General features: G+C 32.5%; 3 protein-coding genes across 3 annotated transcripts; 1 reads left to right on the top strand and 2 right to left on the bottom strand.

Annotated features, from left to right (window-relative positions):
• Positions 1 to 22307: 22307 nt before the first annotated feature.
• Positions 22308 to 26883, bottom strand: LOC118035713 (DUF21 domain-containing protein At1g47330). Its single transcript, XM_035041332.2, has 12 exons — positions 26584 to 26883; positions 26353 to 26429; positions 26162 to 26245; positions 25926 to 26039; positions 25618 to 25704; positions 25280 to 25419; positions 25104 to 25191; positions 24405 to 24478; positions 24028 to 24194; positions 23506 to 23774; positions 23066 to 23112; positions 22308 to 22778 (listed from the first exon to the last, which is right to left on the bottom strand). The coding sequence occupies exons 1-12, from the start codon at positions 26759 to 26761 to the stop codon at positions 22562 to 22564; spliced, it is 1542 nt and encodes a 513-aa protein (XP_034897223.1). The 5' UTR covers positions 26762 to 26883; the 3' UTR covers positions 22308 to 22561.
• Positions 26884 to 40893: 14010 nt separating this feature from the next.
• Positions 40894 to 43167, bottom strand: LOC118035718 (uncharacterized). The gene is made up of 6 exons (XM_035041340.2): positions 42957 to 43167; positions 42767 to 42874; positions 42569 to 42699; positions 42379 to 42479; positions 41841 to 41900; positions 40894 to 41214 (listed from the first exon to the last, which is right to left on the bottom strand). Exons 1-6 carry the CDS (start codon positions 43135 to 43137, stop codon positions 41130 to 41132), a joined length of 666 nt encoding a protein of 221 aa, XP_034897231.1. The 5' UTR covers positions 43138 to 43167; the 3' UTR covers positions 40894 to 41129.
• A 7492-nt stretch (positions 43168 to 50659) lies between these two features.
• LOC118035720 (ATP synthase subunit alpha, chloroplastic) lies at positions 50660 to 52805 on the top strand. The gene is given in 1 exon segment (XM_073404373.1): positions 50660 to 52805. A coding segment is annotated over 1 exon segment (1473 nt). The 5' UTR covers positions 50660 to 50895; the 3' UTR covers positions 52369 to 52805.
• The last annotated feature ends 1698 nt before the right edge of the window (positions 52806 to 54503 follow it).

The raw sequence follows: 54503 nt of genomic DNA, 5'->3' as shown, positions 1-54503 counted from the left end.
ATTTAAACTATCAAATTCAATTATCAGAAGCTAAGACAGAGATCCTACTTATTTTAGCGTCAAAAAAAATTTTTTTCTTAATTTTAAAACATTAAAACTATCTTTCAAGTAAGAGAAACAGAGATCCTACTTACTTTTCTTAAAAAGTTATTTTTAAAATTTTCAAAACATTTAAACTATCAAGTCAACTATCAGAAGCGAGAGATCCTACTTATTTTTGTAACCAAATTTATTTTCATAATTTTAAAAACATTAAACTATCTTTCAAGTATTAGCAACGGATATCATACTTACTTTCTAAAAAATTATTTTTAAAAATTTCAAAAACTTTTAAACTATCAAATCTCCTATCAGAAGCAGAGATACTACATATTTTTGTAATAAAATTATTATCATAATTTGAAAACACTTAAACTATCTTTCAAGTATGAGAAACAGAGATCCTACTAAACTTTTGGTTAATAAATATTTTTATAATTTGAAAACATGTAAACCATCTTCCAAGTATGAGAAAACGAAAATAACTACTTACTTTTCTTAAAAAAGTTTTTTTTTTTTTAATTTCAAAACATTTGAACTATCAATCACCTATCAGAAGCAGAGATCCTACTTATTTTAGTAAACAAATTATTTTCATAATTTTAAAACATTTAAACTATCTTTCAAGTATTAACAAAAGAGATCCTATTTACTTTTCTAAAAAAATTATTTTTTAAAATTTCAAAACATTTAAACTATCAATCTACTATAGAAGCAGAGATCCTACTTATTTTGTAAAAAATTACTTTCATAATTTGAAAATAATTAAACTATCTTTCAAGTATGAGAAACGAAGATACTACTTATATTTCTTAAATTTTTTTTTTAAATTTCAAAACATTTAAACTATCAATCAACTATCAGAAGCAGAGATCCTACATATTTTTGTCATAAAATTATTGTCATAATTTGAAAACATTTAAACTATCTTTCAAGTATGAGAAACAGAGATCCTACTAACTTTTGTTAAAAAACTATTTTTATAATTTGAAAACATTTAAACTATGTTTCAAGCATGAGAAACAGAGATCCTACTTATTTTTGTATACAAATTATTTTTATAATTTTAAAACATTTAAACTATCTTTCAAGTATTAGCAACCGAGATCCTACTTACTTTTCTAAAAAAATTATTTTTAAAATTTCAAAATATTTAAACTATCAATCAGCTATTAGAAGCAGAGATCCTACTTATTTTAGTAAACAAATTATTTTCATAATTTTAAAACATTTAAACTATCTTTCAAGTATTAGCAAATGAGATTCTACTTACTTCTCTAAAAAATTATTTTTAAAATTTTAAAACATTTAAACTATCAATCTACTATCAGAAACATAGATCCTACTTATCTTGTAAGCAAATTATTTTCATAATCTCAATAATATTTAAACTTTCTTTCAAGTATCAGAAACAGAGATCCTACTTACTTTTTCTAAAAAAATATTTTGAAAATTTCAAAACATTTAAACTATCAATCAACTATGAGAAGCAGAGATCCTACTTATTTTAGTAAAAAAATTATTTTCATAATTTTAAAACATTTTAAACTATCTTTCATATTTTAAACTATCAATAGCAACAGAGATCAAATTTATTTTCTACTTACTTTTTCTAAAAAAAAAATTTCAAAAAAATTTCAAAACATTGAAACTATTTATTCAACTATCAGAATCCTAGAGATCCTACTTATTTTTTTTTTAAATTATTGTCATAATTTGAAAACATTTAAACTATCTTTCAAGTATGAGAAACAAAGATCCTATTTACTTTTCTTACAAAATTATTTTGAAAATTTCAAAACATTTAAACTATCAATCACCTATCAGAAGCAGAGATCCTACTTATTTTTGTAAACAAATTATTTTCATAATTTTAAAACATTTAAACTATCTTTCAAGTATGAGAAACAGAGATCCTACTTACTTTTCTTAAAAAGTTATTTTTAAAATTTCAAAACATTTAAACTATCAATCAACTATCAGAAGGAGAGATCCTACTTATTTTTGTAAACAAATTACTTTCATAATTTTAAAACATTTAAACTATCTTTCAAGTATTAGCAACAGAGATCCTACTTACATTTCTAAAAAAAATATTTTTAAAATTTCAAAATATTTAAACTATCAATCACCTATCAGAAGCAGAGATCCTACTTATTTGAGTAAAAAAATTATTTTCATAATATTAAAAGATTTAAACTATCTTTCATCTATCAGCAACAAAGATCCTACTTACTTTTCTAAATTTTTTTTTTAAATTTCAAAACATTGAAAACTATCATTCAACTATCAGAAATAGAGATCCTACTTATTTTTTATAAAAATTATAGTCATAATTTGAAAACATTTAAACCATCTTCCAAGTATGAGAAACAGAGATCCTACTTACTTTTCTTTAAAAAATATTTTTAAAATTTCAAAACATTTAAACTATCAATCAACTATCAGAAGCAGAGATCCTACTTATTTTTTTAAACAAATTATTTTCTTAATTTTAAAACATTTAAACTATATTTCAAGTATTAGCAACAGAGATCCTACTTACATTTATAAAAAAATTATTTTTAAAATTTCAAAACATTTAAACTATCAATCAGCTATCAGAAGCAGAGATCCTACTTATGGTTGTAAACAAATTACTTTCATAATTTGAAAATAATTAAACTATGTTTCAAGTATGAGAAACGAAGATACTACTTACTTTTCTAAAAAAAATATTTTTAAAATTTCAAAAGATTTAAACTATCATTCAACTATCAGAAATAGAGATCCTACTTATTTTTTTTTATAAAATTATTGTCATAATTTGAAAACATTTAAACTATCTTTCAAGTATGAGAAACAGAGATCCTATTTACTTTTCTTACAAAATTATTTTTAAAATTTCAAAACATTTAAACTATCAATCTACTATCAGAAGCAGAGATCCTACTTATTTTTGTAAACAAATTACTTTCATAATTTGAAAATAATTAAACTATCTTTCAAGTATGAGAAACGAAGATACTACTTACATTTCTTAAATTTTTTTTTTTTTTAAATTTCAAAACATTTAAACTATCAATCAACTATCAGAAGCAGAGATCCTACATATTTTTGTAATAAAATTATTGTCATAATTTGAAAACATTTAAACTATCTTTCAAGTATGAGAAACAAAGATCCTACTAACTTTTGTTAAAAAGTTATTTTTATAATTTGAAAACATTTAAACTATCTTTCAAGTATGAGAAACAGAGATCCTACTTACTTTTCTTAAAAAGTTATTTTTAAAATTTCAAAACATTTAAACTATCAATCAACTATCAGAAGGAGAGATCCTACTTATTTTTGTAAACAAATTATTTTCATAATTTTAAAACATTTAAACTATCTTTCAAGTATTAGCAACTGAGATCCTACTTACTTTTCTAAAAAAATTATTTTTTAAAATTTTCAAAACATTTAAACTATCAATCTACTATCAGAAGCAGAGATACTACATATTTTTGTAATAAAATCATTGTCATAATCTGAAAACACTTAAACTATCTTTCAAGTGTGAGAAACAGAGATCCTACTTACTTTTCCTAAAAAATTATTTTTAAAATTTCAAAACCTTTAAACTATCAATCTACTATCAGAAACAGAGATCCTACTTATTTTTGTAAACAAATTACTTTCATAATTTGAAAAGAATTAAACTATATTTCAAATATGAGAAACGGAGATACTACGTACTTTTCTTAAAAAGTTTTTTTTTTTTTAATTTCAAAACATTTAATGTATCAATCAACTATCAGAAGCAGAGATCCTACATATTTTTGTAGTAAAATTATTGTCATAATTTGAAAACATTTACACTATCTTTCAACTATGAGAAATAGAGATCCTACTTACTTTTCTTAAAAAAATATTTTTAAAATTTCAAAACATTTAAACTATGAATCAACTATCAGAAACAGAGTTCCTACTTATTTTTGTATTAAAATTATTTTCATAATTTGAAAACATTTAAAATATCTTTCAAGTATGAGAAACAGAGATCCTATTTATTTTTGTAATAAAATTATTTTCATAATTTGAAAACATTTAAACTATCAATCAACTATCAGAAGCAGATATACTACTATTTTTATAAACAAATTATTTTCTTAATTTTAAAATTTAAACTATCTTTTCAAGTATTTGCAACAAAGATCCTACTTTACTTTTCTAAAAAATTATTTTTAAAATTTCAAAACTTTTAAACTATCAGTCAACTATCAGAAGCAGAGATCCTACTTATTTTTGTAAACAAATTATTTTCATACTTTTAAAACATTTAAACTATTATTCAAGTATTAGCAACAGAGATCCTACTTGCTTTTCTAAAAAAAGTGTTTTTAAAATTTCAAATCATTTAAACTATCAATCTACTATCAGAAACAAAGATCCTACTTATTTTTGTAAGCAAATTTCTTTCATAATTTAAAAATAATTAAACTATCTTTCAAGTATGAGAAACAGAGATACTACTTAGTTTTCTTAAAAAGTTTTTTTTTTAAATTTCAAAACTTTTAAACTATCAATTAACTCTCAGAAGCAGAGATCCTACTTATTTTTGTAAGCAAATTACTTTCATAATTTGAAAATAATTAAACTATCTTTCAAGTATGAGAAACGAAGATACTACTAACTTTTCTTAAAAAGAATTTTTTTTAAAATTTCAAAACATTTAAACTATCTATCAACTATCAGAAGCAGAGATCCTACATATTTTTGTAATAAAATTATTGTCATAATTTGAAAACATTTAAACTATCTTTCAAGTATGAGAAACAGAGATCCTACTAACTTTTGTTAAAAAAATATTTTTATAATTTGAAAACATTTAAACCATCTTCCAAGTATGAGAAACAGAGATCCTACTTACTTTTCTAAAAAAAATATTTTTAAAATTTCAAAACATTTAAACTATCAATCAACTATCAGAAGCAGAGATCCTACTTATTTTTGTAAACAAATTATTTTCATAATTTTAAAACATTTAAACTATCTTTCAAGTATTAGCAACAAAGATCCTACTTACTTTTCTAAAAAAATTATTTTTAAAATTTCAAAACATTTAAACTATCAATCAACTATTAGAAGCCGAGATCCTACTTATTTTTGTAAACAAATTATTTTCATAATTTTAAAACATTTAAACTATCATTCAAGTATTAGCAACAGAGATCCTACTTACTTTTCTAAAAAAATTATTTTTAAAATTTCAAAACATTTAAACTATCAATCTACTATCAGAAGCAGAGATCCTACTTATTTTTGTAAACAAATTACTTTCATAATTTGAAAAGAATTAAACTATCTTTCAAGTATGAGAAACGAAGATACTACTTACTTTTCTTAAAAAGATTTTTTTTTTAATTTCAAAACATTTAAACTATCAATCAACTATCAGAAGCAGAGATCCTACATATTTTTGTAATAAAATTATTGTCATAATTTGAAAACATTTAAACTATCTTTCAAGTATGAGAAACAGAGATCCTACTAACTTTTGTTAAAAAATTATTTTTATAATTTGAAAACATTTAAACCATCTTCCAAGTATGAGAAACAGAGATCCTACTTACTTTTCTAAAAAAAGTATTTTTAAAATTTTAAAACATTTAAACTATCAATCTACTATCAGAAGCAAAGATCCTACATATTTTTTTAATAAAATTATTGTCATATTTTGACAACATTTAAACCATCTTTCAAGTATGAGAAAGAGAGATCCTACTTATATTTTTGTAAAAAATATTTTTAAAATTTCAAAACATTTAAACTATGAATCAACTATGAGAAACAGAGTTCCTACTTATTTTTGTATTAAAATTATTTTGATAATTTAAAAACATTTAAACTATCAATCAACTATCAGAAGCAGAGATTCATTTCTGTTTAAGATACTTGAATGATAGTATAAAAGTTTTAAAATAATAAAAATAATTTTTTTTAAAAGAAAGTATTATTTCTGTTTATGATAAATGAAGTATATTGTAAATGTTTTCAAATGATAAAAGTAATATATAAATAATGTACTTAGCATTTCTGTTTATGATACTTGAATGATAGTAAAAAAGTTTTAAAATTCTAAAAATAATTGATAAAAGAAGTAAGAATTATTTCATTTTATGATAAATGAAGTACATTCTAAATGATACTTGAATGATAGTACAAAAGTTTTGAAATTCTAAAAATAATTTATAATAAAAAGTAAGTAGCATTTCTGGTTATCATAAATAAAATATATTATAAATTTTTTCAAATGATAAAAATAATATTTTAAAAAAAGTAATTAGCATTTCTGTTTAAGATACTTGAATGATAGTATAAAAGTTTTAAAATAAAAAAAAATAATTTATTAAAAAAAGAAAGTATTATTTCTGTTTATGTTAAATGAAGTATATTGTAAATGTTTTCAATTTATAAAAATAGTATATAAAAAATGTAATTATCATTTCTGTTTAAGATACTTGAATGATAGTATAAAAGTTTTAAATAATAAAAAATAATTTTTTTAAAAAAGAAAGTATTATTCTGTTTATGATAAATGATGTATATTGTAAATGTTTTCAAATGATAAAAATAACATATAAAAAATGTAATTAGCATTTCTGTTTATGATACTTGAATGATAGTAAAAAAGTTTTAAAATTCTAAAAATAATTGATAAAAGAAGTAAGAATTATTTCATTTTATGATAAATGAAGTACATTCTAAATGATACTTGAATGATAGTATAAAAGTTTTGAAATTCTAAAAAATAATTTATAATAAAAAGTATGTAGCATTTATGCTTATCATAAATGAAGTACATTGTAAACATTTTGAAATTATAAAAATAATATATAAAAAAATTAATAGGAATTCTGTTTAAGTTACTTGAATGATAGTATAAAAGTTTTGAAATTCTAAAAATAATTTATAATAAAAAGTATGCAGCATTTCTGCTTATCATAAATAAAATATATTCTAAATGTTTTCAAATGATAAAATAATATATATATATAAAATGTAATTAGCATTTCTGTTTAAGATACTTGAATGATAGTATAAAAGTTTTAAAATAATAAAAAATAATTTTTTTTAAAAAAAGATAGTATTATTTCAGTTTATGATAAATGAAATATATTGTAAATGTTTTCAAATGATAAAAATAATATATAAAAAATTAGTTAGCATTTCTGTTTATGATACTTGAATGATAGTAAAAAGTTTTAAAATTCTAAAAATAATTGATAAAAGAAGTAAGAATTATTTCATTTTATGATAAATGAAGTACATTCTAAATGATACTTGAATGATAGTATAAAAGTTTTGAAATTCTAAAAATAATTTATAATAAAAAGTATGTAGCATTTCTGCTTATCATAAATAAAATATATTCTAAATGTTTTCAAATGATAAAAATAATATATATATAAAAAATGTAATTAGCATTTCTGTTTAAGATACTTGAATGATAGTATAAAAGTTTTAAAATAATAAAAATAATTTTTTTAAAAAAAAGATAGTATTATTTCAGTTTATGATAAATGAAATATATTGTAAATGTTTTCAAATGATAAAAATAATATATAAAAAATGTAGTTAGCATTTCTGTTTATGATACTTGAATGATAGTAAAAAAGTTTAAAATTCTAAAAATAATTGATAAAAGAAGTAAGAATTATTTCATTTTATGATAAATGAAGTACATTCTAAATGATACTTGAATGATAGTATAAAAGTTTTGAAATTTAAAAAATAATTTATAATAAAAAGTATGTAGCATTTCTGCTTATCATAAATGAAGTACATTGTAAACATTTTGAAATTATAAAAATAATATATAAAAAAATTAATTAGTAATTCTGTTTAAGTTACTTGAATGATAGTATAAAAGTTTTAAAATAATAAAAATAATTTATTAAAAAAAAGATAGTATTATTTCGGCTTATGATAAATGAAGTATATTGTAAACATTTTCAAATTAAAAAAATAATATATAAAAAAAGTAATTAGCATTTCTGTTTATGATACTTGAATTATAATAAAAAAAAATTAAAATTCAGAAAATAATTGATAAAAAAAAAATGTAAGAATTATTTCATTTTATGATAAATGAAGTACATTGTAAATGTTACTTGAATGATAGTATAAAAGTTTTGAAATTCTAAAAATAATTTATAATAAAAGTATGTAGCATTTCTGCTTATCATAAATGAAGTACATTGTAAACATTTTGAAATTATAAAAATAATATATAAAAAAATTAATCAGTAATTCTGTTTAAGTTACTTGAATGATAGTATAAAAGTTTTAAAATAATAAAAATAATTTATTAAAAAAAAGATAGTATTATTTCGGTTTATGATAAATGAAGTATATTGTACACATTTTCAAATTAAAAAAAATAATATATAAAAAAAGTAATTAGCATTTCTGTTTATGATACTTGAATTATAATAAAAAAAAATTTAAAATTCTGAAAATAATTGATAAAAAAAATGTAAGAATTATTTCTTTTTATGATAAATGAAGTACATTGCAAATGTTACTTGAATGATAGTATAAAAGTTTTGAAATTCTAAAAATAATTTCTTTTGTAAATGTTTTGAATTGATAAAAATAATATATAAAAAATGTAATTATCATTTCTGTTTAAGATACTTGAATGATAGTATAAAATTTTTTAAAATAATAAAAATAATTTTTTTTAAAAAAGAAAGTATTATTTCTGTTTATGATAAATGAAGTATATTGTAAATGTTTTCAAATGATAAAAATAATATATAAAAAATGTAATTAGCATTTCTGTTTATGATACTTGAATGATAGTAAAAAAGTTTTAAAATTCTAAAAATAATTGATAAAAGAAGTAAGAATTATTTCATTTTATGATAAATGAAGTACATTCTAAATAAGAGAAGAGAAGGGGGGCAGCCACCCAAGAGGAGAAAAACGCCCCCTTACTCTAAGAAACCCTAAATCATGCATTCTTCCATCTTTTTGATTACTTGTTCAACAAACATGCAAGGCTAAACTCATTTTCTTGGTTGCAAGGACACGGAAACCTTCGGATTTCAAGAACTGTGAGATCTATTTTACCTTTTCTTTTCAGTTTATATGATGAATATGTTTGTTCTCCTATGCTTATTTTTCCTATGATTGTTTATTTTAATTGCTAGAGCGGACTCTAAGTTATTATTATAGACAATTTATTGCTAAGTTTGATATCAAGACCGGAGTTGTGGTATATGAACTTGTGAAGCAACTGAGTTTAATAATTGTAGCGGATCTACGTTATTAATCTTAGGGAGAACATTCGATCAAAGCAACATAAGCAGACAACTTAGTTGTTAACATAATGAATTTATCTAGATCTTAAGGCTGCCATTGGATTAAATCATTAGTGCGGACACTGTGATTATTTGTTGGTTAGGGTTAGTTATATGGCGGATCCGTTAATTAACCAACGTTAAGAAAAGATAAAAATTCAGAATATAAACTGGAATTTCATTTCAAGGATCAGTTCTGATTTCTATAGGTGGATGTGTGATTGCGACCAAGGTTTGTTCTCTTGATAATTTTCTAATTTTATTAAATTTTGTTTGATAGTTTTCTGTTTTATTTTTCTTTAGCCTAGATAACATCCAACCCCCCTAAATTGCATAACGTATAGCATAAAAATCTGAACTAAATCTTCCTCGTGGGATCGACCCCTTGCTTGCTTTATACTATCTTGTGTGTTGTGTTTGAAGCTAAGGTAATTAATTTGTGCGACCGCGACATCGCAACAAATTTTGGCGCCGTTGCCGGGGAAGTAATTTTAGTTGATTCTTGTGCTTTTACTGTTATTTTTAGTTGCTGTGATTGTTATTTATATTTCTGAAAAAAAAAAAGAGAAACAGAATATTTGCATGCGGCGGTACTGTTCACTTGCGGCAACGGTACTGTTCAAAACAGATTTTTTGGTGGAATTAGGTTTCGTCCTTTTGTTTGTTGAAGGTAAATGACGTTCTAAACAGGACTAGTGGTTAACCATGAGCCCCACTCTATCAAGGCCAAATTCCGCTGTTTTCTAGGGTTTTGAGGCAGTTTTAGTTTTCTAACGTAAGATTTTTGTACAATTTGCATTGTTTTCGATCTCTTGCGTGGTTGGTTTCTTTTGAGTTTTCTTGATGCTTTATGCCAGTAACCCGTTCTACTAATCAAAGTCAAGTGCAGTTAGATCTTGAAATAGAAAAAAACTTTACGCAGGTTACGAAAGGAAGCTCGCCTCAACACCATGGCTAATGCACGACAACAAACACTCAAGGAGCTTGTTGTTCCTAACGTGGAAAATCAGCCATTATGCATAAACATCGACAATAGTGTAAACTTTGAGCTCAAATCTGGTTTTATACATTTGCTACCAACATTTAATGGTCTTGCAGGAGAAGATCCTCATACTCATCTTAAGGAGTTCCATATGGTTTGTGTTGGCATGAAACCGAATGGAGTTGATGAAGAACAGGTTAAGTTGAAAGCTTTCCCTTTCTCTTTAAAAAGGGCAGCAAAGGCATGGTTTTTCTCCATTCTCCCAGGTTCAATTGGAACTTGGAATGGCATGAAAAAGATCTTCCTTGAGAAGTATTTCCCAGCATCTCGAGTTGCCAACATAAGGAAAGAAATATGTGGGATTCGACAATCTCATGGAGAGACACTTTCCGAGTATCGGGAAAGATTCGAGCAACTGTGTATTCAATGCCCTCATCATCAAATACCCGATCAGCTGCTCATTCAATATTTCTATGAAGGATTGATACCTACTGACCGTAGTATCATTGATGCTGCAAGTGGAGGGGCATTGGTAGATAAGACACCCGAGGCTGCACGCCAATTAATCTCAAACATGGCAGCCAACTCGAAACAGTTTGGCACTCATAGAGACTTCGCAAACAAACGAGTAAATGAGGTAAGTATTTCTAACCTTGAGAATAAAGTTAATGATCTTACTTCTCTTGTGCGTTCTTTGGCTTGTGGCAATGTACAACAGGTGAAAGCTTGTAGCATATGCTCCTTACAAGGACATACTTCAGATATGTGTCCAACAATGCAAGAAGATTACATTGAACAAGCTAATGCAGTTGATGGAGCATTTAATGGACAACCTCAGCGTAAGTATGATACTTTTTCCCACACGTACAATCCTGGATGGAGAGATCATCCTAACCTACGGTATGGGAACCAACCTCAATAAGGCAATCAAGGCCGACAGTTCCATCCCAATGGATTTCAACCCCAACAGAATTATCAAGCAAGACAACCCCCTCCATTCACAAACTCCAATGTTATGGGGTCTTCATCCAATGATGATCTTCGTGAGATGATGAAAAATTTGGCTTCTAACACTGTGACTTTGCAACAAAATGTCATGTCTTTTCAACAGGAAACAAGGTCAAGTATTCACAACTTGGAGAAGCAAATGGGGCAAGTAGCTTCAAGTGTGGGGAAATTGGAAGCACAAATGAATGGAAAATTGTCATCCTAAGCATTGAATCCAAAAGAGAATGTTAGTGCGATCATGCTGCGAAGTGGGAAAGAACTTGAAGAGAAAAGGTTAAAACAAATTGAGATGGAGGAAGAAGAAGAGATAGAAACTGAATTGAGTACAAAGAAGGAACATCCTCCTTCTCCACAAACTGAAACAAAGACCAACACTCCAAAGGTAACTCCTCACTTAATGAATTCCAGTTTTAAAACAATTCCACCCTTTCCTTTGAGTTCGTCTAGGTCAAAGAAAGAGGACAAAGAAAAAGAAATTTTAGAGGTTTTCGAGAAAGTAGAACTCAACATTCCTTTGCTTGATGCTATCAAGCAAATTCCCAAGTATGCCAAATTTTTGAAGGAGTTGTGTACTACCAAGAGAGCTTTCAAACTGAAAGGTCATGAAATGGTAAGTATGGGTGATGTTGTATCTGTTGTTGTTCAAAAGAATATGCCTTCAAAGCAAAAGGACCCAGGTGCGTTTACTATCCCATGTGTTATTGGTAATGCTAGTTTCAAAAGGGCCTTGTGTGATTTAGGTGCATCCATTAGTGTTATGCCTAAACATGTTTATGATTCTCTTAGTCTTGAGCCTTTGAATAAAACTAGCATTGTAATACAACTTGCGGATCGTAGTTTTGTTTACCCACTTGGTGTGATAGAAGATGTCCAAGTCAAGATTGATAGTTTGGTCATTCCATGTGATTTTTATATTCTTGATATGGAACATGATTCTTGTGATTCATCAAACAACACTCCTATATTATTTGGGAGACCATTCTTGAAAACTGCCAATACAAAGATTGATTGTGGTAAGGATACTTTGTCCATGGAAGTAGGAGATGAAAAGATTGAATTTAATTTTCATGATGCAATGAAATATCCTTATATCAATGTTTATTCTATCACATGCTATGACCAAGTTGATAAGTGTGTGCAACAAGTTTTTGATTTTGATTTTGATTATGAGGATGGATTAAGAGTAGCTTTGAGCTATGGCTATGATGTTACCGAGATAGAAGAGATGGAGAGGCATATATGTGTACCCCAAACCATGCATGAATCTGCATTGGATTTGCAAGCTTTGCAAATTGTTCCCAATGATGCAAGAGTCATTTACCCTATCACGGACAGTGAATGGGTGGCACCTATCCTTTTGGTGCCCAAAAAGATTGGAATTACATTGGAAGAGATTCGAAATGATGCTTATGAGAATGCAAGGATTTACAAAGAAAAAACTAAGAGTCTCCATGACCGAATGATTACAAGAAAAGAGTTTAATGTTGGAGAAAAAGTCCTTTATCATTTGAGTTTGAAACTTTTTCCTGGAAAGTTGTGCTCCCGTTGGATTGGACCCTTTGTTGTTTCTAATGTTTTTCCTTATGATGCAGTTGAAATTACAAGCTTAGAAATCAACAAAGTACTCAAGGTCAATGGGCATCGTTTGAAACCTTTCTATGAAGGTTGGACGGCAGAACTCACCACTTTTGTAGAGTTAGCTGAACCAATCTATAAAGAATGAGCATGCCACATGTCAAGCTAATGACATAAAACAAAAGCGCTTACTGGGAGGCAACCCAACACAAAAAGAAAAAAAAAATCAAATTTGCTTTCTTTTTCGTTATCTTATATTTTTTTGCATTTTAATTTATTTTCTGTCATTCTCTTATGTTCCTTTGATTTTGTTTCAACATTAAGGACAATGTTGTGTTTTAAGTGTGGGGGTATTGAGAGGATTTTGGTTTTCTTATTTTAGTTTTCTTTGTTGTTCTTAAAAAAAAAAAAATTGTGTTTGATCTTTTTAACTCCCATTGGTTTTTGAGAATATGAGTATTATATATGAGAATTAATTGAGATAGATGAAGATATAAATCAAATGAAGGAGTATGCATGAAAATTTTAAGGTTTAATTGGTTTAAGGATTGACTTTGAGAATATGCCATGTTGACTTTATAGTGTTATACCAATGTAAGCTTTTGAGCCTTCAACATTATATTCTTTGAGTGTGCATTCTTTCAATGATATGTATCTCTAGAACTTGCTTCATATCTTCTTGAGATTACATTCGCATTACATATATACATGAAGATGATAAAGGCATTAGGAATTTTAACCATTTGAGCCAAAAAAGCCAACCTAAAGCATATTATCCTTAGTGAGCCCCTTTTGAGCTTGTTTATCTTTTCTTTGCTTTATCCATGTATAAGCCTTAACTTTTTATATGTTTTTCTTTCCCCCTGGCCAAGGATTAGTAGAGCATATACTTGTGATATCTTATGGAATTATGGTTGGAAATTATGTGAAAAGAAAGAAGAAGTGATGCTTGATGAAAATATGGGCAAGTTGCCAAAGGTGAAAAACAAAAACAAAACAAAACAAAACAAAAAAAGAAAAAGAAAGAAAGAAATGTTCCTTTATGTTCTTAAGATTTTATGTTGAAAGAGCTTGAAATCAAAAGAAGTTAAGCATTGGTGATTAAAGATAGAAAATTTATGTGCTTTGATGGAATATCTTGTTTGAAATATCATTTTTTAGAATGCTCTACTTTCTTTGGTTTGAACCTTCTCTTTTACTCTCTTTTACCTCATCTTAACCTTAGCCCCATTACAACCGGAAATAAGACCTTTTGATTCATGCATTGCTTGTAATATGTTAGTAATGGAGATGAGATTGAAGAGCAAGCTTATGGTAGAACATATTCATTGATTGAATTTGAGAGATTTAAACACATAAGCCCTAAACACGTGAGTGTTGGAGTGTATATCAATGAGAGGACCTATCACTTTGGCATGGCATAGATTTCATTTAAATCCCAACAATTAATTGAGTTTTGAAGTTTCCATGTAAATAAATTAATGAAAATTTATACTATTTATCCTTCTTGATTTTATTCTTGTTTATAATGCATATATTCTTGGATATTGATGGGAGATTAGGAGATTGGTCATAATGATTTGATTTAATTTAACTTTGATTTGATTTTACCTATCCTTTCTCGAGGACGAGCAAGAGCTAAGTGTGGGGGTATTTGATGCAACCATATTATTCGATAGTTTCACCCACATTTAACTAGTGTTTTGCCTATGTTTTATATATAAAATGCCTTGATATTCTTTGTTTTATGTTTTGAAGGCACTTTTGGATGAAAGATGCAAAAAGGAGTAAATTGAAGGTAATTGGCAGATTTGATGTTCAGTCGATGTTTTGTGCAGAACGTGAGCTCTAAAGGTCGAAATGAAGTGATTCCAGTGGCATTAAAAAGCTAACATCCATACCTTTCTGTACATCTAAGGCAAGACAATAAAATAAGGAAGAGCATGGAAATCGCAGCTTTCAAAGTCAAATCTCGCAATCTGCCAATGTTGACCTTCAGTCATTCCGACTTGAATATCTAGAGCTACAAAAGTCCAATTGATGCAAACTCAATTGTTTTGGATTCCGGACTCAAAGACCTATAAACGCTCCAAATTTCAGACAAAAAAGATTTCATATGAGGGAGATATGATTTTTCAAAGATGACAACTGAATTCTGCCAACAAACAGGTTTCGTGAAGAAACGAGTCCAGATTACGTTCCGAAGCATCTAAACCGACATCCAAGTTTTTATTTCAGCAATGTAGCTCCTCTAAGTCAAAGCTTGAAGATTTCATGCAAAGCTATTTCTCCTTTTTTAGGAAAATAGCTATTGAACTACTTAAATGTAAATTATCTACTTAAGGAAGGACTATTTTGTAAAATAGAGATTAGGGTTTCCTAGCATATAAAAAGAATAAGAGAAGAGAAGGGGGGCAGCCACCCAAGAGGAGAAAAACGCCCCCCTACTCTAAGAAACCCTAAATCATGCATTCTTCCATCTTTTTGATTAGTTGTTCAACAAACATGCAAGGCTAAACTCATTTTCTTGGTTGCAAGGACACGGAAACCTTCGGATTTCAAGAACTGTGAGATCTATTTTACCTTTTCTTTTCAGTTTATATGATGAATATGTTTGTTCTCCTATGCTTATTTTTCCTATGATTGTTTATTTTAATTGCTAGAGCGGACTCTAAGTTATTATTATAGATAATTTATTGCTAAGTTTGATATCAAGACCGGAGTTATGGTATATGAACTTGTGAAGCAACTGAGTTTAATAATTGTAGCGGATCTACGTTATTAATCTTAGGGAGAACATTCGATCAAAGCAACATAAGCAGACAACTTAGTTGTTAACATAATGAATTTATCTAGATCTGAAGGCTGCCATTGGATTAAATCATTAGTGCGGACACTGTGATTATTTGTTGGTTAGGGTTAGTTATACGGCGGATCCGTTAATTAACCAACGTTAAGAAAAGATAAAAATTCAAAATATAAACTGGAATTTCGTTTCAAGGATCAGTTCTGATTTCTATAGGTGGATGTGTGATTGCGACCAAGGTTTGTTCTCTTGATAATTTTCTGATTTTATTAAATTTTGTTTGATAGTTTTCTGTTTTATTTTTCTTTAGCCTATATAACATCCAACCCCCCCAAATTGCATAACGTATAGCATAAAAATCTGAACTAAATCTTCCTCGTGGGATCGACCCCTTGCTTGCTCTATACTATCTTGTGTGTTGTGTTTGAAGCTAGGGTAATTAATTTGTGCGACCGCGACATCGCAACAATGAAAGTAAAAAAGTTTTAAAATTCTAAAAATAATTGATAAAAGAAGTAAGAATTATTTCATTTTATGATAAATGAAGTACATTCTAAATGATACTTGAATGATAGTATAAAAGTTTTGAAATTCTAAAAATAATTTATAATAAAAAGTATGTAGCATTTCTGCTTATCATAAATAAAATATATTATAAATGTTTTCAAATGATAAAAAATATATATATATATAAAATGTAATTAGCATTTCTGTTTAAGATACTTGAATGATAGTATAAAAGTTTTAAAATAATAAAAATAATTTATTAAAAAAAAGAAGTATTATTTCGGTTTATGATAAATGAAGTATATTGTAAACATTTTCAAATTATAAAAATAATATATAAAAAAAGTAATTAGCATTTCTGTTTATGATACTTGAATTATAATATAAAAAAATTTAAAATTCTGAAAATAATTGATAAAAAAAAAAATGTTAGAATTATTTAATTTTATGATAAATGAAGTACATTGGAAATGTTACTTGAATGATAGTATAAAAGTTTTGAAATTCTAAAAATAATTTATAATAAAAAGTAAGTAGCCACCTGAGAATCAAATGAAACTTCATATTCTGTATATCAGGGGTGAAATAGCATCATATGTCAGATTAGGTCTTATTACATATTGTTTGCTTGCGATTTTCATTTGAGGTTCATGTCTGCCGCAGAAAACCACTCTTGGTGAACCATATTCAAACAACCTTAGAATCAATTGAAACTTCAAATGCAATATATCAAGGGTGACATAGCATCCTATGTAAATTCGGTCTTATTCTAATATTGTTTGCTTGCAATTTTCATTCGAGGTTCAATTCTGCCGCAGAAACACCACTCTTGGTGAACCATATACAAACCACCTTAGAATCAATTGAAAGTTCATATTCAGTATATTATGGATGACAAAGCATCATATGTCAAATTTGGTCTTAATCTTTTATTATTTGCTTGCGATTTTCTTTCGAGGTTAATTCTGCTGCAGAAACACAACTCTTGGTAAGCCATAAGAAAACCACCTCAGAATCAATTGAAACTTCAAATTCAATATATCAGGGGTGACATAGCGTAATATGTCAAATTTGGTCTTATTCTGATATTGCTTGCTTGTGATTTTCATTCGAGGTTGAATTCTGCCGCAAAAACATAACTGTTGGTGAACCATAAGAAAACCACCTCAGAATCAATTTAAACTTCATATTCTGTATATCAGGGGTGACATAGTGTCATATGTCAAATTTGGTCTTATTATGATGTTGTTTGCTTGCGATTTTCATTTGAGGTTCAATTTTGTTGTAGAAACACAACTCTTGATAAACCATATGCAAACCACCTCGGAATCAATTCAAACTTCATATTAAATATATCGGGCGTGACATAACATCATATGTCAAATTAGGTCTTATTATGATCTTTTTTCCTTGTGATTTTCATTCGAGGTTCAATTCTACCGCAGAAACACTACTCTTGGTGAACCATACGCAAACCACATTTGAATCAATTGAAACTTCATATTCAGTATATCGGGGGTGACATAGTTTAATTTGTCAATTTCGGTCTTATTCTGATATTGTTTGCTTGTGATTTTCATTCGAGGTTCAATTCTACCATAGAAACAGAACCATAAGAAACCACCTCGGAATCAATTGAAACTTCATATTCTATATATCGGGGGTGACATAGCATCATATGTGAAATTTGGTCTTATTATGATATTGTTTGCTTGCGATTTTCATTCGAGGTTCAATTCAGACGAAAAAACACAACTCTTAGTGAACCATATGCAAACCACCTTAGAATCAATTGAAACTTCATATTCAATATATAGAGTGACATAGCATCACATCTCAAATTTGGTCTTATTCTGATATTGTTTTCTTGCAATTTTCATTCGAGGTTCAATTCTACCGCAGAAACACAACTCTTTGTGAATCATACGCAAACAACCTTAGAATCAATTGAAACTTCATATTCAGTATATCGGGTGTGAAAAAGCATCATATGTAAAATTTGGTCGATTTTCATTCGAGGTTCAATTCTGCCGCAGAAACACAGCTCTTAGTGAACCATACGCAAACCACCTTAGAATCAATTGAAACTTCATATTATGTGTATTGGGTATGAGAGCGTCCCATATATTAAATTTGGGCTTATTTTGATATCGTTTTTTGGAGGTTTTAATTGGAGGTTCAATTTTGCAAACATATCATAAACGGGGTTTGGGTTGCTAGACATATTAGAACAACCTATAAATTGAGATTTGTTGTTTTCTTGGTATCCTAATATTATATATTAAATTCGTGATCTTTTGGATTGCGTTTTCTTTAGGTTCTAGAATCGGGTTTTGTCTTGCTATAACAGGTTTGTTTTGCATTGTCATTCAAAACTTGTTTTGTTTTTGTTGATTTCGTTCCTGCCATTATACTATCATCATATTTTGATATTTGGCTTTTGTTTGAGTCATGGTCATCACTTTTGCATTTGTTTGTTTTTTGATAACTTCTGGTCCAAACAAAAGTCAGATTCGTTATCTCGTGTCTAAATCAGTGTTCTTCCTGTTATAAACTCTATTCTTGTCTTCATTGTCTTCTTCTTCTTGTTTTTTTTTTCTTGTCTGTGTCATGTATTCACCTAGGAAGAGGGAACAGAGGATGATTGTAGATCAACGATGCGAAAAACTAAGCCATGGTTTTGGGGTTTTAGAACGAGAAGTTGATAAGTGTATAAGATTATTCTATGATCTTCAAGCTTCATGGGAAAAAGAGGTACAACGCCAAAAGAATGAAAGATGAAGGAGAGCCGCTGTGGTTATCATTCTAAAGGATGTACGCAAGTGGTTAGTACAGTGTGCTTATTGAAATTCTTATCAGTCACTACTATACAATGTTATTGGAGAAAGGTGTTAGCAATAAGGGCTTTCTGAAGGTTTAAACAAGAGGCTACTAAAGTTGCTATTAATCCTATTCAAGATTCGAGGGAAAATATTCTTGAAGAGGGAGGGAATGATATGGTTCAGCCTTGTGATACGACCCAAATAAGGTTAGATTCGGATTTTGGCGTAAAAAGCACAATAGTCCAGGTTCACGGCAACATTCATAATTTTCAATCTGACCGTTGGATCAAGGTAATATTTTACGTGGACTCTCCAGACATGTTTGCCTACCTTGGGTTAAAAATTCAAGTCAATCAGAGTTCGGGAAGGTACCGCAATACTGGTCAACAAAGGTTGTATGAATTTTATTATTTACTTTCCATTTGACTCGTGGACTTCCTTATTTGGTTAGGATTCTTTTCCTACAAGGATGTGACAGCTGGTTTTGGGAATTTCTTAGTTCCACAATGATCTTTAATGAGTTGCAATATGATAATCTAAAAGTGTAGCAAGGATTCATTAATGTTTCAGAATCCTTTTCTTATAAAGATTCTTTATTCATCCTAACTACACAAGGAAAGAAGGGTTGATGGTATTTAATGACAAATTAGTTATTTTTATTATTTTCTTTCATGTTTGAGCTTAATTAAAACTTTGTTTTGAGTTAGGGTCCAAAGCCTATTTGGATCAGGTTATGGGCTTTTCATTTTAGGGTTTTTAGGTCATTTTTGTATAAGGTCAGTTCAACCCACAAGATTAGATCCATTAGGGTTACTTTTAAGAACTATTTAAACACTTATAACCAAAATTTTAGTAGCATTGATGATTATTACTTCTGAATTTTTCAGTTTTAATGTATGAGAGTGATTCTTGCATTCTTCAGTTCTTGAACGAACTGAATCTGACTTATTGAAGATTAACTAGCTTCCTGATGTCATTCTACTCATTCCAATAGTGTTGATGCCTTAGGACAGGTTTTCATTGTGTCACACTCATATCAGACCTATTTACGCTTTCCGGGATCAGATCTCAATCTTGATTGCGGGTTGCGTGACAACGTGATCACGAGGTTCGCATCAACTGACCATTATAGATTGGCCATTGCCCACAAGATTGAAGCAGCTAAGGGGTTTCTAGGGTTGATAGGTTACTATAGAAGGTTTGTTCAAGGCAATGGTAGCATTTGCAAGCCATTAACTTAATTGATCAAGTGGGATGCCATGGGATGGAATGAGGAGGCTACTATAACATTCAACCTATTGAAAAGAGTAATAGCAAGTGCTCTAGTACTAGCTCTGCCGAACTTCAATAAAACATTTATAGTAGAAACCGATGCTTCCATGACAGGAGTGGGTGTAGTCCTTATACAAGAAGGGCATCCCATAGCCTTCACAAGCAAGTCTTTGGGTCCGAAACAATAAGTCATGTCAGTCTACGAGAGGGAGATGTTGGCCATCCTCCATGCGGTCACAAAATGGAAACATTATCTATGGGGACGCCACTTCTTCATACGCACAAATCACATAAGTTGTAAGTATCTTCTACATCAGACGATGACCACCCCTACACAACATCTCTTGCTGGTGAAGTTAGTAGGGTATGACTATAATATAGAGTACAAATAAGGCAAAGAAAACGTGTCAGCAGATGCTCTCCCCCAGATTCCCAACAATGAAGTCTACGCCTTGACCACTTCTACCATTTCAACCAACCTACTGGTCGAAATTAAGAAGTCATATGAAGGAGATCGTGCCATTCAAGAGATTATCAAAACTCTGTAAGGGTCTACTAGCGCACATCCTAACTACACTTGGGTAAATGATCATCTTAATAGGAAAGGGAAGGTGGTAATGGGCAAGGATCCAGAACTAAAAAACAAGCTCATTTCTATGTTTCATGATTCAGTTGTGGGGCGGCACTCAAGTATGACAGTAACATCCAAGACTATAGGAGGTTTGTTCAATTGAAAAGCGCAGTAGAAACATATCAGGCAATACATCAGAGAATGCAATATTTGTCAGAGGAACAAACATGAGAATGTGGCCAGCCTCAGACTCCTACAATCGTTATCCATCCCTCTGAATATGGATTTCGTAGAAGGCCTTCCAAAATCTGAAGGGAAGGATGTTATCATGGTCATAATGGATCGCTTCAGCAAATACACGCATTGTTTGGCCCTAATTCATCTTTACTTTTCTTCCAGAGTGGCCAAACTATTCATAAACTATAAGTTACACGGGCTTCCAGCTTTCATAACTAGTGACAGGGATCAAGTGTTCTTAATCATATTTTGGAAGGAATTGTTCAACAGTAAAGGGGTCAACCTGCACTACTCATCAACATATCACCCATAAATTGACAGCCAGACAAAAGTCGTTAACAAATGTATCGAACAATACCTGAGATGTATGACAGGGAACTGCTTTAATTAATGGGTAAAGTAGCTACCTTTAGCAGAATGGTGGTACAATACTAATTACCACTCCACTACCAAGATAACTCCTTATCAAGTATTATACGGGGTTGACCTTTACACATTCCCTACTTCTCTAAAAAACTGTATTGTATTCATGTTCATTATCACCATCCTCACCGTAACCCAATCCCCTTACTATTCTTCCCATCCACCCCGTAGCAACAACCGGATTTCTTCAAGGTAGGAACCGTTCGTCTCTCACCTGTAACAATGAGAGTGGTTGAACCTAGACCAGTCTTTTGTCCAACAAATCTCATGGTTGAATCTTGATTATAAAATTTAAGAGCAGCAAGACAAGCTAGTGAGAAGGCATTACATAATTAGGTAAGTTATTGGCGGCTGAAACAAAAATAAAAAGGGAAAAGTGTCTTAAGGTTTAGTTAAGTTTATATTTATACCCCTTGTATTTGTATTTTTAGTTCGGTCAAATTCAGTTGAACTAGTTCAATTAGTTTTAACTTCGTAAAACCAACAAATGATTTTTTATTAAATTGATTTTTTTGGTACTCTCAATTTGATTTTCTCGAGTCGGGTTTTTTTACCCCTGTTAGTTGTCTTATGTAATACCCGCACTAACAAACACGATCAAAATGCCGAAACTAGCATGATTGCACGTGAGTTCTTACATTGCCAAGTCGGCCAGAGGCTGACCCTGAGCTGTCACGCCCAGTAGATTCATGCAGCCCTTCACAGAATTTGGAGATACATCGAAAACTTCGAATTCATGAAAACTAGAGAGTTTTTGAATCTCATACACATAATAGAAGATGTTTTTTTACAGTACTTTTATGATGTTAAGCACAATCATCCTGTTATGCAATCAAGCACATGGAACAAATAGCAGCAGTGTACATCTGTGTAATTACTTACAGCAAGTCGACCATTGATTTCTACAAAGGTAATTGATCCCTAAATTTGTCCTGGTATCTTTGATCTCTGTTAATATCAATATATCAACAAAGACAACTACAAATATTATTGGTTCTTTGAGGAGTCTCCCTCGGAAACTTGATTTGTGGTGGTTGGTGAGCTGGTTATCGAAGTGCCACTCGAGACGGAAAGGGTTGGTGTTGGAGCCATGGACAACAGTGATGTTGGGGATGCAGTGCCTGTGACAGATGCGTCATTGGCAGATGGCAGTGAAGTTGACTGGGGAGCCTTGTCCTGAGATGCATGCATATTGATCTTTATCCTGCATTGGGAAGACATATGAGTCATTTTTGGATTTCACGTGAGATATTGCCACATGGTTCAATCAAGGCTAAAGGGTTGGGCAGAAAATCAAGAAATCAGGAGGTTCCTTGAATTTTCTCAAAACAAAATGGATGATGCCAAAGCTGCTCCAATTCATCTTTTATAAACTGACCTAAAATAAGATGAAGAGCCTTTGACTTGTCACACAGAGCAATTCCATTACTTTGCAGATTTCACACATGGATGCAACATAAGCAAATAAAAGGAGAGAAACTTGATCTTTACCTGTTGTGTATATTGACGTACTCATCAGTTTCATCCAAGATCTCCTCCTGACATAAGAAAACATTAGCAGATTGAGATTAGAATGATTGAGATTAAGACCTCTTTAGATGCTTCAGCTCTTCCCTAGGAATGATAATATCATATAAGCAGTTTCAATTACTTGTCCCTAATATTTGAAAGTACAACAACATGCAACAATCTCACATTTTGCTTAAGCACACAGTCTCTGCAATGTTCCAGTAGAGTCTGGAAGTATTCCATATCATAGGAGATGAAATTCTATTGTGAAAATGTCACTATCATCTCATCAATATAAGGAAGAGTTGTTCAAGGACACATAACCAGAGCCAGATGCTGGTGGGTTCAAAACCCCTGAAGTTTGATCCCAGTACCAGTCAGGCCATAATATGTATGCCATGGAATAATGATGGCATCTTTACCTGAAGAAGTTCTTCGATGACATCCTCCATTGTAATTACACCAACAACTTCTTCATTGGATGGGAACTCAGGAATGGGAGCCTTCTCAACGTCCAAAATGCAAAATGAACAACCTTTGTGTCGCTTCTTAAAGGCAGGAGGAGTAGAAGGTGGACTCTTCTTAATCTGTTGGCCTCCATCATTTTTAGTTGCAGCAGTCTGATTATCATCCGAGTCCAAAGCAGCCTTCTTATTTGGGATAGCAGAAGTAGAGCTGACCTCACTATCACCTGGCAATAATCAATCAAAAGGTTATTTCAATGCAATAAACCAGGCATCCTACAGAAGTGAAGAATGCTTAATTCACCTTGCAATATGAATCATGATAGAATCAAATAAAGCAGTAGGTGAGGTATTATCAGTGGCAAAATGACGAGTTTCAAGTCTCAACAATGGAAAAAGGATGGAGAAATAGTTTCTATTATAAAAGTATGGATCATTGACACTTAACAGCGGTCTCTCTTGCAATTTCTTAGCTCTCACCTTTCTCGTGTGATGTTTCAGTTTTGCCCCTCTTCCTGCAGCTGTCCTTGAACTCATTCTTTGATGTCTCTTTATCTCCATTCAAATCTTTGTATACAACAGCAATGTGGCTGTGACCCTTCTGAAATTCATTTAGGATGTCATATAGAGGCAAGTCTTCAGAAACCCTGTAGAATGAACAAAAAGCAAGAGAAGAAGAAGGTAAGCTCCTCGATACAAGCAAACGATATGTCACTACACAAATAAGTTAATTCAATCAATTGACATCAGGTTGTAGTTGCATTTCATGTCCCAACTACCATATCCCATGCTGAATCACACACCATCATATAGTCTCACTAAATAAGATAAACAAGGAAAACAAGGAATAGACATACCGCGGAATTTTCCGTATGATCATTTTTTTTAGAGGAACTGCATCTTCCGGATCAACTGCTAAAAGGTTCTTCACCTGCGCCCATGTGGAAATAATAAGTTCCAGGGAATAGCATCATCATCTACAGACAAATAATTTACAATGGGTAGGAAGGCTGTGGTAAACTCCGGGGAAAATAATGAAGGTTAGGATTGTTGAGTATATCTTAATATAACATTTGTGAAGTGTTGCAAATAACATACACAATAGATGAATTCAACTAGCAGTCACTTCATTTGTTTGGTTGTACTCTTTTTTTCTTTTTCTGTTTTTTCATTATGGCATCAAATGTTGCCTGGGACCATTTTATAGTTTCAACTGCATCCTAGAGCATTTCTAAAACTTCTAAACAGAAGTTCTTGGTTTGACTAAAGCTAACAAGCTGCATGCCAACTTTACACCTCAGTGCATGGGGTTTAGCCTAACAATCTCCTGATGTTTTATAAAATATGAGTGTCAGAACATTAACAAAGAATAAAGAACCAAAAGAAAGGAAGAAGGAGCAAGTTTTAGAATCTAATCTCAATCAATAACAAACAGAAACATTATCATATGAGGTATGCCATCAAAGTACACGAACAACAAATGTTACTATTCTTGATATCCACTATAAAGAAATGTGATTACCATAACAAGTTTATATACAAAGGAATGCGATTACCAGAAAAAGTCCAATAATATTTGTTGGTTCTCCTGCATAAACTGGGACTCTACTATGGCCCATCGTCATTATTGCATTCAATGTTTCCCTAGATTGCACAGATAACTTTCGGTCAGAAAAGTAAGAAAAACAAGTGAAAGATGATGACGAGAATTGGAAGGAATTCATAAACCCACAAATTAAGAGTTGCATCCAGATCAAGGGAAAATGCCTTCGATATGGGAGTCATCGCATCTTTTGCAGTCTTTTCAGTCAATTCTAGTGCACCAGTAATTATAGTAGTCTCATCATGTGTCAAGTCCCCGCCTCTCCCTGCCTATATGAGAAAAGTTTTCTGCATATTAGAAACCGTGATCGGCCGGCTTGGTCTGTAAATTAGTCGAAGTATGATGTCCATAAGTTGGGAATGGGATTCAAAGCACGAGCCACAAGGGTTATGTTTCCCTTAAAATTGCTGGCTGATGTAAGCTTCCACAGGAGACAGTTATAATTAGTTTCAAATTAAGTTAAATACCTCATTGCCATGAAAATTAACAAAAGTTTTGAGCTCTGCTCTCCGTAAAAGGACAGCATGTCCCTTGCCAAGCATCCAATCCAGAACCTGCACAAGACAGAGCATTACAACAAACAAATTAACACATAACAAACTCAACAACAATATTGATGCTGTGGGCTTTTAAGAAAAAATATTTTTCCTTAAAAACTCCTGCATCAAATAATATTTGGTTCCTCACAACTATGCCAAATTGACAGCAGCCAAATTGACTTGCACAGAATAAAACTTATCCGAATCATATACTCAGAACCAGAAATCCACTATACCTTGCTAATTGGATAAGAAATGGGAAAGAATAGCAAAAGAAGAACACGGACAAGAGGCGCCAACGTTGCTCCAACAGTCAAGCCATAACGAGTACAAACTGCTTGTGGCAATATCTGTTATCAAATAACCATAAGCATAAAGACCCAGAAGATTCCTTTCTAAACATACCAAGCAGATAACTTCTAAAATGAGAACAGATAAAATACTCAAGTTTAGCACTTCAATCACGATCTACCTCTCCAAACATTAATATGAGAGTCACTGATGCTAATATTGCAGCCCAAGGAGGCACAAGCTTGTCCAAGAATATAGGAAGAGCCTTAAAAGAAGACAGAGACAAACAACAGTGTAAATAAACAAAACAAAATTAAAATTTAACAACTTTTTAGTCAAGAAAACAAGAACCCATCATATATTTAGAACTACCTCCATTGCTAAAGAGTTCCCGATCAAAAGAGTGCACAGCAAAAGATGCTGATTCTTTACCACTGGAAATATTTTAGCTGCCACAAATCATCACTTCTTCATCCACTCATAAAGTATAGTCAAGTGACTTAACAGCGTAATCTAAACGCATATTAATTACTAAAAAATAGGGGAAAATGGGCAAAACTAAATTATAGTCGCATTATTTTCAAAGTGGGATCGTGAGAGTACCGGCGTGGATGCGATCCTGAGGACGGCCAGACTTGATGAGGACTTCAAGGTCGACAAGGCCCAAAGACATGAGACCAAGAGTTAAGCCAGCCATCAGGCCAGCAAAAGTCACCAATCCTATTATTATTACCATATACAACATAAACTTGCTACTACAGCATCCTATGTCAGATGCCATCTTTCTCTTTCTCTGCGGGTGGGTGCTGTGCTTGCTTTGTCTTCTTGTCCGCTCTTTATCAGAGAGTTTGGAGGTGAATTTTGCAGGCAGGTTGGTAGGCTCGCACGGCCCACTCTTTCTTTCTCCCTTTTTTGTACGTAATTTATTTTGATCATACGGCCAGATTTCTTCATACTCGTAGAGTGATGGACCACCGCAAATGGTCCCACTTTATCAAATGCTCAAATGTGTCCATCCAGACTATCCACTCGTTTTTACAGTTACTGATGAACGTTTTATCTTTTTAACCAGTGGATTTCTAGCTCATTGCTGATGGATGTCAAGGGATCACGGAGTTAACTATAAATAAAAGGAATTATTTTACTGTAGATTGAATTATTGTGGATTATGAATAATTTCATAGTGAATTGTATTGTTTAGGCTTGTTCTTTGTTAAAATTATTTAGATTAGAGCTGTGATGATAAAAATTGTACTTGGCTACATAGAATTACAAAGACTACAAAAGAGGTGGGGTTGTTTTTTTAGTTAGAAAAAAGTGGTCAATTTAGATTTAAGTGGGGTTAGGCTGACAGGTCCAGGGCGTTAGGGCTAGATCCACGTGTCTAGTCACAGCTCTAGGCTGTAGACACTTGGCGTTGAGGTTGCTAAGAAATTGAAGGGTTTCTGTAAAAAAAAATTGATGGGTTGCTGTGATTATTTTTTTGGACAGTGCATAAATCATGATAAAGGAAAGAGAAATAAAAGGAAAAAAGTAAAATCAAACTAGCACCAAACTTGATGAAATCACCATACACGTGCTATCCAAGGAAAAAGAGAATGCTAAGACGCATCAAATGATGCGGAATTTTTTTTCCACCACTAGAGTCAACATCAAGTGCCTCCTGAATGTGGCAAAGTCACTGACGTGTGCTGCATGGGTCTGGCGCAACTTTTTGATTTTAAAAATAATAAAACAATATCAAAATACCAAAATGCTCCCATACTTATAGAAAATTCTACAAAAAACAGTGTAAAAGAACAAAATACCTACATATGCTAAGCTTATTTTTTTTGTTTTTTACAAGGCTAAAGATGTATTTTAATTATTTAACAGTTTGTAAAAGGTCAAAAAAATCATTGGGTAACAAGTTTTAATTTTGTTAACCTTGGGGGTAGAATAATATTATTAATATGCAAATAAACATGAAAAGACTACCATACTTCTACTGAAATATTTAATGACCAATGAGCCTATAAAAAAATATTGAAATACCCCCACAACTAGGGCTTCAATTTTTTCAACCAAATGACAAAATGATAATTTGATTTTCTGTGAAAAGATAATATTAGGCCTATCCCAAGTCTTCAGAGCTTGGAAAATTCATTGTCCAATTATATAATGAATTGTGTCTTGGTCCATAATACACTTGCACAATGTTGGCATAGCCTTCAGAGCTTGGAAAATTCATTGTCCAATTATATAATGGATTGTGTCTTGGTCCATAGTACACTTGCACAATGTTGTCATACCCAAGCCGTTTGAGTTTGGCAAACATGTCTAATTTGACAAACAACAAACAAAGAGGATAATTATGCACTTTAGTTGTCGAAAAAGAGAAAAGAAAGAAAAAACATAAACAATCAATCATCAATGGCAATCCAACTATTATTTGTCTACACGCACCACATCATGTGAAAGAGGGCACGACTGCATATCTAGTTAGACGGTGGATGACCAGATTCGGCCACCAAGAAGCGTCATATATGCCTCCTTAATGGCACGAGCATCGCCCATTTGCTGGGGAGGAAAAGGAAAGCCAAATAAATGTTTATCCACTCGCGAAAGACGAGAAATTAAAAATGAAATTACTATTACAATCCATAATAATAATAATAAAAAATCTCTTAATTTATAGTGATTTCCCCACACCATTTAGCTTGTGTTATAATATAATTATTGACCCCTTGAATTGCTAAGAAAAACTCTAAAAAAAACATATAACAGGGCTTGCTCCATATTCCCTTTCTAAGAAAATGAAATTTAGGGTAGAGCTAGTGACCTTTGAGATGAAGGTTGGAGGACAAGGAAGTATAATGATATCAAACTCTTCCCAAAGATCAAGATCATAAAATGTGACTCAAGTAAGTTGAGCAAAAAGGCTGTCAAAACTTACTACCAAGACTCAAACTTTTGAGAAAAGGAAGACTTCATGAAAAAAAACGGACCAATATTTCTCAAATAAGTATTTATGCATGTTGATCATGATGCATTACTTTTATCCTTGGCAGATTAATGTCTCACCATCATCTCCTAAATACGGCGCCCGCAAGCCCTGTCCTGACATACATACCTTCAGAACTTCTATAACCAAGTCATTTTGCTAGGTAAATCACATTTTTTTTTCATATTTGTTTCCACCTAGGTAGGTAACCCATTACAATGAGACCACTTTTCATATTTTTTTCACCTGGGTAGGTTACCTATAACAATGAGACCACTCTTAACTTTTTTTTTTCATCTAGGTAAGTCACTCGTTATAATGAGATCGTTTTTCATATTTTATTTCCCACTTAAATAGGTCATCCATAACAGTAAGACCACTCTTCATATTTTTTTCATTTGGGTAGGTCATCCATTATAATTAGACCATCTTGAAAACTTTTTCTACCTGGACATGTCACTTATTACAATAAGACCATCTTAAGAACTCCTTTTCATTTTCAACCTGGGTAGGTCACCCATTACAGTTAGATCATTCTTGAAAAATCTCTGCATTTTTCAAAAATCTTTACATTTTTTCTGGGTAAGTCATTCATTACAATGAGGACACTTTGAAAACTCTTTTCATTTGGTCACCCATTATAATGAAACCATTCTTGAAAAATCTTAGTATTTTTCAAAAATCTTTGCATTTTTTTTTTAGGTCACTCATTATAATGAGACCACTTTGAAAACTCTTTTTTTTTTTTTTTACCTGAGTAAGTCACCCATTACAAAGAGATCATTCTTGAAAAATCTTTGTATTTTTCAACTTCTAAAAAAATCTTTGCATTTTTCTACTTGGATAGGTCACCCATTACAATGAGACCATTTTTGAAAAATCTCTGCATTTTTCAACTGTAAACACCCAAAGGAAAAAAAAAATAATATATATATATATATATTTAGAGAGAGAGAGAGATGATGATGAATGCAGTTTTCGCTGCCGATGCAGAAATCGGCAGCGACGCAGTTTTCGTTGTCGATGCAGAAATCGGTAGCGACGTAGTTTTCGCTGCCGATTCTGGATTTGGCAGTGATGCAGCCTTCACTACCGATACAGAAATCGGCAGTGACACAGTTTTTTGCTGCCAATTTCTTGATCGGCAGCGACGCAGTTTCTGCTGCCGATTTCTGGATCGGCAGCGACGCAGTTTTCGCTGCCGAGGCAGAAATCGGCAGCAATGCAGTTTTTGCTACCAATTTCTCAATCAACAGTGACGCAGAGCTGGGAGGGAGGGGTAAAACTGGTTTTAGATAAACCAAACAAGGATAAGAACACACCTAAACCAACCCCCAAACAACCCATTTCATTTGATGGGTAGTATAAATACAAAAAGGGGAGAGAGAATGATACATCTTCTTCCCAAACCAGCAGCTGCATGCCATTCTTCCCTTCCCCTTTCACAACAGAAACGTGAATCAAACTAGTAGAGATTGCTTTGTGAACTTGTGAGGGAGAGATGAGACCTTGAGAGAGGAGTGGGCAGCTGCATAGAAGAGAGGAAAAAGAGAGCTGGAAAACGTGAGAGGAAGAAGAAGGAGGAGAACCAGCAGCTGAAGAGAAAAGAATAGTGTCAAACCTTCCTCAAACTTAGTTAAATTCAGAAGGTATCATGAAACTCCCTTCCTCTTCCCCTTAAAATCAAAAACAAAAATGAAGAAGAAAAACCCTAAGAAAAATTGATCTAAGACCTAAGACAGCTATGAAGGAAACTGAAATTAACTAGGAGAACTAGCAAACAGAAGTGAAATAAAGTCAATTTCAGAACATCTAACAAATCATGGTAGAGGGCTGGCTTTAACTATGGGTAGGCCAGCATGCATGTGTGTGTGTGTTCTGCTGGGGTAATTAATGTGTTCTGCTGTGATGTTGTTGCTGAAATTAATGTATTCTGCTGTGATGTTGTTGCTGAAATTAATTGTGATGTTGTTGCTAAAATTAATATGTTCTGCTGTGATGTTGTGTGCTGAAATTAATGTGTTCTGCTGTGATGTTGTTGCTGGAATTTTGTTGAAGAATTATGTGCTGAAATTAATGTGTTCTGCTGTGATGTTGTGTGCTGATATTAAGGTGTTTTGCTGTGATGTTGTTGTTGGAATTTTGTTGAAGAATTATGTGCTGAAATCGATGGTTCTGATTTGTGTGTGGTGCAGCGAAATTTTGTTTCACTGTCGAAACCGAACCTCCTGCAGCGAATTGATATTCGCTGCCGAGTTGTGTGTTGTGTAGCGAAATTCTGTTTCGCTGTCGAAACTGAGCCTTCTGCAGCGAATTAATTTTCGCTGCCGATTTGTGTATTGTGAAGCGGAATTCTGTTTCATTGCCGCAACTGAACCTCCTGCAGTGAAATTATGTTTCGCTGCCGAAACCGAACCTCCTGCAGCGAATTGATACTCGCTGCCGAATTGTGTGTTGCGCAGCGAAATTCTGTTTCGCTGCCGAAACCGAACCTCCTGCAGCGAATCGATATTCGCTGCCGATTTGTGTGTTGCACAGCGAAATTCTGTTTCGCTGCCGAAACTGAACTTCCTGCAGCGAATCGATATTCGCTGCCGAGTTGTGCGTTGTGCAGCGAAACTGTGGCACCAACAACGATGCAGTTTTCGCTGCCGAACTGGCAGCCTGCGGCGAACTAGTTCTCGCTGCCGAACTGGCAGCCGGCGGCGAACCAGTTCTCGCTGCTGATTTCTACAATAAGTCTCCTAGGCAGGAATGACTTAAATGCTAGTAACAATTTCATGATATGATGGTGTAAAATATGGAACACTTGAATGTGAACATATGAACTCTTGAAATAAGTGTGATGATGAATATGATTCAAAAATAAAATAAATACAACTATACTGATTTGTGACCATTGATGTCTTAGGTGGTGCGGTCGGGACTAGGCCATCATCAAGACAGGAACAACCCACAGGTGGAGCAGGTAGGTGACTTGCACCTTTCTTTTTCATACGTTGAATCTTGAAATATTTTAACTTGAGTACTACCATATTGTTAGAACCGATAATAAATTGTCGAACACTTAAATGTTGATTTAAGGTTGATTAGCTTCGGCTAATGGCATCCGAATGGATGGCCGGGACAAATGAGTGATTAGCTTCGGCTAATGGCATCCAAACGGATGGCCGGGACAAATAAGTGATTAGCTTCGGCTAATGGCATCCGAACGGATGGCCGGGACAAAGAGTGATTAGCTTCTGCTATTGGCATCCGAAAGGATGGTCGGGACAAAGAGTGATTAGCTTCGGCTATTGGCATCCGAAAGGATGGTCGGGACAAAGAATGATTAGCTTTGGCTAATGGCATCCAAATGGATGGCCGGGATAAAGGAATGATTTCGCTGCCGATGCAGAAATCGGCAGCGACGCAGTTTCCGCTGCCGATTCTGGATCGGCAACAACGCAGTATTCGCTGCCGATACAGAAATCGACAGCAACCCAGTTTTTGCTGCCGATACAGAAATCGGTAGTGACCCAGTTTCCGCTGCCGATTCAGAAATCGGCAGCGACACAGTTTTCGTTGCCGATTCCTTGATCGGCAGCAATGCAGTTTCTGCTGCCGATTTTGGATCAGCAGCGACGCAACTTTTGCTATGGAATCCGGATGGATGGCCGGGACAAATGAATGACTAGTTTCGGCAAATGGCATCCGAAAACTTGTGTATCTATATGTACTACTAGTTGTTACATCAAATACATGACGAAATTATAAATGTTAATGCCTTATTTAATTGCCAGACCGTTAGTTACTATTATTATTATTATTAAGTATTTGCATTCTCTTAAATGTTTTGTACTGCTGCAGGGACGTCCCACCAACGAGATGTCTAGGAAACCCGATACACGGGAACCTTCTTTTGCAAGGAATTATGTAGATGCATTCTAAATCACAATGTATTTTGTATGGATCAATGTACTGAATGTATAACTTTTATTAGATCCTTTTTGTTTAAAATTGTGATGGCTATTAGTAGGATAAGAATGAAACTCATGTCTATGTATATATTTTAATATGAACTTCAAATCATGCAACCTTAATATTATGTGTTTGTGTAAGATTCGCTTTTAAATGAAATGTTGATTGTATGGATTGTATTTTGATGATGTGAGGATTCACGTTCTTTGATTACCGACACCATGTGTATTATATATATATATATAAATTTGTTGTTTTGGGCTTGGAAAGCCGGGTTGTTACATCAACTTTGAAAAATCTTTGAGTTTTTCCTGGGCAGGTCGCCCATTATTATAATGAGACCATTTCTAAAAAATCTTTGTTTTTTCACCTGGATAGGTTACCTATTTCAATGAGATCATTTCTGAAAAATCTTTATATTTTCTACCTAGGTATGTCACCTATTTCAATGAGATCATTTCTGAAAAATCTTTATATTTTTCTTGAGCAGATCACTCATTACAATGAGACCGCTTTAAAAACTTGTTCCACTAAGGCAAGTCACCCATTACAATGCGAGCATCTTAAAGACTCCTTTTCATTTTTTTTTCCTTGGGTAGGTCACCCATAACAATTCGACCATTTCAAAAATCTTTGTATTTTTTCTCTAAGTGCGTTCACTTCAAACAATTTCAAAAGAATTCATCATTTCTTGATATGGCGAGTCTATTATCTCTCTTTTTTTTTTCTTTACAAAGTTTACTATCTAAAGTCTCTTACGAGACTTTCTATCGAAAGGATTGTAAAACAGGGAGCAACTATCATAACCTATTTTTGAGTTATTTCCCAAATTCACTTCCTTTTCTTCCAAAACAAAAATAAAATAAAGACTGACGACTCTCATTCCCTCTTTCCACTGATAAAAGACAAGAATTTTTTATTTCTCCTATTTTCTCAATTTTCCATATACCATGCTAAGAGTGGAAGCATTCTTCGCGACATTGCACAAGTGCGATATTAATTATCATACATTTAATAAGATGACAATAAAGAATAAATATTTGGTGTTATTGATGCATGATTTGATGGACAAGCTGAATCGAGCTTCTATCTTTACAAAGTTGGATTTGAGGTCTGATTATTGGCAATTAAGGATTGTTGAGGGAGATAAGCATAAAACATGTGTGACGAGGTATGATGCATATGAGTTCGTGGTTTTCCATTTGGGTTAACCAATACTCCATTTATATTTTATAATTTGATGAATAGTATCTTATAATTCAAGATAGTTTGTATAGGGCATATAAATGGATACAAAAAATATGCAAATCTAAAATGAAAATAATTAAAGCTTGATAAAAATGACAAGATATTGCTAAGGTTGACTCTATATATTTGAAAAAAGGATAGCTAGGAAGAATCGACATCGAGGATCGATGCAGGAGTATGATGGACCATTTAAGATTAAGGATAAAATAGGGGGTGGTGCTTACAAGTTGAAGTTGTCAGAAATACTGAAGCTTTACCCACTATTTCATATGAGTTATTTGAAACCTTTTTATGAAGATCATGATGATCTGGAAAGAAGTAAATCATAGCAAACTCCTCTAATGATTCACAAATAATTTGATAATAAAATCATCAAAATCATGGACCATTGAAGACTTGGGAAGCATAAGAAAAATAAGCAAAATGAGTTTTTAGTGAAATGGAAAAATGGCAAGGAGGTTTCACGAGAAAGTGACACTTGTGGTAGTTTAAAAACTTAGTACAATAGTATCTCACTTCTATTCTGACAAAGATTTTGGGTCCTTCTAGTGGGGGAGGTTTGTTATAGACAAAGGCATGAGGGCACGCCAGCAAAAACATTGTTGTGAAGATGCCTTGGGAAGAGGAAGCCTATACGAGCAATGGCATATTCGACATACAATGTGTACAACAATTCATACAGATATTAGATTTATGTTTAATGCGAGTTTAGAGCTAGACAATGGAATATCCAAAATATATAGAAACATATCTATTTTGATGGCATAAGTGTCAGCAGACTCGCCTATTAGTTTAGAGATAGGCCAAGAAAGATTGGAACTATTAGAGGGGGTTATTGTTGAATTATCTGCAATTACTAATTTTATGAAAAACTAGTCAAATTTGTCCTTAGCCTTGAGAGGCAATTTTTGTAAGGGTCTATCTAAACTATGTATAAATAAACCATTATTAGTGTGTAGGATGACAGAGTATATGCATTGCACACATAAGAGATATTTGTGTATTGATTCCTTTGTTAAGAGTAATAAAGGTTTGGATTTTCCTATATATTATAGATTGTTCTATTCTTGTTTACTTGTGTTTTTCAGCTTGCTTATAATAAACAAAAGATTACGGAAGTGTTTTAGGGATTGAAACACTTAGATTATAGGTAAACACATGAGTGAAATTGCTGAGAAAGGTTGATTATAATAGGGGACTAGGCTATCGCATCTGGTTTAAAATTCTAACAAAAGATTAAACCATGTGACAATATTCTATTTTAACTTAACACATAAAAAAGAAATGAAAATGATGGACTAAATGGATTTCAATTTCAATGGATTTTTTGTGGGGTTTATGAAAGTGGATGAAATGGATGTGGTGATGGTTATCGTTGAAATGTTCATGAAGTATATTATATTTGTGGTTGTGCCAATAATATACATTGTTGAAGTAGCTACCGAGTTATTCTATAAGAGTGTTATGAAATATTTTAGGGTTCCGTTTGATATTATAAGTGATTGTAATGAACGATTGATTACTAGGTTTTAAAACTATATTGTTTGGCTTAATAGGAACATAACTAAAATTCTTAATTGCTAACAATTCATAAACCAATAAGCAAATGGAAAGAATTATGCTTTTGTAAAGGAATATGTAAGATATTATGTGATAACAACTCAATAAAATTGGCTAGAGTTGTTTGACAACACTCAATTATATTATAACATTTATAGATCATAGGCCATAAAAGCAAGTCCATTTAAATTGGTGTTGGTAGTGTAGCCTTAAGCCGCAGCCAACATTTCAATGTAGAAGTCAGGGAAAAAAACCCAACCGCGTATAGATTTGTAAAGGAAAGAGAAAAGTTTTTTGAACAAAATCAAGGCAATTTGTGTAAGGCAAGCAAACAAATGTAGAACTACATAAATCAAAACAAAAAGATCATTGGAGTTTGATGAAGGCGACAAGGTATTGCTAAAGAAGACTCCACAAAGTTGAGAAAAGATAATTGGGAAGAATCAACACCGAGGGTTGGTGTCGAAGTATAATAGGACATTTGATATTAAAGAGAAAATAGGGATTGTTACTCACAAGTTGAAGCTATTTATGAAGCTTCACCTTAACATTTCATGTGACTTACTTGAAACCTTTTCATAAAGATCATGAACATCCAGCAAAAAGTAAGCTGCAGCAAGCTCGTCCGATAATTTGCAAACAAATTGACAATAAAATCATCAAGATCATGGACCATAAAAAACTCGGGCATTATAAGAAGAATAGGCAAACTAAGTTTTTAGTGAAATAGGAAAATGACAAGGAGGTTTTTTGGGAAAGGGATACTAACTTGTGGTAGTTTGAAGACTTAGAAACCGTTTGGCAACGTGGTTGCATCCACGTTTCCTACAATTTCATGCAACAAGCTGTTTGGTTAATAATAAACACGTGTTACTGTTTGCTGAGTCCCATGTGCTGTTGCATTTGAAACACAAGAAAAGGGGAAGTAGCTAGGAGCTGCTTCCTGCGCGGCATGTTTCTAATTCACGCGTGTTTCTAATTCATGCTACTGTTTAGTGAATAGTGGAGCATGCCTCCACTGTTCGCTGAACAATTTTTTTTTTCTTTGTTTTTTATTTTTTGAAAAATTAGTGCAGTTAATTGATTTCACTCGCACTGTTCACATGAACGTGAACAACAATTTTTTTAAAAAAAATTAGTTTAAGGTGAATTAAATTTACTTGTATTGTAATCTTAATTTTCTTCTTGATAATATTTTACCTAATTTTATAGTTCTTGTCGGATGAATTTTGTACGTAATGGAATTGTAGATATTTTTTGTTAAAGTAATTTTTTTTATATAAAGTGTGATTTATTTTATGATGTAATAGTAATAGTTAAATCCACAATATTTAAATTAAAAACCATCAATATTAATATATATTTTTTAAAATTATTTTATAACCTCAATTTCAAAAGCATTCTTAAACCAAATATATTAAAACTATTTTTTCTTCAACCTCAATTTCAACCATAGTTTTAACCAAACACCTATTTTTTCAAACCAACCTCAACTAAAAGTTCTTTTTATAAAATAACTTTTTTCAAATCACAATCACAACAGCTACCGTAATACCAAACACACTCTTAGTGGAGGAGTATATCACTTATGATCCGATGAGATTGTGAGGTCCTTTTGACGAGGGAGGTTTGTTACAGACCTAGGTGTAAGGACACACCAATAAAAACATTATTGTGAAGATGTCTTAGGAAGTGGCAGCCTAGACATTCAGTGGCAGATTTGATAAACATTGTGTGTAACAATTTGTACGAACATTTGGTTCATGTTCAACATGAATTTTGATTTGCACAATGAACTGTCTAAAATGAGCAGAACACACATTTATTCTGGCATGGGTGCTAATTGATTGGTGGCAAACCAAAAAAGATTACAATAGTCAGGGGCATTTGTCGACAATTATTGATAGTTATCGATTTTATGGAAAACTGGCTAGATTTATTAATGGAAAACTAGCCAGATTTGTTATTAGCTTTAGGAGGCAGTTTTTTTTATTGTAAATGTCCATATAAACTATGTATAAATATATCATAATTAATCGTGTAGCATGTAAAGAACATACATATCACTCACAAGAGAGACTTGTGTATCATTTCCTTTGTTAAGAGTAATAAAGATTGGGATTTTCCTGTTTTACCATGTGTTTTATGTTTTTGTTTACTTGTGTTCTTATGTAGTAAAAAAGATATATATATAGTGAGGAATTAGGCTTCTAAAATTTAGTGGGGAACCAGAAATTCTAACAAAAAACTTTGACCAAATCATCCATTTTATTCCATGTTTTGAATGTATGATTCTGCTCCTATTTGTGATCTCGATGTCAAGTTGTGCATCATTATTATTTTGACGTAATAAATCCAATAGCACAAGAATATTTATGTTGGTGTGATGTTTTCATATTTGTCTAAGATTGTGCCTTCGTCAGCATGATATTAAAACTTGCTACATGGAATTCTTTCGCTTTTTCAATAAATTATGCTCTTACATTTATTGATTCATTAATATTTCTAGTTTTGTTTTATTTATTTAATTTTACTCTTGCAGTTTTTAAGAAATTTCAATATCACTTCTTGCTATTAAATAGCTAATAAAAAATCAAAATTTGTTTTTATATTTCTTGTTTTCCTTTTTATTTTTCCTTTCTTTAAAATCAAAATTTAAAAAGAAAACACAAAACTCAAAAACCAAATGATTATCTAATGAGCATGAGTAACATTAAAACTTTTTTGAAGATAATGTTGAGAAATCTTAAACCGAAGCAAGATATTGACAAATCTACAAGGCCAGAATTGAAATTTACTTTTCCAATCTTGATCATTTTTGCGTTTCAAAAGTATTTTTTATTTTAAATTAATATTTTTTTTTTATGTTTTTAGATTATTTTAATATAATAATATCAAAAATAATTTTTTTAAAATAAAAAATTTATTTTAATCTGTTTGTGAACAAAAAATATATTTTAAAATAACATAACTCCCTAGTGGATGTGAAAATTCTTCATTCTTAGCAAAATGATGTGAAGATGTATCTCTTTGAATTTTACATTCTTACATAGCTTATTATATTTGGACTTGAACAAAACTAAACCTCACCCATGTTCTTATACGGGGTAACCTTGCTTGTTCAGCCTTGGTATGAATTTTCAGGAAACAGATCCTAGTTAAGTTTTTTTGGTAGTTTTATCATCGCAAAACACCATCACCAGTTCAGGAGGGAAATTAGAATTACTTCTGCTGTACGGCTACCGTTGGTAGTCAAGAGGCCGGTCCGGTCTGTGATAACAACTGGGAGCCTCACACTGAAATCTGAGCTGGCCGGCAAAGGGATTCAAATGCTGTGGAGTCATGCATGCTCAGTGTTAAATGCAAATGCGGGTCATGGACAACGTCTTAAAATCAAAGAGCTAAGAGAGGCAATATTTTATATCATTTCCTTGTTTTGCTGTCAAAAAACAGAGAAAAAGAAAAATAGAGGTAACCGTCTCAGGTCTCAACGATAGCACACCAGGGCTTCTTTCTTGATTTGAGTCCCCCTCCTCGTTTCTCTTCTTCCCTTTGTTCTTTGTTGGCACAGAAGGCATGACAAACAGATCCAGATGATTGTGTTCAAGGTTGTTGTATATGAGCAGACAAAAAGGGTTTTTGGAGCTAGATTTGGTTTTGGGTGAGCTATCAAAAGTTTGGGAGATGGGGTTTGTAGTTCAGACTGCTAGCAAAAAGAAAGAGATACTGGTTTAGCTTTTCGCTGTATTGTTTAGCTGGGCTGTTAAATTATGAATTGGGATTTTGGCTCTGGAAATTGAGAGAGGACTGAAGTCTTCTGGGTTTTTTTTTTTTTTTCATTTTCTTTTACTAAAATCAGACTGAATCAGGATTTTACATGGTCAATGTGTATGATTGTATTTTTGTTGTGTATATTTGACTGAAAAATTGTTATTTGAGAAGGTGTCATGTCTGCCTCATATCTTTCAGCACCTTGGGCTCGAGCACGATGAGAAGGTGCTCCCCTCGATCGGCAATGAGGTGCTGGAGGCTGTGGTCACTCAGTTCAATGGAGTGGAGTTCTCAAGGGCTGAAGAGCAGAAACTGGCTGCGCGGCAAGAGGCAGGGAGGTCCAAGTTCGGGTGCTTGAATTTCTTTTCATAAGCATGCTGATTACAGGTACCCTTTTAAGTGGCAGAGCCATTAGAAGCCAAATTGCTGAAATGCAACTCCCGATTGACTTGGAAGAAGATGTATTTGGCGACGGCTCTAATAGAGACCCCTATAGACAGAAAGGTGGCAAAGAAGCAAGCTAAATAAGATATACGGTGGCACAAGTTTTTATGTTCCATCTCAGAGGATTACAAAGAACATAACATAAGAAATAAGATTTTTTAAAAAAAATCATTTGCTTCAAAGAAAGAGAAAGCAAATACAAACATAAAAAGGCAAAAGATTTAACAAAACAAGATTGTTATTATGAAAAAATAAAATTATTGAAACAAGAGTGAATAATATTCGAGCATGTCTTGATATTTAATTGAATATTATAAGATACATCAAATGAAAATAATAGCTAAATGACATGATAATGATTTTAATTAGTATGCATTATTTAAGTTTTTATTATTTCTTTAAGTGTTGCATTTTTTTTAATTTCTATTATAATAAAATAATTAGAAAGGCATACACTTTATTCATCTCACATATAATTTAAATAATAAAAAAAACAATAAAATATTCATGATTCCCACTTTAAAGAGCATAGAAATATGATTACATTTTTCAGAGTGCTAGTTAAAATGGCTATTAAGCTATTTTAGATGCTCTTAGAGTTTTGAAAGGGCTCCTTGTCTCATTTAAGCATAGTGGTCGAATCATCGGTCAAAACACCCTCTACATATATTGAGTCAAAACTGCATTATACCTTACCTTATCTCGTATGGCGTCAATTTTGTCACCATGTTTACAAAAGAACAGATAATCACCGGTCTATTGAATTTTCATAAAATGGAGCAATCCTGGACAGTTTTTCTTATTACCCATATCAGTCGATGCTGGGGCAGGTTAACAAGTCAATAGAAAGCATGGGTAGTTTATCTTCTCCACCGACAGAGAGAGAGCGAGAGAGAGAGAGAGCTTCCTGTCCCGGTACGTGAATTCCACAGCTGATGCAAAAAGGCAAACAAAATACAAGGGAACTACGCATAACCAAACTGAATTGTTCCAGTTGTGATATACTATGATACAGATACCTTGCCTCTATCAAGGATTTAACAAAAAAAACCATGAAAAGGGGCAACAGTAATCAAGCAGAAAGAAAAACAAATCAAGTAAAAACCATCTCTGAAAGGGAAAAATATCTATAAGACCTTGACCACAACCTGAATGCTCTAATTCTGGAAGAAGACCTGAATTGTCAAGCTTCAAGGCAGTCCTTTACACCCTGCTCGAATTTATCAAGTGAAGATATAGTATTCATGAGTGCATCAGCAACCTTCTGTCTGCCAAAAACAGAAAGGATGATGGGAGAGCGTGTTAGAAAATTGTCAGGAGGAATGCTAAATGGGCTCATACATGCAATTCAGCTTCACTTGACAAGCATATTGACTGCCACGATTCACAAATTCGGAGAAATGAAGAACAGGTATTAAGAACTAAACTTTTTGACAAAAGATTTCACCAAATTAAAATGTTAACAAACAAGGTATGCAACCCTGCTAGCAAGAAGAACCAATGTTAGGGAATTTTTTAGGGGAGGTCAAAAAAATTTCTTTATTTGCTTAAAGGATGAGAAAGAGAGGTCTTGTTATCAGATTACATTCATGTTGCTTGAATAAATTTTCATGAATAAATAACGAGGATATAATCGTAAATTTGAGTCCAAAATTTATTCCCTTGCCTCCATTACCCCCAATTTGGGAGGAGATATTTTAATAAAACGGAGGGACTGGAGGTTATACAATTTCCCTTCCCCTCGTATTAATTTTTTTTCCCAGACAAGGTTAACTTATCAGTCCCCTCCATTTTCCTCCCCTCCCTTCCGGTCATCTCCTTCCCAAACAAAAATAATTAACAATCAAATTCACTGATCAGTTTGGTTCTTATAAGCATAGTATGGAAAACGTACCTGTCAGAAGCAAGTTGAACATTAGCTTCATTCGCCAGACCATCAAGGGAAGTGAAAGATCTACAGTACAATAATCATTAAGCAAAATGCTCTTAAGTGAATGTTACAAAATCAATCATGAATTATTCACATAACATAAATCACAATGTTAAGTCTCTAGGTTGATTTTGGAATTGGGAAGCCTAAATAAGCTAAACATTTTCCACAGCATTTACTAATTATCTCCAAATTCCATCAGCATTTGCTTTATTTTGAAGTGGTTGGTAATGAAAGTAACATTTATTTGCTTCTGCATTTATGGGAGGGTACTTAGGTCAAAATCCATATATTTGGTTTATAAATCATAACCAGACTAAATGCAGTCGTTATTACTACTTTATAAACAATTAAAAGACAGTTTCATCTTTGTTGATATACATTCAAAATTTAACAACAATGGAAAAAATCATCTTCAAATGAGCACAGGTTTGGAATGTTAATACAATGCAGTAGTTTATATTTGTTTCAATGTACTAAAAACAGAAGAAAAGGTGGTTACCTTATAAGATCATCCAAAATAGCTTCTGCTTCCAACTTTGCAGGGTCCTTTTTATCAAGTAAGGAAGCAGCATTCTTCACAATCAAACGAAACGTGCAAACCTATTCACATTAAAATCAAGCCTATGATTACTTAAAACGATTAATCAAAACCCTAATTACGAAGATACATGATAACAAAATGCACAAACCTCCACTCCTGTATTAGCCTGAAACGCAACAAACGAATTCCTATCTTGAGGAACACAATCCCTAGCGGCAGATTTTAACAGTCTTTGAACTTCCTCTAATTTCTCTTCCTTAAATTCGGATTGACTGTCCGCTGCCAAGAACAAGCCAAATTAACCCTATTTAAAAAATCAACAAAAAAAGGGTGAAACCTTACTTACTTAGCAAGAGATAGGCAGAGCGAAGGATTTCACGGGAGGCATCGATAGGAGCCAATATATATTTCGCAGTCTTCTTCTTTTGATCTTTCAGCCAGTCCTTCGGTCCTGCTGCATAATTAGGGTTTTGAAAGCAATTAGCGAGAAATTAACCAGCATTTAATGAGCGATGAGAGAGTGTAGTCTTGCTTACAGATGCCGACGGAGAAGGCAGAAGCAGGAGCGGAAGGGACGAGAGCGAGGAATGAGAGCAAGGCAGCGTCTCTGCGAGAGAGTTTGGGTAGGAGCAGACGACGTTGATTTTCATGTCGTTTGCTGGAGATTTGGGGTTTTGGAGGGAGAAGTGAGAGGGAAGCAGATGCGGCTGTTGCCATGGTAACGAGTTTGTTTGGGTTTCAAATGAGCTGGTCCGATTTAACGGATAGGACCTCAGGGGAGCCCCACAAATATTTGGGAGGAATCAAAAGCTATCCCTGATTTTCAATAAGGAGACATAACGGTCCCAAGACTTTTTATGTTTTCGTTCTTACTCCATTATTCATTTTCCGTTATATCCCTCCCTCGTATTTTAACTGCGTTTGAAACTCAATGTTTTGTTTGGAAATCCACTGAATGGTAATTTCTTGCATGGAACTATCGATAAATTACATATGTGCGTGTCCGTGAATAAATTATATATATATATATATATATATATATATATATATATATATATATATATATACACATATATATATAAACTAAGAAAGAGTTGTTAAGAATAATTAAATTATAAAATAAAAAAACTAATATTTTTTTAAAAAGCAAAAAAATAGATGAGCATGGGAATATTTAACCCTATTTTTTAATTTGTACTTAGAGGTTTTTTACCAAGAACAAATAATTTTTATTTTTATAAATATATTATACAAGTACAGTTTATTTATTATTTATATCAAATATATTAGAAAGAAATTAAAATAATCTCTTTAAAATATTATAAAAAATCAACATAACTATATATAAAAAACTAATATTTAAAAAAATGAGCAAATTGTATGAAGAAAAATCAGAAAGAGAGCATCAATTACGATTTAAATAAGAACATTACATAGAAAAGGAGGGTATTGATTAAAATTTTTAAACACAAACAAACAAACAAAAAAGATCATACGTTGTTAGGCTTGACAAGCTAGGCTTGCATGCCTGGCCAAGAAACCAACAGCCAAGAGCATAAGATGTTTTTTTTTTTTTTTGAGATATGACAAAGTACTTGTCGTAATTAGCAATATTTCCCAATCATCTCTAGCGATTAAAAAATCAGGTTCAAGTTTTTGGATCTAAAAAATCTATTTTAAAACTTATTTTTACTTGAATATCACACCATTCCATTAAAGGAGGGAGCCTAACCTGTTAATCTCTAGTCGTGCAAGTATTCTAGTTTATGGAAGGATATGGTGGAAGGGATGATCTTTGAAATGATAGGTGATGGCACAGTCCAACCAAGCAACAGTCCTTTTGCATCCTTGTCGTGCTTGTGAAGAAAAAAGACCTTACCTGATGGTTGTGTGTCGATTATAAGGCCCTCAACAAGTTGACAGTCAAAAATAAATTTTTCGTACCCTTAATTAAAGAGCTACTGGAAGAGTTAATAGGGGCAATAGTTTTCTTCAAAATTGATTTATGCTCCAGCTACCACCGGATTCGGATGAGCTCAAAGGGCATACATAAAACAACATTCAAAACATACAACATACACTTTAAGTTCTTAGTGATGCCCTTTGGTCTCATTAACGCCCTCAATACCTTTCAAAGCCTAATGAATGAAGTGTTTAGAGCTCATTTGAGGAGGTTTGTTCTAATCTTTTTTGATGATATTTTAGTTTACAGCAAGTTCTACATAAAGCTCGTGGATCATCTACAGGTCATTTTTGTAATACTCAAGACACATAAACTGGTAGCAAAGGAAAGTAAATGTGTCTTCGGTGATGACAAGGTTGAGTACCTAGGCCATGTCCTCTCTAAGGCAAGAGTGGCTACCGATCCAGCAAAGCTACATGCTATTAAGAATTGGCCACTACCCTAGAACATCAAGCAATTACGGGGATTCCTAGTATAGTTTTAAGACTCGACCCGGTTCAAGGCTTGGGTTCCGGGTTTTGACCGGGTCACCGAGTCGGCCTAGTAATTTTTTTTTGTAGAAAAACAAAACGATGTTGTTTTAGTAAAAAAACAAAAAAAATAAAAGTTAACAGGTTTGCAGTTGGGTCTTACTGGGTCAACCGAGTCGTCGGGTCACACCGGGTTTTTTTTTCCCCTTTTTTTTCTTCAACCTGACCCGATTCCAGCCCCGGGTCAACCTGCTGGGTTGGCCCAGGTTTCAAAACTATGGTTCCTAGGGTTCACGGGGTATTACAGAAAATTTGTAAAAGGATATGACATTATTTGTCGCCCCTTAACCAAACTTCTTAAAAAAGATGTTGTGGGTTAGGACCAAGAGGCAACTTTGGCTTTCAAAACTCTTAAGAAAACAATGGTTAATCCTCCGGTCTTATCCCTACTTAACATGAGCAAACCTTTTATCATCGAGACAGATGCATTAGGATCGGGCATTGGGGCAGTTTTAATGCAGGAGGGGCATTCTATAACATACATCAATAAGGCTTTAGGGCCAAAGTAGCAAGTGTTGTCCATCTACGAAAGGGAAATGTTGGAAATCCTGTAGAAGACCAAATGGAAGCAATATATATGGGGTAGGATTTTGAAGATTAGAATCGACCATGTGAGTCTTAAGTACTTGCTGGACCAAAAACTATCTTCTCCCTCTCAACATTTATGGTTGACTAAACTGCTGGGCTTCAATTATGAAATTGAATTTCGTAAGGGAATAGAAAATGTAGCAGTTGACGCTCTTTCTAGAGTCACTAGCAGTGAGTTTAATGCTTCAACATTGTCCACGTTATCGATTCCCTTAGTATCGGATATCAAAAGGTCTTGGGAGGAGGATAACAAGATTCAATCCATCATTCAAGACTTAACAAAAGGCCCAGCTACACACCTTCACTATAAATGGAGAGACAATTGCTTATTCAGGAAAGGGAAACTAGTGGTGGGAAATAATATAGCGCTCCAGCATCAGCTCATAAAGATTTACCATGATACATCCTTAGAGGGACACTATGGGTCTGCAGTCACGACAACTAGGGTTGCCAACATGTTTTACTAGAGAAAGCAGTAAAAACAAATCAGATAATATGTGAGAGAGTGCCTAACCTTTTAAAGATACAAAACAGAGAATGTGGCTAGTGATGCGAACCTCGTGATCACGTAACCCACAACAAGATTGAGATCTAATCCTGGAAAGCTTAAATAGGTCTGATAGGAGTGTGATACAATGGAAACCTACCCCAAGCATCAATACTATTGGAATGAGTAGAATGACGCCACGAAGTCAGTTAATCTTTAATAAGTCAGATTCAGTTTGTTTAAGAACTGAAGAATGCAAGGATCATTCTCACACGTTAAAACTGAAAAATTCAAAATAATAATCATCAAAGCTATCAAAATTTTGGCTTACATGAGTTTAAATAGTTCTTAAAAAATTAACCCTAATGGACCCTTTATGTGGACTTATATGAGGTCCACTCAAAACAGACCAAAAACCCTAAACTGAAAAAGCCCATAACTTAATCCAAACAAGCCTTGGATCTTAGCTAAAAACAAAGTATTAATTAAGCCCAAACAAGCCTTGGACTGTAGCTAACAAAATAAAATAAAGCCCCTAATATTAAATCCTTGTTATGCCATGAGAAGAAGAGAATGAAGTAAAATATTATAGAACTGATTCAAGGCCTATTTATAGCCTTCCATGCAGCCCCTTAATCATAGAAACAAAAGGAAAAGGTAGCCACCCATGTTGTTTCCAAGTTGTAGTAGGATTCTTTTGTTTCCTTTGTTATCCTCACTTCATGGCCCAAATAAGGTTGTATTGGACCCCTCTTACACATGGATAAGATGTACTTGTGTTTCCTCCTGATACTCCAATGGATCTTTCAATTCTAACTTGATGGAAACCTTCAAAACCAATGCATTTAATGCCTCTTTCAATATCTTTGTCTTGGACTGAGTTATTGGAGCATTTGGAACATGTAATGGGTCCTTGTTGGTGTTCCTGGGCTGATCCACATCATCCCCTCTATCTTCGAAAGGATTCGACCTCGAATCAAAATTTGAAAGGTTAATTTTTTATGCGTTGTCATTGATTCTCTTCAAAACCTGAAATAGACCATCACCACGAAGCTGTAATTTTGATTTTCTTTTGTTGGGAAATCGTTCCTTACGCATGTGCACCCAAACCCAATCACCAGGTTGGAAAACAACCAGTTTACATCCCTTATTTGCTTTAGAAGCGTAAATTCTGTTCTTTTTCTCTATTTGTAGTCGAACTCCTTCATGGAGTTCTCTCACCATCTTTACCTTCTTTTCACCATCTAAACTTATCATTTCTTCAAAAGGTAAAGGAATTGAGTCCATAGGAGTTAGTGGATTAAAACTATAAATAATTTCAAAAGGAGAAAAACCAGTGGTCGAATGCACGATTCTATTATAAGCAAACTCAATAAATAAACTAAAAAGCACATAACCTGATCCAAACAAGCCTTGAACCCTAGCTCAAAACAAAGTTTTAATTAAGCACAAACATGAAAGAAAATAATAAAAATAACTAATTTGTCATTAAATACCACCAACCCTTCTTTCCTTGTGTAGCTAGGATGAATAAGGAATCCTTATAAGAAAAGGATTCTGAAAATCCTATAGATTATATTGCAGCTCATTAAAGATCCTTATGGAACTAGGAAATTCCCAGAACCAATGGCCACATCCTTGTAGGAAAAGAATCCTAACCAAATAGGAAGTTCGTAAGTCAAATGGAAGTAAATAACAAATTTCATACAGCCTTTATTGACCAGTATTGCGGTGCCTTCCTAAAATCCAATTGACCTGAATTTTTAACCCAAGGTAGGAAAACATGTCTGGAGAGTTCACATAAAATATTAGCTCGATCCAATGGTCGGATTGAGAATTATGATTGTTGCCATAAACTTGAATTTTTGCGCTTTTTACGCCAAAATCCGAATTTGACCTTACGTGGGTCGTATCATAAGGCTGAACCGTATCAACCAGTATATGGTTGTTGCAGCCTCTATTGATCCCAACAACACCATTCATAGACATTAACATGGATTTTATAACTGGCCTACCAAAATTAGAGGGCAAGGAAGATGCCATTCGTTTAATGAGAAGTAAAAAGGAATATCAAAAATTCAAGTGGCTGAAGCTGAAGCAGCTATTTTCGAAGTAACGACTGGAGTGGGAGAGTCAGGGTCGAAAAGAGGATTCCTCACTTCTTTCTCTCATTCAAAATTGTGCATGAGACTTTTATCTCGCACAACTCCTAAGTGATAAAAGAAAGAAGAACTCATCTTCTTTCTTTTTTGATTACCTTCCTCGCGTATGTATAAGATCGAATCCATTCGATTTCTAAAAAGGATTACTGATCCTTAACTTTTCGAGAAATCCTTCATCAGTGTTTGTGAATGACCGATTTTTCTCAATCTTTTCGACCTCTTAGTTTCGTGGGAGCAAGTCAAAAAGATTGAGAAATAGAACCATCTGATTTGATTCGTTCTCAATAGCCATGAGATCATCATCTTAGGGTGATCTTTTTGTCGACGGATGCTCCTATTACTCTTGTAGTCTCTAAAGGATGAGAACCAACCATGTAGCATCTACATTGAGAATTTAAGTATTGTATACGTCATTAGTCCGATCTTTTGTAAGAGCTACCCGTAATAACGAACTTGTAAAATGAATCTGTTTATCAAAAAGAGATTTGTTGTTCTTGACCCTGCTTCACCATAATTGTTATTTGACCAAGTAAAAGTTATGTCTTGGTCCGAGTGGGGATAACATTTCTCTTCTGCATGTCCATTTCTCTTCTGCATGTCCATGGAGTTTTGAAAAATCCAAGCATATCAGAGATAGATAGAGAGGTATGAATTTTTTGAACGAACCCTTCTTCGTATACGTCAGGAGTCCATTGGGGGTTGGGGAAAGCTTGAACCCAATTCCTACAATGATGAATATAAGCGCAATTGAAATTCCTGGGGAGTTATACATTTGTGTATTGATAAGACCATTCAATATTTCTTGAAGCTCGATCTCTCCCCCAGACGAACCATATAGCCAAGAGAAACCATGAACCAGAATAGAAGAGCTTGCCCCACCCATGAGTAAATATTTCGTAGTAGCCTCATTAGACCATACATCTTTCTTGGTATATCCAGATAATAGGTATGAGCATAAACTGAAACATTCTGGAGCTACAAAGATAGTTATTAGATCGTTAGCACCGCATAAAAACATTCCTCCTAGAGTAGCTGTTAATACAAATAAGAAAAACTCTATTATAGCCATTTCTGTACATTCAATGTACTCTATGGATAGAGGAATATATAGAGTTAAACATAGTAAAATAAGAAATTGAAAGATTTCGTTGAAATTATTCGTTTGGAAATTTCCCGAAAAGCTAATCATAAGTTCTTCTCTCCATCGGAACAATAGGGTCGTTATACTCATTACTAAACTTGTTGAAGAGATGAAATATAACCAAGGCATATCTTTTTTATCAGAGGTTGAATCGATCATCAAAAGAAGAATTATGTCAAAAATTAGGATACATTCAGGGAAAATAAAACTTCCATCGAAGAGAAGCAAATGAAAGGCTTTCATAAAAATTCTCATAGAATTGAGAATGAAGTTTTCATTCTGTACATGCCAGATCATGAATTAGTAACTGCATCCAATCTCCAAAAAAATCCCAATTGTTTCGAACTTTTTTTTTTTGGAATGGAATATTTACGGAATCCCATAAATAGGATCAAACCTTATTCCATGGTATTTACCTCTTTCTTATTCTTAAGCAAGTCTCCGAGAGGGCTTAATTGATCCATGATTTATGTTTCATCTTTCATTTCTTTTTTGTTTGTTTCAAGAAATATAGCGATCAATTCCGATTCTTTCTTTTTCTATTGATTCATTTCCGATTGAGATGTATGGCTCCATGAGTCTATGTGTCTATATAGATATAGATATAGATATATATCATGTTCATGGATTAACAAAAATGTGCAAAAGCTCTATTTGCATCTGCCATTCTATGAGTCTCTTCCTTTTTGCGTATGTCATTGCCACTCCCTTTGGCAGCATCCACCAATTCGGAACTTAATTTGAAAACCATATTTCAACCTGGACGTTTTCAGGATGCTCCTTATAACCAACAAATAGCAAGTGCTTTTCCTTGTGTGGATCCTATTTCAATGGGAACTTGATAAGTCGATCTGCCTACACGTCTTGCTTTTATTGCTATATCGAGAGTTACTCCACGTATTGCTTGATGCAAAACAAATAATGGATTTGTTTTTGTCTTTTGTTGAATCTTTTTCATGGCTCAATAGAGAATTTGATAAGCCAATGATTTTTTTCCATGTTTCATAATATGGTTAACCAACATGTTAACTAATCGATTACGATAAATTAGATTGGATTTTGCAGTTTTTTCTTTTACAGTACCTCGACGTGACATGAGCGTGTAAAGGATTCTCAAGAATCAGTTTTCCTTTTGTAAGGGCTAATAAAAATCATTTATTTTGGTTTTTTGACCCCATATTGTAAGGTGGATCTCGAAAGATATGAAAGACCTCCCTCAAAGCTGTACATACGACTTTCATCGAACACGACTTTTCACAGAATTCTATATATATCTATGAGATTGAGTATGGAATTCTGTTTACTCACTTTAAATTGAGTATCCGTTTCCCTCCTTTTCCTGCTAGGATTGGAAATCCTGTATACAAAAACGAAACCATTCATTTTGAACAACAAAGAGCGATTAATCAAGTTCGACAATGGGTTTTCCAACAAGCCTTACAAGGAGCTCTAGGGATTTTGAATAGTTGTTTGACCAACGAGTTACATTTACATACTATTAATGCCAATATTGGCATGTCTGGGGCGATTAAAGAAATAACTAATTAGACCTTCTACTGTAGGCATTATTTTTTTTTTCCAAAAAAAAAAATTAAGAAATACTCATGGTAACCATTCGAGCTGACGAGATTAGTAATATTATCTGTGAACGTATTGAGCAATATAATAGGGAAGTAAAGATTGTAAATACTGGGACTGTACTTCAAGTGGGTGATGACATTGTTCATATTTATGGTCTTGATGAAGTAATGGTAGGTGAATTGGTAGAATTTGAAGAGGGTACGATAGGCATTGCTCTTAATTTGGAATCAAATAATGTTGGTGTTGTAGTAATGGGTGACGACTTGATGATACAAGAGGGAAGTTCTATAAAAGCAACATGAAAAATTGCTCAGATACCAGTGAGTGAGGTGTATTTGGGTCGTGTTATAAATGCCCTGGCTAAACCCATTGACGGTCGAGGTGCAATTTCATCTTCTGAATCTCGGTTAATTGAATCTCCCGCTCCAGGGATTATTTCGAGGCGTTTCGTATATGAGCCTCTTCAAACAGGGCTTATTGCTATTGACTCAATGATCCCTATAGGATGCAGTTAGCGAGAACTAATTATTGGGGACAGGCAGACTGGTAAAACAGCAGTAGCCATAGATACGATTCTCAAACAACAAGGGCAAAATGTAATATGTGTTTATGTAGCTATTGGTCAAAAAGTATCTTCTATGGCTCAGGTAGTAAATGCTTTACAGGAAAAAGGAGCAATGGAGTATACTATTGTGGTAGCCGAAACGGCAGATTCCCCGGCTACACTACAATATCTCGCTCCTTATACAGGAGCAGCTCTGGCTGAATATTTTATGTACTGTGAACGACGTACTTTAATTATTTATGATGATCTTTCCAAACAAGTGCAAGCTTATCGCAAAATGTCTTTTCTATTACGAAGACCGCCTGGACGTGAAGCTTATCCAGGAGATGTTTTTTATTTGCATTCATGCCTTTTGGAAAGAGCCGCCAAACCAAGTTCTTCTTTAGGTGAAGGAAGTATGATTGCTTTACCAATAGTTAAGACCCAATCGGGAGATGTTTTGGCTTATATTCCTACTAATGTAATTTCCATTACAAACAGACAAATATTCGTATCCGCCGATCTATTCAATGCTGGAATCAGGCCTGCTATTAATGTGGGTATTTCGATCTCCAGAGTAGGATTTGTAGCTTAAATTAAGGCTATGAAACAAGTAGTTGGTAAATTAAAATTAGAATTAGAAGCCTTTGCGCAATTCACTTCGGATCTTGATAAAGCTACTCAGAATCAATTGGCAAGAGGTCAACGATTGCATGAGTTGCTCAAACAATCCCAAGCCACCCCTTTCATGGTGGCAGAACAGATAATGACTATTTATACCGGAACGAATGGTTATCTTGATTCATTAGAAATTAGACAAGTAAGGAAATTTCTTGTTGAGTTACGTACCTACTTAAAAACGAGTAAAACTCAGGTTCAAGAAATTATATCTTCTACAAAAACATTTACTGAAGAAGTGGAAGCCCTTTTGAAAGAAGCCATTCAGGAATAGATGGAACATTTTCTACTTCAGGAACAGGTATAAAGAAATTCATTACTCTTAATCTTTTCTTAATCTTTATTATAATTAGATTAATAATATTATTAATTAATAAATAATAAAAATAATTAATAAGAAATAATAACAATATATATGAAAAAATGAAAAACATATTATAGAAAAATATTGTGTCCAATAGGATTTGAACCTATACCAAAGGTTTAGAAGACCTATGTCCTATCCATTAGACAATGGACGCTTTTCCATTCCAATTTTTTTTTTCTTTCACATCTCTTGGTCATAAAAACAAAATATAAAATATGTGAAATAGTTTCGGGAATTGCATTGCATATTTAATTAAAAATGAAATTAATTAAAAATTACAAAATTAAATGATAGGTCAATTATTATTTTATTTTTTAATATTAATTATTAATTAAATATTTTTTATAGAGAAATAAGATATAGAGTATAGAATAAGCGGGTAGTGGGAATCGAACCCGCATCATTAGCTTGGAAGGCTAGGGGTTATAGTCGACGTTGATTCATCATTTTTAACGTCTTTAATTCAAAATTGAATATGAAACTTTGGTTTCATTCGACTCCTTTGTGAAATATGAAAAAAATTATAGCTATAAGACGTGAGCCAAAAAAAAAAATTAACTCATAACATCTATGTCAGCCCTTTTTTTGTCTTAATGCATTCAAAACAACACGTTTTCTAGATGATCCCTCTAGATGGGGGGAGGAGAATTCAAATAATCTTTCTAGTTACTTCATTCTCTATTTCTATTTGAGAGAATCCTTAGGAAAAGCATTTTGTTTCTACTGAGCTAAAACAAGATGTCGATGTCTATAATAAACCAAGGTCATCATTTAATACTTATTTTGCTTCAATCTCGACTATACAAAACAAACAAAAAATTGAAGATTTAGTTACGATTAGAAATACACTTTTTTGTCTTTATGCATAGGCCCTTTACTCATACTCCTTCAATTGGAAGTACTAATCCAGTAAAAAAAAATTATGTTTCGTAATCTCATAATCCAAATTTTCAATTTATAATTGACTCTTGAATACAAATCACGAGAATATATATTATGCCTTGAATTTTTCATTGAGAGGTAAAGGATTTAATCCTTTAAAGAAATAAAGTTTTTTATCGGAATATGCGCCGATGAATCCCTTAACTATTAGTAGTAGGATTAATAGAACGAATCGCACTTTTACCACTAAACTATACCCGCTATGATGCGATTATTGTATATAAACAAGTTTTTTGTTGAGTAAGAGAATCAATAGGATCATAAAAAAATAATAAAAAAAAAGAGTTATGAAAAATTGGGCGTTGATGTATTGTATTTGCTCATGGAACCTAATGAGGATTAGGAAAAGAAGACTCGTTGCGTTGATTCTATATTAGAAGAATGGAAAAAGTCTTGTTCTTTCAATAACAAGTATTTTTTAATCAATTAAAATAACTTTTTTCATCTTATCTAATTTGTTGTAACAAAAAATAAAAAATGGCCCATGGCACGGGCCACGAAGCGAAAATAAAAAAATATTTTTTGGACGAAATGAAAAATAAAAATAAAATAAAGAATAGATTAATATATATATATATATATAGAATTATAATTTCTAATATTAAAATTAGAATATTCTATTAAAATTCAAATATTAATAATTATAATAATTAATAGAATAATCTATTATTAATATAATATTAATAATATAGTAATTAATTAATTAATAGTAATTAAATAGTAAATTACTATAATACTAAATAATTCTAATTAGAATACTAATATATTAAGAGTAATATAATAATAATATAGTAATATAAAGTAATAAAAAAGGTAAAAAAAAAAAGTATAGAAGAAGGACTTTTTTTTTCAAGCCCTACTTGTTGTGTATTGTTGTGTAATGTAACATAGGAATTATCTTTTCTCAATTGGAAGAGATGGCTAAGTGGACTAAAGCGCCGGATTGCTAATTCATTGTACGAGTTATTCGTACCAAGGGTTCGAATCCCTCTCTTTTCAGTTTCGTTGATGACTTGGTATTTTTTTTCAAGTCTTTTTCTTTATTTATTTTCTAATAGTTAAAGATGTAGATATAGATAAAATTCTAAGAACATTTAATA

Source organism: Populus alba, chromosome 14 (assembly GCF_005239225.2).
Source record: "Populus alba chromosome 14, ASM523922v2, whole genome shotgun sequence".
Taxonomy (NCBI): Eukaryota; Viridiplantae; Streptophyta; class Magnoliopsida; order Malpighiales; family Salicaceae; genus Populus; species Populus alba.
Note: the sequence above shows the minus strand (reverse complement) of the source record. Positions and strands in the feature narration are given on the sequence as shown.

Coding starts and splice junctions, on each gene's coding strand:
- LOC118035713 (XM_035041332.2), bottom strand. CDS start 26,761: ATGGCATCTGACATAGGATGCTGTAGTAGCAAGTTTATGTTGTATATG. Junction 26,430..26,583: donor TCAGGATCGCATCCACGCCG/GTACTCTCACGA, acceptor GATTTGTGGCAG/CTAAAATATTTCCAGTGGTA. Junction 24,195..24,404: donor ATCATACGGAAAATTCCGCG/GTATGTCTATTC, acceptor TTCATTCTACAG/GGTTTCTGAAGACTTGCCTC.
- LOC118035718 (XM_035041340.2), bottom strand. CDS start 43,137: ATGGCAACAGCCGCATCTGCTTCCCTCTCACTTCTCCCTCCAAAACCC. Junction 42,875..42,956: donor TGCCTTCTCCGTCGGCATCT/GTAAGCAAGACT, acceptor CTAATTATGCAG/CAGGACCGAAGGACTGGCTG. Junction 41,901..42,378: donor ATTTTGGATGATCTTATAAG/GTAACCACCTTT, acceptor ATTGTACTGTAG/ATCTTTCACTTCCCTTGATG.